Source organism: Lampetra planeri, chromosome 82, assembly GCF_965212315.1.
Source record: "Lampetra planeri chromosome 82, kcLamPlan1.2.h2, whole genome shotgun sequence".
Taxonomy (NCBI): Eukaryota; Metazoa; Chordata; class Hyperoartia; order Petromyzontiformes; family Petromyzontidae; genus Lampetra; species Lampetra planeri.
In genome coordinates, this window is record NC_136186.1 from 2,069,643 (window position 1) to 2,141,731 (window position 72,089).

The 72,089-nt window shown below is 50.0% G+C and overlaps 1 protein-coding gene, 1 long non-coding RNA gene and 1 pseudogene across 2 annotated transcripts in view; all 3 read right to left on the reverse strand.

The window, feature by feature from the left end:
• Positions 1 to 9,916: 9,916 nt before the first annotated feature.
• On the reverse strand, positions 9,917 to 30,419 carry LOC144738385 (uncharacterized; annotated as a pseudogene).
• Positions 30,420 to 30,617: 198 nt separating this feature from the next.
• Positions 30,618 to 46,503, reverse strand: LOC144738386 (uncharacterized). The gene is made up of 3 exons (XM_078621424.1): positions 46,470 to 46,503; positions 45,446 to 45,961; positions 30,618 to 31,582 (listed from the first exon to the last, which is right to left on the reverse strand). The coding sequence occupies exons 1-3, from the start codon at positions 46,501 to 46,503 to the stop codon at positions 30,618 to 30,620; spliced, it is 1,515 nt and encodes a 504-aa protein (XP_078477550.1).
• Positions 46,504 to 71,657: 25,154 nt separating this feature from the next.
• The window catches only part of LOC144738417 (uncharacterized), a 7,802-nt gene continuing 7,370 nt past the window's right edge, over positions 71,658 to 72,089 (reverse strand). The window contains exon 3 of the long non-coding RNA XR_013589257.1: positions 71,658 to 72,089. This exon is cut by the window's right edge and continues 3,088 nt beyond it. This is a non-coding gene — a long non-coding RNA (uncharacterized LOC144738417).

Sequence of the window (72,089 nt, forward strand, 5' to 3'; positions counted from 1 at the left end):
CATGATAATAAATAAATTAAAATAAACACACACTGGACACACGCAGAGTGGTTTACCGTGGCTCAGCGGCTCCAGAGTTTGCTTTCTCTTCTTGGAAGCCCTCTTCTCCAAAGCTCGGAGCAATCGGGCCCTGCACAGGAGTGGCGGCGGTGGTGGTGGCGGCGACAGTGGCGCTGGCAGTGTTGGCAGAGGCGGTGTCAGTGGTGGTGGTGGTGTTGCTGGTGGTAGCGGTCTGGAGCCAGTGTTGCTCGATCTTGGCGAGGCGCTGCTCCTTCTCTAGGCGCTTTTCCTCCATGAGGCACTTTTGCTCCACTAGACGCTTCCCCTCCATCAAGTGCTTCTCCTGAAGTTTCACCTCAACGAGGCGCTTCTCCTGCATGAGACGTTTCTCCTCGACAAGCTTCACCTTGCAAAGGCGCCTCTCAAGATGCTTCTTCTCCTCGAGATGCTTCAGCTCTATGAGACGCTTCACCTCAAAGAGGCGATTGTCTTTCTCCACCCGCTTCTCCTCTATGAGGCGCTTCTCCTCCATGAGGCGCTTCTCCTCCATGAGGCGCTTGTCTTCCTTGACCCGCTTAGCTTCTGAGGCGCTTCTCATCGACATACTTAATAATGGCGAGACGCTTCACCTCACGAAGGCGCTTTTCCTCCATGAAGCGCGTTTCCTCAAGGAGGCGCTTTTCCATGACGCGTTTCACGTCATTGAGGATCTTGTTTCTAAGGCACTTCTGCTCCGCGAGGTGCTTCAGCTTGGCGAGGCGCTTCACCTCAATGGGGCGCTTCTCTTCCATGATACGCTCCTCCGCAAAGCATTTCTCCTTGAGGTGCTTCTCCTCCTGGAGACGCTTCACTTCTGCGAGGTACTTCACTCTGGAAGAGACGCTTCTCCAGATGCTTCTCCTCGAGACACTTCACCTCACGGAGCCGCTTCTCCTCCATGAAGCGCTTCTCCTCCATAGAGCGCTTCTCCTCAATGACGCGCTTCTCCATGAGGCGGTTCTTGAGGAGGTTGTCTGGAAGGCATTTCTCCTCTGGGATGTGCGTCACCCTGGCAAGGCGCTTCATCTCAATGAGGTGGTCCTCTTCCATGGTGCGTTTCTCCTTCGCAAGGTGCTTGTTCTCCTGGAGACGCTTCACCCCGCTGAAGTTCTTCACCTCCCCAATGCTCCTCTGTTCACGCGACAAAAAGCACAGGACCGTTCAGACATGCACACGCAGGACAAAATTCATACTCCCAGGCACGCAAACATGGACAGGCACGTACACGAACAAAAATGCATACTCGCACATCTATGTACGAATGCAAACATGAACATTTACTCATGCCAACATGCTAAAACAAGTGAATATACACCACCTAATGTTATAAAAAATACATGTTACATCATATATTCTCACAAGTTCCATAAACGGTACTTAAGGCTGTGATAGTCTGCGACGAGTTCATGGCCATTGTTGGCAACAATCATTACGGGCAAAAAAATGTCCACAATGTTCGATTGTAAAGATCTGGAAGCCCATAATCTGCACAAATTTTACTGCAGCATCCAAAGTAGGCAACTGGAATGGCAACTTCCAATCAGCTCACAGACGGAATTCATGAGATTGCATGATATCATTCTGTCTTCATTGGCAAAATAAATGGCAACTTAAAGTGCTTGCACGAGTGGGATATGGCAGGACGTGATGGTGGAGAGATGGAGTGATGGTGTCGTGATATGGAGGTGAAATTGTGGAATGTGCTGGAGAGATAGTGTCTTGTGATGGTATAGACGCATTATGAGGCTCTATGATGGTCTATTGAGTTGGTGGTGGTGTGATGAGAAAGGTGACGTGGAGAGATGGTGTGGTGATGTTTTGGTGCAATGGTGTGGTGAAATGGTGTGAAGTATTGGAAAATGACGGCAGGAAACTCCTTGACGGGAACACACTTCTTTTATTAAATCTTGACTTGTAACAATACAACGCGTGGCCTCTCTTCTTCACAATGCGCTTCTCTTGACTCTGGATTCTGTGCTGCCGGCTCTCTGTGCCTCGTGTAGACTCCGCGCCTCGGCTACACTCCTCTCTCGCCTCGTGTAGACTCTGCGCCTCTGCTACACTCTCCACTCGCCTCGTGTAGACTTTGCATCTCTCTCGCTGGCTACACCGTATGCATACTCGGCTCGTGTAGACCTTCCTCTCTCGCTGGCTACACCGTATGCATACTCGGCTCGTGCAGACCGTTCTCTCTCGCTGGCTACACACTATACATCACTCAGCTCGTGTAGACCGTTCTCTCTCGCTGGCTACACACTATACATTACTCAGCTCGTGTAGACCGCTCTCTCTCGCTGGCTACACACTATACATTACTCAGCTCGTGTAGACCGCTCTCTCTCGCTGGCTACACACTATACATTACTCAGCTCGTGTAGACCGTTCTATCTCGCTGGCTACACACTATACATTACTCAGCTCGTGTAGACCGTTCTATCTCGCTGGCTACACACTATACATTACTCAGCTCGTGTAGACCGTTCTATCTCGCTGGCTACACACTTATACCTTACTCTCCTCTACTCTCCATTACTCTCCATTACTCTCCTCTCCGGGCTCTATCTCTGCACCTTCGTCTCTCTCTCTTAGATGGTTCCACTTCTCCCCCTGCTCCTCTGTGCATCACCTTATATACCCCTTCTTCCCGGGAGACGGAGCGGATGCGGACCTCAACGTCGGCACCGCTCCTCCGTTACCCAATCCCCACGCGCTATCCCCACGATCCGGTTCCGCTCAGCGCGTGTTTCCACTCTCCGACCAATCACACCGCGCTGCTACCCGATCACTCCCTCTGGGCGCGTCACCGGCACACAGCCAATCAGCAGCACTACCCCCACCCGCGCACTGACGCCTGCTCCTCCCCGTCAGCGCGCGTCACCACACACACACCCGTACATACGCGCTGGCACACGACATATACACCCAGCGCGTATCACCACTACAGGTGTGCTAGTGTGGAGTGAATATGGTGTGTTTGACCCCCATAGATCCCATAGCCACCTTTGAGGAGCGATGCTCGTAGCTTTGGCCTGGGAAAGGGTCCACTTCATCCACAATGTCCCCCCACGTGGTCGACTGGCACCACGACTCCCGGTCTATGGAGAACAGAAAATTAATTCAAAGGACGAGTAATGAATTAGAGAACGAAGCACATGAAGATTCACGTAACTAATTCTGAGGTTCCTGGAATTACCTCTGACCACACAACAGGACCTGCTATTGAGAAATATTCATTACATGGCAGTTAAACTTTACGCGTCATATTTTTGTAAGCATGTTGAGATCATCAATTCCATAAACTTGAGACCCCCATACTCTTAGGTTTTTTTTCGGTAAAGTCACGCTTGCTGTATTAAGTAAATGACTTTTACTTGATACAGCAAGCGTGCTGTGACGGTTCCACCTGAAGACGGAAGCTTGTGTTGCCTCCGAAACGTCGTGATTTTTATTTTACTGTTATTATTATTTTTTTTACCTACGTGACTTTCCCGAAAAAAACCTAAGAGTATGAATCCTTGCAGTCACGAAAGCTTCAAATCTAGAATTGAGACCCCCATTTAAACAAATACGGCTGAAACTCAGATCTGGAACGAGACAAATGATTTAACTTTCAGGAATTTAATAGTTAAATAATATTCTCAAAATTAAACAAGTAAAGGTCGATTTATCATTTTTCATTTACATCCTTATCGATTGAAGCTATTCATCCTGAGTGAAAGCCATCAAACACAGGAACAACGAAAGTGAAATCCACGTACATCCTGAAACCGATCATCTGCAGTAGTTATTATTAAACAATGAGGAAAATGAAAGATTTTTTGAAAAAATATTGAGCAAAGATGTGATCACAGTCTTTCTCCAACTTTAGCTCAACAAAACCACGAGAGTAAAATCAGGAATTGAACCACCTCACAACCACTGCACATCACACCACATCAACAAGTAATCCGATAGGACTACGAAGCACCACCTTAACGTGACGGAGTCTGGAATGAACAAGACAGCATGCTCACATCATTTGCTGTGAGAAAATGACAACACATGCCACCTTCTACCATGAGCACCAGCCATTTAACAGCCCCGATGATCCAATTACTAGAACATAAAAGGAATGTGTTCATTGGAACACGTTAAAAAGCATTCACAACATCACTCTAGCAGGGGTTACTGGAAATCACTGGAAAAATATCTAAGAGACACAAATATACACAGTGCAACAGTTAACAGTTGTACTCGATACATTTGACACCAGCCACTCCACTACATCCAGCCATCTCTCAGGATCCAACTGCATGGGGTCGAAAGAAGAATTGTCGTCAGGACTCATTACATCAACGCATCTCTCAGGATCCACCTGCATCGGTTCGAAAAGTGTTTTTTTTTCAGGACTCATTTCAGCACTTTGCATTTCACCTTTTGATTTCACTTCCCTATCATTGCAGATCTTCTGATGCTTGTTTTGGGGTGATGACCGTGAACTTGTCCTCTACCTCGTAGAGCATTTGAATGGCTTCTCACCCAAGTGTGTTTTCTGGTGAGTGTGAAGATTTGATTTCCATGCAAATGCCTTCCCGCACACAGCGCAATTGAATGGCGTTTCACCCGTGTGTGTTTTCTGGTGACTTTGAAGATTTTGTTTAAGTGAAAATGCCTTCCCACCCACAGATCAATTGAATGGCTTCTCATCCGAGTGTGTTTTTTGGTGATTGTTAAGTGTTGCCGACTGTGAAAATGCCTTCCCACAAAGAGAGCACTTGAATGGCTTCTCACCCGTGTGTGTTTGCTGGTGAGTGTGAAGATTTGATTTAAGTGAAAATGCCTTCCCACAAAGAGAGCACTTGAATGGCTTCTCACCCGTGTGTGTTTTCTGGTGACAGTGAAGATGTGATTCCCGTGCAAATGCCTTACCACACAGAACAATTGAATGGCTTCTCGCCCGTGTGTTTTGTGGTGTCTGTTAAGAGTTTATTTCTCTACAAATGCCTTCACACACACCGATCAATTGAACGGTGTATCATCCGAATGTGTTTTCTTGTGAGTGTTAAGATTTGCTTTCTGTGAAAATTCCTTCCCACACACAGCAATTGAATGGCTTCTCACCCCAGTGTGTTTCTTGGTGATAGTGAAGATGTGATTCCCGTGCAAATGCCTTCCCACACACAGAGCAATTAAATGGATTCTAGCCCGAGTCTGTTTTTTGGTGACAGTTAAGATGTGATTTTCGTGCAAATGCCATTCCACACACGGAGCTATTGAATGGCTTCTCGCCCGTGTGTGCGTGGCACTGTGGAGAGTTCATCTTCTCCATGTGACTGATTCACCAGAGCAGAGTAACAGTCTCGGGTGTTGTTGAGTTAAAGGCGCCCTCTAAGCTGTGTGGATATCTGGCTCAAATCGCCAAGAAGCAAACTCTCACTAACGTCTAATCGAGATAGTAACGCCCCGTAAGTCGAACTACACATGCGATTACAGTTTTCCACTAACAAAGACTTACTTGTTGATACACGGCGTATCAATGTCCCTCTTAACCATCTGTAGAGATCGCCACGAACTCTCCCGAAGCAAAGTTTCCAACCAGTCGCCACGCAATCGTGCTCGCCAGGTTGGGCCTCGCAGGAGAAGGGTAATCTGCAGAGCGAGGAGTTGCGCGTCTATCTTCAGTGAAATCCCTCTCGAAATGGTCTTGAGGACTGATTTTAAGCCCCTCATAACTCCCATCTAGCATACAAATTATTTGTTCTCGACTACCATGGACTTTGCATTCAATTGTTAATTCTTACATTAACAATCTGCATATCTAGCAACATAGCTTAGCTAATCTGGCCATTGTAATTAAACCTTAATACGTATGTACATCTCACTGTATAATTGTACGCTTCCGTTTGAATAAAGATCTACATCTCCAAGTCCGTGCTTCCTGTGGATTTGGTAATATTCACCCGGCTATGTCCTCTAAACTGCTGCAAGTTTAGAGGAATAAACAACGACATACAGTCTAAAGAATACAACTGATGTTGTCCAGTTTGATTTGGACTAAGAGGTGCAAATTTATACTGTACTTGCTTTGTTTCATAAATACATAGAAGTACACTCGTGTTAAGCGGGTGTTTCTAGAAAACGAGGTTATGTTATAATTTCCGTTATAAACTTTGAATAATCATCTGAATGGTTTAGTTTGTAAGCGTGGTTTAACATGACATACCGCAAAAAAATCAATCATCACCATTTAGTCTTCAGTGTGTATGTATGCTCTTGTGTATGTGTTCAATATTTTGCACGTGTTTTATATTTTGGACGTGTTTTTGTTTTGGTAATTGCATTGAATATGGAGGGGTTACCAGCACCTCGCACCCGTCCAGATACCTTGTGGGCCTCTGTGGTGGCTACGAGACGCCCCTCCAGGACATTGCTCTTATCCTTCACAGCGTTACCGACCAGGAACGAAGATGAGGTTGAAGGCTGTTTATACAGAAATGTATTCGTGGCAGGGGAATGCCAAAAAACATGGAGTGGCTGTTCTTCTGAGAAAAAGAACCGTATACGTATGTGTGTGTAAATATATGTATGTACAATCGTGCGTTTTCGCAGTGGAATGCAATGCTTGTGTACGTACACTGCTGTGTATGTGTAGTGGTGGTATTGACGTGCGCCGACTGTGACAGTGATGGATCACGGGGCGGCGCGGGGTGCGGGGTTGGGCACGCGTTGTGGGCGTGGTGTGGACGCGCGCGCCGGGAGTGACAGATGACGGGGCGGCGCGGCGTGGGTGGTGAGGCACGATGAGATGTGGGAAAAGAGGATCGTAGCCAGCGCCCAGCGATTGGTCGAATAAGTGGGTGCTCGCAGCGACGTCCGCAGGTGGGTTATAAAGGGGGACGCGCGAGAGCACTCGGGGAGAGTTACCCAGTTGAAGACCCGAAGACGGAGCTGAAGACCTAGTGCCCCGAGACCCCTAGTCCCGCCGTCCTTGTGGGGACCGGGGCCCTGTGTGGCTCGGAGGCGAGGCTGTGGGACCCGGGGTCCGACGCCCCCGTGGGTCGGGCTGGGGACCCACAGTCGAGACGGATACCCCGGGCAGGGAGTGTCCCGAGTAGCTCAGTGGCGTTAGTCGCCGAATAGCTAAGTGGATGTTGGTCATCCGAGTAGCTCAGTGGCGTTAGTCGCCGAGTAGCTAAGTGGATGTTGGTCATCCGAGTAGCTCAGTGGCGTTAGTCGCCGAGTAGCTAAGTGGGTGTTTGTCACCCGAGATACTAAGTGGATGTTGGTCATCCGAGTAGCTCAGTGGGCGTTAGTCGCCAAGTAGCTAAGTGGGTGTTTGTCACCCGAGATACTAAGTGGGTGTTTGTCACCGAGATACTAAGTGGGTGTTTGTCACCCGAGATACAAAGTAGGTGTTAGTCACCTGTAACCGAGTTTGATAAAATAAAGAGTGTGTTACCCGTGAAGTCGTCTCCCGCCGAGTTACTACATTACATATGTACACTGCGTTGTATGTCTGTATGTATGTACACCCCTGTATATGCACACTCGTGTGTGAATGCACACCACTGTATATATACAACAACAATAATAACAATTGAATGCAAAGAAGTTTATGAAGAAAATGTAAATGATTCTAGAGAGATTTCATAAATGGGAAGAATAATCTCAACCAGTGTGCCGTAGCAAATGCAAACAAATTGAATTAAATAAATTAAACTAATGTCTTCACTACACTCATTAAACATGGGGCCACTATTTAAAATATTATTAATAATTCCAAGCGTTTGGGGTGGAAACAAAAGGAATTAGAATTGAATGCGTTTTTTTTCAAAAGTATAACGTAATTCAGGGCATCGTGTGTGTATGTGTAATGTAGGAACTTGGCGGGAGACGACCTTACGGGTAGCACACTCTTTTATTAACACCAACTTATATTACACGGGTGGCTAACTCCAGCCTTAACCCACGGGGTTCCCCCAGCTACACCCACACGGGCTCTTACGCCCCGTAGCCTCTCGGAACACACCCAGCCGGGGTGTCCGTCTCGACTCTGGGTCCCACAGTCTCGGTCCACATGGACGTCAGACCACGGGTCCCACAGTCTCGCCTCCGAGCCACACAGGGCCCCGGCCCTCACAAGGACAGCGGGACTAGGGGTCTCAGGGCCTACCTCTGAACTCCGTCTTCGGTCTTCGACTGGTTAACAACTCCTCGAGTGCTCCCGCGCGTCCCCCTTTATAGTCCTTCATGCGGACGTCGCTGAGAGCACCCACCCCAGTTGACCAATCACTGCGCGCTGCCCACGATCCTCTTTCCCACCTTGTGTCAGCGCGCACAACCACGCACCCCGCGCCGCCCCGTAATCTCTCACACACGGCGCGCGCGTCAACACCACGCCTACATCGCGTGCCCAACCACGCACCCCGCGCCGCCCCGTGATCTCTCACTGCGGGCGCGCGTCCGCACCACCACTACATATGTACAAAGCAGTGTGAATGCACATTTGTATATGTATCTATAACACTGCGCATGTCTACTCGTGTGTGGGTGTGTGTTCATGTGTAACGGGTTCCGGAGACACTTGTAGAGGTAACTTCTTTATTACAACACAACACTCCAACAGTCCTGATACTCTGTTACAGCCTAGGTACACAGCCTAGGTACACAGCCTAGATACTCTACTCTGGCTACGCTCTGGAACTCGCCCTCCCAAGGTCGTAGAGTCGGGAGTTCCAGAGTCCCACCACTCGCTCTCACAACATCCCAGGGTCTTCAGATGGCTGGTCGTGGGTCTTGAGTTACAACTGGCCCCGATCGTCTAGGGAGCTCCCCTTTTTATGCCTAGTCCAACGAGGGGTGGGGCCGTGTGCGCCACCAGACATCCCACAAATCACACACAGCCCCCCCCCCCCCGTTGGCGGCGTCAAAAGGCTTAAGCGCCTGGGAACCCAACGCCTGGCGCCCAGAGGCTAAGGCGTCTGGACCCGCCCGGGAACCCAACGCTCCCAGCAGCCCCTCCATTATGTCACTACACTCGTATCGAAATCTTTATTAATACGCATGCTCAAACAGGAAAGGAACTAGGCTAATTATTTCCCAAAAGGAATTCAACAGTTAAAAGATATTCTTAAAATCAAACACGTAAACGTCGATTTCCCCTTTGACGTCCTTTTCGACTGAAGCCATTCGTCCAAAGTAAAAAAATTGTTGTCATTCTGAAATCAGTGAACACTTCTGGAACTTAAAAGGAAGACATTCATCTGAACACATTATAGAGCATTCACAACATCACTCTAGCTTGAAGTCCTAGAAATCACCGACAAAATATATATAAGAGACACGAATATGACTCTCCAGCCACTCCACTACATCAAGCCATCTCTCAGGATGCAATGCATGGGGTCGAAAGAGGAATTTCGTTTAGGACTCATGACAACATTTTTACTTTTTGTTTGATGATGCCTGTGAAGTGTTGATGACCGTGAAAATGCTTCCAACACACAGAGCAATCAATCGGTTTTGTTAAAATAATTACACTAGCTTGGAGTAGTGCTGGAAATCACTGATTTAATCAATTGCACCTAATACATTGATCTAACAGAGACACAAACGTGCACATTCCAGGACTTTAACAGAAGTACTCAATACTTTGATTATCCAGCCACTCCAGCAGCCATTTCTCATTATCAACCTGCATGGGGTCAAAAAAAGAATTGGCGTCAGGGCTCAGTACATCCAGCCATCTCGCAGGATCCAACTGCATGGGGTCGAAATAGGAATTGTCGTCAGGACTCATTACATCCACTACTTCCACGCATCTCTCAGTATCCACCTGCATAGGTTCGAAAGATTCATTTTTTTCAGGACTAATTGCAGCTCTTTGTATTTCACCTTTTTATTTCACTTCCCTATCATTGCTGATCTTCTCGTGCTTGTTTCGGGGTGATGACCGTGTCCTCTCCAACGCAGAACAATTGAATGTCTTCTCGCCCGTGTGTGTTTTCTGGTGCCTGTGAAGATGTGATTTCTGTGCAAATGCCTTCCCGCACACAGCGCAATTGAATGGCTTCTCACCCGAGTGTGTTTTCTGGTGACTGTAAAGATTTGATATGTGTGAAAATGACTTATCACACACAAAGCAATTGAACGGCTTCTCGCCCGTGTGTGTTTTTTGGTGAGTGTGAAGATCTGCTTTACGGGCAAATGCCTTCACACAAACAGAGCAATTGAATGGCTTCTCACCCGTGTGTGTTTTCTGGTGACTGTTAAGAGTTGATTTCTGTGCAAATGCCTTCCCGCACACAGAGCAATTGAATGGCTTCTCACCCGAGTGTGTTTTCTGGTGACTGTAAAGATTTGATATGTGTGAAAATGACTTATCACACACAAAGCAATTGAACAACTTCTCGCCCGTGTGTGTTTTTTGGTGAGTGTGAAGATCTGCTTTACGGGCAAATGCCTTCACACAAACAGAGCAATTGAATGGCTTCTCACCCGTGTGTGTTTTCTGGTGACTGTTAAGAGTTGATTTCTGTGCAAATGCCTTCCCGCACACAGAGCAATTGAATGGCTTCTCACCCGAGTGTGTTTTCTGGTGACGGTGAAGATGTGATTTCTGTACAAATGCCTTACCACAAAGAGAGCAGTTGAATGGCTTCTCGCCCGTGTGTGTTTTTTGGTGAGTGTGAAGATTTTGTTTCAGTGAAAATGCCTTCCCACACACAGAGCAATTGAATGGCTTCTCACCCGAGTGTGTTTTCTGGTGACGCTGAAGATTTGATTTCTGTGAAAATGACTTCTGACACACAGAGCAATCGAACGGCTTCTCGTCCGTGTGTGTTTTTTGGTGAGTGTCTCCCCCCTCCTCACCGTGTCTCTCCCCTATTCCCCGTGTCTCCTCCTCCCCGTGTCCCCCTCCTCCTCCCCGTGTCTCCCCTCTCCTCCCCGTGTCTCCCCCCTCCTCCCGTGTCTCCCTCCTCCCCGTGTCTGCCTCCTCCTCCCCGTGTCTCCTCCTCCTCCCCGTGTCTCCTCCCTCCTCCCGTGTCTCCCTCCTCCCCGTGTCTGCCCCCTCCTCCCCGTGTCTCCTCCCTCCTCCCCGTGTCTCCCCCCTCTTCCCCGTGTCTCCCTCCTCCCCGTGTCTCCACCCCTCCTCCCCGTGTCTCCCCCCTCCTCCCCGTGTCTCCCCCCTCTTCCCCGTGTCTCCCCCCTCCTCCCCGTGTCTCCCCCCTCCTCCCCGTGTCTCCCCCCTCCTCACCGTGTCTCTCCCCTATTCCCCGTGTCTCCTCCTCCCCGTGTCCCCCTCCTCCTCCCCGTGTCTCCCCTCTCCTCCCCGTGTCTCCCCCCTCCTCCCCGTGTCTCCCCCCTCCTCCCCGTGTCTCCCCCCTCCTCCCCGTGTCTCCCTCCTCCCCGTGTCTCCTCCTCCCCGTGTCTCCCTCCCCGTGTCTCCCCCTCCTCCCCGTGTCTCCCCCCTCCTCCCCTTGTCTTCCCCCTCCTCCCCGTGTCTTCCCCCTCCTCACCGTGTCTCCCTCCTCCCCGTGTCTCCCCCCTCCTCCCCGTGTCTCCTCCTCCTCCCCGTGTCTCCCTCCTCCTCCCCGTGTCTCCCCCCTCCTCCCGTGTCTCCCTCCTCCCCGTGTCTCCCCCCTCCTCCCCGTGTCTCCTCCTCCTCCCCTTGTCTCCTCCCTCCTCCCCGTGTCTCCCCCCTCTTCCCCGTGTCTCCCTCCTCCCCGTGTCTCCCCCCCTCCTCCCCGTGTCTCCCCCCTCCTCCCCGTGTCTCCCCCCTCTTCCCCGTGTCTCCCCCCTCCTCCCCGTGTCTCCCCCCTCCTCCCCGTGTCTCCCCCCTCCTCCCCGTGTCTCCCTCCTCCTCCCCGTGTCTCCCCCCTCCTCCCCGTGTCTCCCTCCTCCCCGTGTCTCCCCCTTCCTCCCCGTGTCTCCCCCCTCTTCCCCGTGTCTCCCTCCTCCCCGTGTCTCCCCCCCTCCTCCCCGTGTCTCCCCCCTCTTCCCCGTGTCTCCCTCCTCCTCCCTATGTCTCCCCCCTCCTCACCGTGTCTCCCTCCTCCCCGTGTCTCCCCCCTCCTCCCCGTGTCTCCTCCTCCTCCCCGTGTCTCCCTCCTCCTCCCCGTGTCTCCCCCCTCTTCCCCGTGTCTCCCTCCTCCCCGTGTCTCCCCCCCTCCTCCCCGTGTCTCCCCCCTCCTCCCCGTGTCTCCTCTTCCTCCCCGTGTCTCCCTCCTCATCCCCGTGTCCCCCTTCCTCCCCGTGTCTCCCTCCTCCTCCCCGTGTCTCCTCCTCTTCCCCTTGTCTCCCTCCTCCTCCCTGTGTCTCCCTCCTCCTCCCCGTGTCTCCCCCCCCCCCTCACCGTGTCTCTCCCCTATTCCCCATGTCTCCTCCTCCCCGTGTCCCCCTCCTCTTCCCCGTGTCTCCCCTCTCCTCCCCGTGTCTCCCCCCTCCTCCCCGTGTCTCACCCCTCCTCCCCTTGTCTCCTCCCTCCTCCCCGTGTCTCCCTCCTCCCCGTGTCTCCCTCCTCCCCGTGTCTCCCTCCTCCCCGTGTCTCCCTCCTCCTCCCCGTGTCTCCCTCCTCCTCCCCGTGTCTCCCGCCTCCTTCCCGTGTCTCCCCCCTCCTCCCCGTGTCTCCCTCCTCCTCCCCGTGTCTCCCCCCTCCTCACCGTGTCTCTCCCCTATTCCCCATGTCTCCTCCTCCCCGTGTCCCCCTCCTCCTCCCCGTGTCTCCCCTCTCCTCCCCGTGTCTCCCCCCTCCTCCCCGTGTCTCCCCCCTCCTCCCCGTGTCTCCCCCCTCCTCCCCGTTTCTCCCTCCTCCCCGTGTCTCCTCCTCCCCGTGTCTCCCTCCCCGTGTCTCCCCCTCCTCCCCGTGTCTCCCCCCTCCTCCCCGTGTCTCCTCCTCCTCCTCCCCGTGTCTCCCTCCTCCTCCCCGTGTCTCCCCCCTCCTCACCGTGTCTCTCCCCTATTCCCCGTGTCTCCTCCTCCCCGTGTCCCCCTCCTCCTCCCCGTGTCTCCCCTCTCCTCCCCGTGTCTCCCCCCTCCTCCCCGTGTCTCCCCCCTCCTCCCTGTGTCTCCCCCCTCCTCCCCGTGTCTCCCTCCTCCCCGTGTCTCCTCCTCCCCGTGTCTCCCTCCTCCTCCCCGTGTCTCCTCCTCCTCCCCGTGTCTCCCTCCTCCTCCCCGTGTCTCCCCCTCCTCCCCGTGTCTCCCTCCTCCCCGTGTCTCCCCCCTCATCCCCGTGTCTCCTCCTCCTCCCCGTGTCTCCCCCCTCCTCCCCGTGTCTCCCCCCTCTTCCCCGTGTCTCCCTCCTCCCCGTGTCTCCCCCCTCCTCCCCGTGTCTCCCCCCTCCTCCCCGTGTCTCCCCCCTCCCTCCCGTGTCTCCCCCCTCTTCCCTGTGTCTCCCCCCTCCTCCCCGTGTCTCCCCCCTCCTCCCCGTGTCTCCCCCCTCCTCCCCGTGTCTCCCTCCTCCTCCCCGTGTCTCCCTCCTCCCCGTGTCTCCCCCCTCTTCCCCGTGTCTCCCCCCTCTTCCCCGTGTCTCCCTCCTCCCCGTGTCTCCCCCCTCCTCACCGTGTCTCCCTCCTCCCCGTGTCACCCCCCTCCTCCCCGTGTCTCCTCCTCCTCCCCGTGTCTCCCTCCTCCTCCCCGTGTCTCCCCCCTCTTCTCCGTGTCTCCCTCCTCCCCGTGTCTCCCCCCCTCCTCCCCGTGTCTCCCCCCTCCTCCCCGTGTCTCCTCTTCCTCCCCGTGTCTCCCTCCTCATCCCCGTGTCCCCCTTCCTCTCCGTGTCTCCCTCCTCCTCCCCGTGTCTCCTCCTCCTCCCCGTGTCTCCCTCCTCCTCCCCGTGTCACCCTCCTCCTCCCCGTGTCTCCCCCCTCCTCACCGTGTCTCTCCCCTATTCCCCGTGTCTCCTCCTCCCCGTGTCCCCCTCCTCCTCCCCGTGTCTCCCCTCTCCTCCCCGTGTCTCCCCCTCCTCCCCGTGTCTCCCACTTCCTCCCCGTGTCTCCTCCCTCCTCCCCGTGTCTCCCTCCTCTCCGTGTCTCCCCCCTCCTCCCCATGTCTCCCTCCTCCCCGTGTCTCCCCCCTCCTCCCCGTGTCTCCCTCTTCCCCGTGTCTCCCTCCTCCTCCCCGTGTCTCCCCCCTCCTCCCCGTGTCTCCTCTTCCTCCCCGTGTCTCCCTCCTCATCCTCGTGTCTCCCTCCTCCTCCCCGTGTCTCCCCCCTCCTCACCGTGTCTCTCCCCTATTCCCCGTGTCTCCTCCTCCCCGTGTCCCCCTCCTCCTCCCCGTGTCTCCCCTCTCCTCCCCGTGTCTCCCCCCTCCTCCCCGTGTCTCCCCCCTCCTCCCCGTGTCTCCCCCCTCCTCCCCGTGTCTCCCTCCTCCCCGTGTCTCCTCCTCCCCGTGTCTCCCTCCCCGTGTCTCCCCCTTCCTCCCCGTGTCTCCCTCCTCCTCCCCGTGTCTCCCTCCTCCTCCCCGTGTCTCCCCCCTCCTCCCCGTGTCTCCCCCCTCTTCCCCGTGTCTCCCTCCTCCCCGTGTCTCCCCCCCTCCTCCCCGTGTCTCCCCCCTCCTCCCCGTGTCTCCTCTTCCTCCCCGTGTCTCCCTCCTCATCCTCGTGTCCCCCTTCCTCCCCGTGTCTCCCTCCTCCTCCCCGTGTCCCCCTCCTCCTCCCCGTGTCTCCCCTCTCCTCCCCGTGTCTCCCCCCTCCTCCCCGTGTCTCCCTCCTCCTCCCCGTGTCTCCTCCCTCCTCCCCGTGTCTCCCTCCTCCCCGTGTCTCCCCCCTCCTCCCCATGTCTCCCTCCTCCTCGTGTCTCCCCCCTCCTCCCCGTGTCTCCCTCCTCCCCGTGTCTCCCTCCTCCTCCCCGTGTCTCCCTCCCCGTGTCTCCTCCTCCTCCCCGTGTCTCCCCCCTCCTCCCCGTGTCTCTCCCCTCCTCCCCGTGTCTCCCCCCTCCTCCCCATCCACCTCTCTACCCACACTCAATCACTCACCTGGGTCTGTCTCACACCTCTCTACCCACACTCATCTGGCTCTGTCTCAGTGTCACACTCACCTTTCTACCCACACTCGCCTGGGTCTGTCTCACTGTCTCTCCTCATCCTCTCCTCAAAAACAGTTAATTCCTGCCGACGAACACGCGTTTCAACCCAACAGTCCTTGGCAGAGCTACAGGGCTCACACGCCATGCCCTATGCAGTTCTGTAATGCGTTTTATTTTCACTGTCTATATTGTGTGTGGCAAAGGCCTGTGCCAGACCTTGAAAAATGTACATGCAGGGCCGTCCTTAGGGATGTGAGGTCCGGGGCAAATCCCAGCGTGTGGGCCCCCCGACGCCTTCACATTCCACTGTAAGTATTACATCGGATATCCCCGTGACATTGAAGCTCAAGGCCCCCCCAATGCTCGTGGCCCTGGGCGGTCACTCCGATTCACCGTATTCTCGGGACGACTCTGTGTCCACATTGCAGACCTCCTTGTAAATTCATGGTCGATGGGGTTCGTTGACTGAACTTTGCCACGTTGCTCCGTGCGTGTTGGTGAGGGAAGCTGCGGCCTCGGGACCGGGTAAAACATCACTGATGTGGACCATGGCTAAGAATCAAGCATCGATTTGCTGAGTTCACAAAGCGGTGTGCGAACAGCTGCACAGGAGCTAAATGGGTTGTTTCATCGCAGGAACAATGTGAGATGGTGATGATTTGGAGGTCTTTATTCAGCGGATGATGGTTGATAAAGATGATGATGGCAAAGTTCAAGTTCAAGTTAATTTATTAGGTATAGCCCTGTGAGCCATTCGGCTCTTGAATCGGGTGCAACCGCAACAAACAAAAACATGAACAATAAAACATCTTAAAGTGAATTTGTGACTAAGTGCAAACAGAAAATCCAAGAAAAGACAGCAAAATATTGCAGAAAAAACACCGCACACCAACGCTGTGTGCAAAAATCCCAGTGGGATGCAAGTCAAACAACAACAACAACAACCACAAGAGAACTTAGATTAAGGCCATCAGTCTTACTCCGTACTACAACAAACAAACATGGCCAAACCAGTAAACTTTTCAAAATCACCAAAATAAAGCAATGAAACAGTGATCATAGGAATTGTGACGGAATTTTCACAATAAACGACAAACAACATGTACTGCCAAAACCCTGCAGCCATAGCTGGCTGCATGAGTCACTCCACAACAGAGGTCGCAAACGGGTTTTGATTCCTTACCCTACCCGGCCGCACCAGGGTCGCAAATGGGTACCCATACCCGTACCCGGCCGGGTACGGGTACCCGTTTCCTACCCGTACCCTACCCGAAATGAGTGACAAACGGTTTCTCGCCAGTGACTCACGGCCTACCCGTACCCGTACCCGGCCGCACCAGGGTCGCAAACGGCTACCCGTACCGGGTATCGGGTAGGGTACGGGTATCGGGTACCCGGTTGCGACCTCTGCTCCACAACAGCAGGAGCATCAATCGGAGTATTATAATTTTTCAATGCACCTTTAAGATCAGCACACTAAATCAAAACACAGGTCCTACTTTGCAGCGATCATCAATTAAGTTGACTTGATTCACCAGCTATTGAACATTAACTCCCTATGTGTTCATAATAAAGTCCCTCTCTAGGTCCTCCGCCACTCCATCGTGAATAGCACATTGGCACAGTTGGTGGTGGCAACCAATGTTTGCATAGTGCATCGCGTAACGCCGGCACTGTGAGCCTCGGCCCAGCAGGGCACCGGTGAGGCTGGGCGGAGGAGCCACGTGGGGAAGCGAATCACCCCCTGTACCCAGGCACGGTGAGCGTCCAAGCAGCAGTCCTGTGTTGGTGAGGGCTGTTAGTGAGCACAATGGAGGCCGGCATCGTGCATTATGGCAGTGGCCAGCACCACACCAGGCTACCTTTGTCTCTAACGTGCGTATGTTTACGCACCGCATCAGGTACTTGTTCTACGGTAGTGCAGTGATTAGGGCACTGCGCTACAAACCTGGGGACCCAAGTTAGATTGCTGGCCACGGCTAACATTTAATGTCAATGGTGATTTATATGAACTGGTCCTTGGCCTCTCCTAGCAGTGCTGTGTAACAATCACTACTACAGACATAAATGCGATCGGGCTTGGAGCTGTAAACCCACCCCCTCGTGTGCCGTCTCGGCATTCATAGGTGTTGCTCACTAAAAGCACTTGCCCCAACAGTCTGATAAGGCTATGCGGGGGATCTTTGTATTTGTACCAACATGCTTCTGTGTGAGTGTCTATGTCATAGACACTGACCTATTAGCGCTGAGGTCCTTCATGCTGCCCCCAGTTTTGACTGTCTCACGTGGTTCATAATGATCTTGTCGGAGACGTGGACAATCCCATGCAATGCGTGTTCTCTATTTGTACGTAAATAGTAAAGGCAGAGGGCATACCTTGACTCTGAGTTTTTATATTGTCATTACACTAGATGGGGTACGCAATGACATTGAACTTCACATCAACCACACCTCCATGCTCTATGTCGAAAGCCACTGCAGTGGTAATAAAAATGTAACCTTTTTTATTCCGAAAACTGCATTTTCTACATTTTCTCAAAAATTTCACTTGGGTTGGGCAGTCGCCATCCTGACATGGAACCAATTATATATTCGTGTCTCTAGCAGACCGATACAAGTCTTGTGCTAGAGAATGGCTCACTGAAACTAATATCACAGAGCTACTTCTGAGTACCCTTCAAGTGTTGTCTGGTCCACATCGTAAATGGCAGGACGTTCCCACCTGTTCTTTATTTAAGAGCAACGTTGTTCATAACAATGTTGTTACTTCTTACAGCTGGAATTTATCCTAAGTACATGGAGAACCACATTGCAGCCATGTGATAGTTTATGTTGTGCAGTGAATGGCGACCGGGCGGAGACCATTAACTCGCTAGACTTGAGAATCTGCTTTTATCACAGATGACTGCCTGGATTCAAACCCAGGTACTCCGTGGTGCCAATTCAGTGCTATGACCACAAGGTCCATGGGCCACCTCTAAACACCCCCCACGTTAAAGACATAAGCAACAACCTGGTTAGTGAGCAGCAGCAGAATTTTTTAAATATTTTTCCAAAGTAATTAGGATTGTGGAGCAGTGACACAGTCCTGCATTTCCTTTCTCTTTAATCCACCAAACGAAACTCGTCACTCGATTGTGGCACACCCATTTTTACACTTGTTTCAACTGCTGTGGCAGATGGTGGAGCAGAGGGGCAGTGGAGCAGATTGGCAGTGGAGCAGGACAGTGGAGCAGAGCGCAGTGGAGACGTGGGGCAATAGAGCAGAGGAGCAATGGAGCAATGAGGCATTGGAGCAGTGGATCAGTGGGGCAGATGAGGGGTGGATTTGTCGTGAAGAAGGCGAATCACCTGAATATGTGCTCTGAAGAAGAGCCATTTCCCAAAACGTTTATTTTTATCTATGTCCTTGTCCCACCACACACACAGCCGGGACACCGCACACACGAGCCAAGGCACATTTAACCAACCCAGGCAGCACTCGCAAGCAATGCAACGTTACGTTGTGTCCTCATGAGTTGATTTCACAAAGTTTATAGTAACAACAACAACAAAAATATTGATCCTAATTCTTAACCGGGTGGCCTTAAGACTTGGCACGTGCAGGTTTTGTTCATTATCTGCACCAGATCCCTCCAGCTGTCTAATTCTGGGTCAGCTGCCCCTTATATGTCCTGGAAACCATGACACGGTCATCGCATGAGGACCGCCTGGATGAAAATCAGCATGAAAGGGGCCCAGTGTGGGGCCGGCTATGCTAATGGCATAGTCCCGTGAGTGTGTGTGTGTGATGTGAGGTCTCCTGGCAGCAGTCATTCTCCGCTGCAGTGCTGGCATCTGCTGCTCAGTTTCATTCCCCAGCTGTGGTCCCAGTGGCACCGTGGGTCGTGTGGTGATAGCAGTCACGGTTGGCACCGATCCACGACCACCACCCCTACTGGGCGGTGTACCTGCCTTCACAAAGTAGCATGTGGCGGAGGAGTGAGGTGAACGCTCCCGTCATGCGAGCGAGGCCCCCTCCCTTCCTCTTTCGTGCATCTCCACCTGCACCTCCTCCATCTTCTCCTCCTCTGTCTCATCCTCCTCCATCCCCTCTTCTTCATCCTCCACCGCCATCTTCTCCTCTACCTCCTTCTCTTCCTGTGCCACCTCCGTCTTCTCCATCTTCTCCTCCACTAGCACCATCTCTCCCTCCTTCATCTTCTCCTCACCCTCCTGCACCACCATCTCCTCCACCCTCTTCTCTTCCTCCTCCGCCACTACCATTGTTTCCGCTTTGTCCGTCGTCTCCATCTCCTCCACCACGACCATCTGTTCATCCTTTGTTGTCTTCTTGTCCTCCATCTCTGTATTGTCTTTATCCTCTCCTTCCGTGTTCTCCTCCATTGTGACCATCACAATCTCGTCCTCCTTTGCCTTCTCCTCCTCCGTCTCTACTTCATCCTCCATCTCCTTCACCTCTTCCTTCGTCTCCTTCTCCACAACCTCTGACTTCGCTTCAAAGGCCTGGAGGAGTGAGGAGGAGGGCTGCTTTAGCTCAGATCTGTTAAGAGACAAACACGACACCGTTCCACTTTCCTGCTACGGCAGACATCGCCATCTACTCAACGTCCGGGGGTGGAATGTGTGGCGGATTAATTCGAGCTTAATATAAACAGCAATAACGACATGGCCAGTGAGTGTGCTTCATATTGGCGCTGTCATTCTCATGGGGCAAGGCTATCCTTGAGATAGGTTCAGCTGTGTCTCACACAGACTGTTGTAGTTTCACTGTAGTGGGTGGCGTTGCTGTGTCAATTTAGCCGAATCATTTTTAGTGACATTTTTCTTTTTATGTGTATTCTAATTGATGCCTTGGACATAATTGCCTACGCATTTAAAATGACATCGGTGGAGATCCTGAACGTCCACTGTGATGGAATGGGTGTGTATCTTTGTGGTTAATGCAGCGGCAGTAATAGCCAGGGCGGGAAGCAAGATCTGAACTGTAAGTGGTGAGCGATGAGTGTGCGACCCTTTGGTTGCTTCAACCCATCCACGATTTCAATAAAATATCCGACAGTGATATGAGGTCGACAGAGCCACCTCCCGTGATGTCGAAGGCATATCGGAGTGCATTGAGCACGATGAGCCACTCACATCTCTCATCTCAACGCATTTGAAATTGGACACCCCTCCCAGTGGTCGCTGTCTATGTGCATTACAAGGCAACTTGTCAGCTGGCCTGGAAACAGGCATGAGAGTGCGAAATTATCACGGTGGATGGAGGGTTAAATGGTGAAATATGGCCGCATCGTTATCTGGTCTCACCCAGAAACCAATTATGGAAAGTAAATATGTTCACAGTATAGCGCAATGTACACGTGGGGTTTGCAGTGTCTGCATTTTTTGTGAGTGCGGCAGGGCTGGAGCACCTGTGCCTCAGCAGCAAAAGGGACCTGGGTTTGATTTCCACGTTGGGTGACGTTATCTGTGTGGAATGTGGTGCCCCCTGTTCTAGGAGCATTCAGCAGCTTTCTCCCTGTAACTGAACCAACGCAATGGAAATCGCTCAATTTGGATCACAAACAGCAGCAACTTTGTTACCAACTGTGAGCAAACTTGACAGGACCCTCCTGAAAAAAAGTCTTGAGACTTAGTGAGGCTCACCCTGCATAAACAAGCATGATAATAAATAAATTAAAATAAACACACACTGGACACACGCAGAGTGGTTTACCGTGGCTCAGCGGCTCCAGAGTTTGCTTTCTCTTCTTGGAAGCCCTCTTCTCCAAAGCTCGGAGCAATCGGGCCCTGCACAGGAGTGGCGGCGGTGGTGGTGGCGGCGACAGTGGCGCTGGCAGTGTTGGCAGAGGCGGTGTCAGTGGTGGTGGTGGTGTTGCTGGTGGTAGCGGTCTGGAGCCAGTGTTGCTCGATCTTGGCGAGGCGCTGCTCCTTCTCTAGGCGCTTTTCCTCCATGAGGCACTTTTGCTCCACTAGACGCTTCCCCTCCATCAAGTGCTTCTCCTGAAGTTTCACCTCAACGAGGCGCTTCTCCTGCATGAGACGTTTCTCCTCGACAAGCTTCACCTTGCAAAGGCGCCTCTCAAGATGCTTCTTCTCCTCGAGATGCTTCAGCTCTATGAGACGCTTCACCTCAAAGAGGCGATTGTCTTTCTCCACCCGCTTCTCCTCTATGAGGCGCTTCTCCTCCATGAGGCGCTTCTCCTCCATGAGGCGCTTGTCTTCCTTGACCCGCTTAGCTTCTGAGGCGCTTCTCATCGACATACTTAATAATGGCGAGACGCTTCACCTCACGAAGGCGCTTTTCCTCCATGAAGCGCGTTTCCTCAAGGAGGCGCTTTTCCATGACGCGTTTCACGTCATTGAGGATCTTGTTTCTAAGGCACTTCTGCTCCGCGAGGTGCTTCAGCTTGGCGAGGCGCTTCACCTCAATGGGGCGCTTCTCTTCCATGATACGCTCCTCCGCAAAGCATTTCTCCTTGAGGTGCTTCTCCTCCTGGAGACGCTTCACTTCTGCGAGGTACTTCACTCTGGAAGAGACGCTTCTCCAGATGCTTCTCCTCGAGACACTTCACCTCACGGAGCCGCTTCTCCTCCATGAAGCGCTTCTCCTCCATAGAGCGCTTCTCCTCAATGACGCGCTTCTCCATGAGGCGGTTCTTGAGGAGGTTGTCTGGAAGGCATTTCTCCTCTGGGATGTGCGTCACCCTGGCAAGGCGCTTCATCTCAATGAGGTGGTCCTCTTCCATGGTGCGTTTCTCCTTCGCAAGGTGCTTGTTCTCCTGGAGACGCTTCACCCCGCTGAAGTTCTTCACCTCCCCAATGCTCCTCTGTTCACGCGACAAAAAGCACAGGACCGTTCAGACATGCACACGCAGGACAAAATTCATACTCCCAGGCACGCAAACATGGACAGGCACGTACACGAACAAAAATGCATACTCGCACATCTATGTACGAATGCAAACATGAACATTTACTCATGCCAACATGCTAAAACAAGTGAATATACACCACCTAATGTTATAAAAAATACATGTTACATCATATATTCTCACAAGTTCCATAAACGGTACTTAAGGCTGTGATAGTCTGCGACGAGTTCATGGCCATTGTTGGCAACAATCATTACGGGCAAAAAAATGTCCACAATGTTCGATTGTAAAGATCTGGAAGCCCATAATCTGCACAAATTTTACTGCAGCATCCAAAGTAGGCAACTGGAATGGCAACTTCCAATCAGCTCACAGACGGAATTCATGAGATTGCATGATATCATTCTGTCTTCATTGGCAAAATAAATGGCAACTTAAAGTGCTTGCACGAGTGGGATATGGCAGGACGTGATGGTGGAGAGATGGAGTGATGGTGTCGTGATATGGAGGTGAAATTGTGGAATGTGCTGGAGAGATAGTGTCTTGTGATGGTATAGACGCATTATGAGGCTCTATGATGGTCTATTGAGTTGGTGGTGGTGTGATGAGAAAGGTGACGTGGAGAGATGGTGTGGTGATGTTTTGGTGCAATGGTGTGGTGAAATGGTGTGAAGTATTGGAAAATGACGGCAGGAAACTCCTTGACGGGAACACACTTCTTTTATTAAATCTTGACTTGTAACAATACAACGCGTGGCCTCTCTTCTTCACAATGCGCTTCTCTTGACTCTGGATTCTGTGCTGCCGGCTCTCTGTGCCTCGTGTAGACTCCGCGCCTCGGCTACACTCCTCTCTCGCCTCGTGTAGACTCTGCGCCTCTGCTACACTCTCCACTCGCCTCGTGTAGACTTTGCATCTCTCTCGCTGGCTACACCGTATGCATACTCGGCTCGTGTAGACCTTCCTCTCTCGCTGGCTACACCGTATGCATACTCGGCTCGTGCAGACCGTTCTCTCTCGCTGGCTACACACTATACATCACTCAGCTCGTGTAGACCGTTCTCTCTCGCTGGCTACACACTATACATTACTCAGCTCGTGTAGACCGCTCTCTCTCGCTGGCTACACACTATACATTACTCAGCTCGTGTAGACCGCTCTCTCTCGCTGGCTACACACTATACATTACTCAGCTCGTGTAGACCGTTCTATCTCGCTGGCTACACACTATACATTACTCAGCTCGTGTAGACCGTTCTATCTCGCTGGCTACACACTATACATTACTCAGCTCGTGTAGACCGTTCTATCTCGCTGGCTACACACTTATACCTTACTCTCCTCTACTCTCCATTACTCTCCATTACTCTCCTCTCCGGGCTCTATCTCTGCACCTTCGTCTCTCTCTCTTAGATGGTTCCACTTCTCCCCCTGCTCCTCTGTGCATCACCTTATATACCCCTTCTTCCCGGGAGACGGAGCGGATGCGGACCTCAACGTCGGCACCGCTCCTCCGTTACCCAATCCCCACGCGCTATCCCCACGATCCGGTTCCGCTCAGCGCGTGTTTCCACTCTCCGACCAATCACACCGCGCTGCTACCCGATCACTCCCTCTGGGCGCGTCACCGGCACACAGCCAATCAGCAGCACTACCCCCACCCGCGCACTGACGCCTGCTCCTCCCCGTCAGCGCGCGTCACCACACACACACCCGTACATACGCGCTGGCACACGACATATACACCCAGCGCGTATCACCACTACAGGTGTGCTAGTGTGGAGTGAATATGGTGTGTTTGACCCCCATAGATCCCATAGCCACCTTTGAGGAGCGATGCTCGTAGCTTTGGCCTGGGAAAGGGTCCACTTCATCCACAATGTCCCCCCACGTGGTCGACTGGCACCACGACTCCCGGTCTATGGAGAACAGAAAATTAATTCAAAGGACGAGTAATGAATTAGAGAACGAAGCACATGAAGATTCACGTAACTAATTCTGAGGTTCCTGGAATTACCTCTGACCACACAACAGGACCTGCTATTGAGAAATATTCATTACATGGCAGTTAAACTTTACGCGTCATATTTTTGTAAGCATGTTGAGATCATCAATTCCATAAACTTGAGACCCCCATACTCTTAGGTTTTTTTTCGGTAAAGTCACGCTTGCTGTATTAAGTAAATGACTTTTACTTGATACAGCAAGCGTGCTGTGACGGTTCCACCTGAAGACGGAAGCTTGTGTTGCCTCCGAAACGTCGTGATTTTTATTTTACTGTTATTATTATTTTTTTTACCTACGTGACTTTCCCGAAAAAAACCTAAGAGTATGAATCCTTGCAGTCACGAAAGCTTCAAATCTAGAATTGAGACCCCCATTTAAACAAATACGGCTGAAACTCAGATCTGGAACGAGACAAATGATTTAACTTTCAGGAATTTAATAGCTAAATAATATTCTCAAAATTAAACAAGTAAAGGTCGATTTATCATTTTTCATTTACATCCTTATCGATTGAAGCTATTCATCCTGAGTGAAAGCCATCAAACACAGGAACAACGAAAGTGAAATCCACGTACATCCTGAAACCGATCATCTGCAGTAGTTATTATTAAACAATGAGGAAAATGAAAGATTTTTTGAAAAAATATTGAGCAAAGATGTGATCACAGTCTTTCTCCAACTTTAGCTCAACAAAACCACGAGAGTAAAATCAGGAATTGAACCACCTCACAACCACTGCACATCACACCACATCAACAAGTAATCCGATAGGACTACGAAGCACCACCTTAACGTGACGGAGTCTGGAATGAACAAGACAGCATGCTCACATCATTTGCTGTGAGAAAATGACAACACATGCCACCTTCTACCATGAGCACCAGCCATTTAACAGCCCCGATGATCCAATTACTAGAACATAAAAGGAATGTGTTCATTGGAACACGTTAAAAAGCATTCACAACATCACTCTAGCAGGGGTTACTGGAAATCACTGGAAAAATATCTAAGAGACACAAATATACACAGTGCAACAGTTAACAGTTGTACTCGATACATTTGACACCAGCCACTCCACTACATCCAGCCATCTCTCAGGATCCAACTGCATGGGGTCGAAAGAAGAATTGTCGTCAGGACTCATTACATCAACGCATCTCTCAGGATCCACCTGCATCGGTTCGAAAAGTGTTTTTTTTTCAGGACTCATTTCAGCACTTTGCATTTCACCTTTTGATTTCACTTCCCTATCATTGCAGATCTTCTGATGCTTGTTTTGGGGTGATGACCGTGAACTTGTCCTCTACCTCGTAGAGCATTTGAATGGCTTCTCACCCAAGTGTGTTTTCTGGTGAGTGTGAAGATTTGATTTCCATGCAAATGCCTTCCCGCACACAGCGCAATTGAATGGCGTTTCACCCGTGTGTGTTTTCTGGTGACTTTGAAGATTTTGTTTAAGTGAAAATGCCTTCCCACCCACAGATCAATTGAATGGCTTCTCATCCGAGTGTGTTTTTTGGTGATTGTTAAGTGTTGCCGACTGTGAAAATGCCTTCCCACAAAGAGAGCACTTGAATGGCTTCTCACCCGTGTGTGTTTGCTGGTGAGTGTGAAGATTTGATTTAAGTGAAAATGCCTTCCCACAAAGAGAGCACTTGAATGGCTTCTCACCCGTGTGTGTTTTCTGGTGACAGTGAAGATGTGATTCCCGTGCAAATGCCTTACCACACAGAACAATTGAATGGCTTCTCGCCCGTGTGTTTTGTGGTGTCTGTTAAGAGTTTATTTCTCTACAAATGCCTTCACACACACCGATCAATTGAACGGTGTATCATCCGAATGTGTTTTCTTGTGAGTGTTAAGATTTGCTTTCTGTGAAAATTCCTTCCCACACACAGCAATTGAATGGCTTCTCACCCCAGTGTGTTTCTTGGTGATAGTGAAGATGTGATTCCCGTGCAAATGCCTTCCCACACACAGAGCAATTAAATGGATTCTAGCCCGAGTCTGTTTTTTGGTGACAGTTAAGATGTGATTTTCGTGCAAATGCCATTCCACACACGGAGCTATTGAATGGCTTCTCGCCCGTGTGTGCGTGGCACTGTGGAGAGTTCATCTTCTCCATGTGACTGATTCACCAGAGCAGAGTAACAGTCTCGGGTGTTGTTGAGTTAAAGGCGCCCTCTAAGCTGTGTGGATATCTGGCTCAAATCGCCAAGAAGCAAACTCTCACTAACGTCTAATCGAGATAGTAACGCCCCGTAAGTCGAACTACACATGCGATTACAGTTTTCCACTAACAAAGACTTACTTGTTGATACACGGCGTATCAATGTCCCTCTTAACCATCTGTAGAGATCGCCACGAACTCTCCCGAAGCAAAGTTTCCAACCAGTCGCCACGCAATCGTGCTCGCCAGGTTGGGCCTCGCAGGAGAAGGGTAATCTGCAGAGCGAGGAGTTGCGCGTCTATCTTCAGTGAAATCCCTCTCGAAATGGTCTTGAGGACTGATTTTAAGCCCCTCATAACTCCCATCTAGCATACAAATTATTTGTTCTCGACTACCATGGACTTTGCATTCAATTGTTAATTCTTACATTAACAATCTGCATATCTAGCAACATAGCTTAGCTAATCTGGCCATTGTAATTAAACCTTAATACGTATGTACATCTCACTGTATAATTGTACGCTTCCGTTTGAATAAAGATCTACATCTCCAAGTCCGTGCTTCCTGTGGATTTGGTAATATTCACCCGGCTATGTCCTCTAAACTGCTGCAAGTTTAGAGGAATAAACAACGACATACAGTCTAAAGAATACAACTGATGTTGTCCAGTTTGATTTGGACTAAGAGGTGCAAATTTATACTGTACTTGCTTTGTTTCATAAATACATAGAAGTACACTCGTGTTAAGCGGGTGTTTCTAGAAAACGAGGTTATGTTATAATTTCCGTTATAAACTTTGAATAATCATCTGAATGGTTTAGTTTGTAAGCGTGGTTTAACATGACATACCGCAAAAAAATCAATCATCACCATTTAGTCTTCAGTGTGTATGTATGCTCTTGTGTATGTGTTCAATATTTTGCACGTGTTTTATATTTTGGACGTGTTTTTGTTTTGGTAATTGCATTGAATATGGAGGGGTTACCAGCACCTCGCACCCGTCCAGATACCTTGTGGGCCTCTGTGGTGGCTACGAGACGCCCCTCCAGGACATTGCTCTTATCCTTCACAGCGTTACCGACCAGGAACGAAGATGAGGTTGAAGGCTGTTTATACAGAAATGTATTCGTGGCAGGGGAATGCCAAAAAACATGGAGTGGCTGTTCTTCTGAGAAAAAGAACCGTATACGTATGTGTGTGTAAATATATGTATGTACAATCGTGCGTTTTCGCAGTGGAATGCAATGCTTGTGTACGTACACTGCTGTGTATGTGTAGTGGTGGTATTGACGTGCGCCGACTGTGACAGTGATGGATCACGGGGCGGCGCGGGGTGCGGGGTTGGGCACGCGTTGTGGGCGTGGTGTGGACGCGCGCGCCGGGAGTGACAGATGACGGGGCGGCGCGGCGTGGGTGGTGAGGCACGATGAGATGTGGGAAAAGAGGATCGTAGCCAGCGCCCAGCGATTGGTCGAATAAGTGGGTGCTCGCAGCGACGTCCGCAGGTGGGTTATAAAGGGGGACGCGCGAGAGCACTCGGGGAGAGTTACCCAGTTGAAGACCCGAAGACGGAGCTGAAGACCTAGTGCCCCGAGACCCCTAGTCCCGCCGTCCTTGTGGGGACCGGGGCCCTGTGTGGCTCGGAGGCGAGGCTGTGGGACCCGGGGTCCGACGCCCCCGTGGGTCGGGCTGGGGACCCACAGTCGAGACGGATACCCCGGGCAGGGAGTGTCCCGAGTAGCTCAGTGGCGTTAGTCGCCGAATAGCTAAGTGGATGTTGGTCATCCGAGTAGCTCAGTGGCGTTAGTCGCCGAGTAGCTAAGTGGATGTTGGTCATCCGAGTAGCTCAGTGGCGTTAGTCGCCGAGTAGCTAAGTGGGTGTTTGTCACCCGAGATACTAAGTGGATGTTGGTCATCCGAGTAGCTCAGTGGGCGTTAGTCGCCAAGTAGCTAAGTGGGTGTTTGTCACCCGAGATACTAAGTGGGTGTTTGTCACCGAGATACTAAGTGGGTGTTTGTCACCCGAGATACAAAGTAGGTGTTAGTCACCTGTAACCGAGTTTGATAAAATAAAGAGTGTGTTACCCGTGAAGTCGTCTCCCGCCGAGTTACTACATTACATATGTACACTGCGTTGTATGTCTGTATGTATGTACACCCCTGTATATGCACACTCGTGTGTGAATGCACACCACTGTATATATACAACAACAATAATAACAATTGAATGCAAAGAAGTTTATGAAGAAAATGTAAATGATTCTAGAGAGATTTCATAAATGGGAAGAATAATCTCAACCAGTGTGCCGTAGCAAATGCAAACAAATTGAATTAAATAAATTAAACTAATGTCTTCACTACACTCATTAAACATGGGGCCACTATTTAAAATATTATTAATAATTCCAAGCGTTTGGGGTGGAAACAAAAGGAATTAGAATTGAATGCGTTTTTTTTCAAAAGTATAACGTAATTCAGGGCATCGTGTGTGTATGTGTAATGTAGGAACTTGGCGGGAGACGACCTTACGGGTAGCACACTCTTTTATTAACACCAACTTATATTACACGGGTGGCTAACTCCAGCCTTAACCCACGGGGTTCCCCCAGCTACACCCACACGGGCTCTTACGCCCCGTAGCCTCTCGGAACACACCCAGCCGGGGTGTCCGTCTCGACTCTGGGTCCCACAGTCTCGGTCCACATGGACGTCAGACCACGGGTCCCACAGTCTCGCCTCCGAGCCACACAGGGCCCCGGCCCTCACAAGGACAGCGGGACTAGGGGTCTCAGGGCCTACCTCTGAACTCCGTCTTCGGTCTTCGACTGGTTAACAACTCCTCGAGTGCTCCCGCGCGTCCCCCTTTATAGTCCTTCATGCGGACGTCGCTGAGAGCACCCACCCCAGTTGACCAATCACTGCGCGCTGCCCACGATCCTCTTTCCCACCTTGTGTCAGCGCGCACAACCACGCACCCCGCGCCGCCCCGTAATCTCTCACACACGGCGCGCGCGTCAACACCACGCCTACATCGCGTGCCCAACCACGCACCCCGCGCCGCCCCGTGATCTCTCACTGCGGGCGCGCGTCCGCACCACCACTACATATGTACAAAGCAGTGTGAATGCACATTTGTATATGTATCTATAACACTGCGCATGTCTACTCGTGTGTGGGTGTGTGTTCATGTGTAACGGGTTCCGGAGACACTTGTAGAGGTAACTTCTTTATTACAACACAACACTCCAACAGTCCTGATACTCTGTTACAGCCTAGGTACACAGCCTAGGTACACAGCCTAGATACTCTACTCTGGCTACGCTCTGGAACTCGCCCTCCCAAGGTCGTAGAGTCGGGAGTTCCAGAGTCCCACCACTCGCTCTCACAACATCCCAGGGTCTTCAGATGGCTGGTCGTGGGTCTTGAGTTACAACTGGCCCCGATCGTCTAGGGAGCTCCCCTTTTTATGCCTAGTCCAACGAGGGGTGGGGCCGTGTGCGCCACCAGACATCCCACAAATCACACACAGCCCCCCCCCCCCCGTTGGCGGCGTCAAAAGGCTTAAGCGCCTGGGAACCCAACGCCTGGCGCCCAGAGGCTAAGGCGTCTGGACCCGCCCGGGAACCCAACGCTCCCAGCAGCCCCTCCATTATGTCACTACACTCGTATCGAAATCTTTATTAATACGCATGCTCAAACAGGAAAGGAACTAGGCTAATTATTTCCCAAAAGGAATTCAACAGTTAAAAGATATTCTTAAAATCAAACACGTAAACGTCGATTTCCCCTTTGACGTCCTTTTCGACTGAAGCCATTCGTCCAAAGTAAAAAAATTGTTGTCATTCTGAAATCAGTGAACACTTCTGGAACTTAAAAGGAAGACATTCATCTGAACACATTATAGAGCATTCACAACATCACTCTAGCTTGAAGTCCTAGAAATCACCGACAAAATATATATAAGAGACACGAATATGACTCTCCAGCCACTCCACTACATCAAGCCATCTCTCAGGATGCAATGCATGGGGTCGAAAGAGGAATTTCGTTTAGGACTCATGACAACATTTTTACTTTTTGTTTGATGATGCCTGTGAAGTGTTGATGACCGTGAAAATGCTTCCAACACACAGAGCAATCAATCGGTTTTGTTAAAATAATTACACTAGCTTGGAGTAGTGCTGGAAATCACTGATTTAATCAATTGCACCTAATACATTGATCTAACAGAGACACAAACGTGCACATTCCAGGACTTTAACAGAAGTACTCAATACTTTGATTATCCAGCCACTCCAGCAGCCATTTCTCATTATCAACCTGCATGGGGTCAAAAAAAGAATTGGCGTCAGGGCTCAGTACATCCAGCCATCTCGCAGGATCCAACTGCATGGGGTCGAAATAGGAATTGTCGTCAGGACTCATTACATCCACTACTTCCACGCATCTCTCAGTATCCACCTGCATAGGTTCGAAAGATTCATTTTTTTCAGGACTAATTGCAGCTCTTTGTATTTCACCTTTTTATTTCACTTCCCTATCATTGCTGATCTTCTCGTGCTTGTTTCGGGGTGATGACCGTGTCCTCTCCAACGCAGAACAATTGAATGTCTTCTCGCCCGTGTGTGTTTTCTGGTGCCTGTGAAGATGTGATTTCTGTGCAAATGCCTTCCCGCACACAGCGCAATTGAATGGCTTCTCACCCGAGTGTGTTTTCTGGTGACTGTAAAGATTTGATATGTGTGAAAATGACTTATCACACACAAAGCAATTGAACGGCTTCTCGCCCGTGTGTGTTTTTTGGTGAGTGTGAAGATCTGCTTTACGGGCAAATGCCTTCACACAAACAGAGCAATTGAATGGCTTCTCACCCGTGTGTGTTTTCTGGTGACTGTTAAGAGTTGATTTCTGTGCAAATGCCTTCCCGCACACAGAGCAATTGAATGGCTTCTCACCCGAGTGTGTTTTCTGGTGACTGTAAAGATTTGATATGTGTGAAAATGACTTATCACACACAAAGCAATTGAACAACTTCTCGCCCGTGTGTGTTTTTTGGTGAGTGTGAAGATCTGCTTTACGGGCAAATGCCTTCACACAAACAGAGCAATTGAATGGCTTCTCACCCGTGTGTGTTTTCTGGTGACTGTTAAGAGTTGATTTCTGTGCAAATGCCTTCCCGCACACAGAGCAATTGAATGGCTTCTCACCCGAGTGTGTTTTCTGGTGACGGTGAAGATGTGATTTCTGTACAAATGCCTTACCACAAAGAGAGCAGTTGAATGGCTTCTCGCCCGTGTGTGTTTTTTGGTGAGTGTGAAGATTTTGTTTCAGTGAAAATGCCTTCCCACACACAGAGCAATTGAATGGCTTCTCACCCGAGTGTGTTTTCTGGTGACGCTGAAGATTTGATTTCTGTGAAAATGACTTCTGACACACAGAGCAATCGAACGGCTTCTCGTCCGTGTGTGTTTTTTGGTGAGTGTGAAGATCTGCTTTACGTGCAAACGCCTTCACACAAACAGAGCAATTGAATGGCTTCTCACCCGTGTGTGTGTGGCGCTGTGGAAAGGTTATCTGCTCCATGTGACTGATTCTTCAGTGACAGTCGCGGGTGTTGTTGAGAGTAAAATGCACCCTTTAAGCTGTGTGGTTGTCTGGCTCAAATCGCCAAGAAGCAAACTCTTACCAACGTCTAACCGATACACAGTAAGTCGGACTACACACGCGATTACCAGTTTATCCACTAACAAAGACAATTACTTGTTGATGCACGGCGTATCGATGTCCCTGTAACCCGTCTGACGAGATCGCCACGAACTCTCCGAAGCGAAGTCGCCAACCAGTCGCCAAGCAATCGTGCTCGCCAGGCTGGGTCTCGTGGAAGAAGGGTTATCTGCAGAGCAGGGAGTCGAGCGTCTATTCTCAGCAAAATCTCTCTCGAAATGACCGTGAGGTCTGATTTTAAGCCCCTTATAACTTCGCTCTAGCATCCAAATCATTTGTTCTCGACTTGGCCTATCATGGACTTTGCATTCAATTGTTAATTTTTACATTAACAATCCGCATATCTAGCAACATAATACGTTTGTACATCTCACTGCATAATTGTACACTTCCGTTTGAATAAGGATGTGCATCTCCATGCATAATTCCGTGCTTCGTATTAATTTGCTAATATTCACCTACCAATTACATCTAAACTGCTGCTAGTTCAGAGGATTATAAAGCGACATACAGTCTGAAATATCAAAATTGGAGATCTCGAGCTTGATTTCGAATAAGATGTGCAAGTTTATACTTTACTGACTTTGTTTTATAAGGACAATCGTGTTGAGCGGGGTGCTTCTAGAAAACGAGTGTTGTATATTAAACATTCTGCCATGAACTTTGAATGATCATCTGAATGGTTTAGCTTGTAAGCGTGGTTTATTATAATGTCCATATTAAAGGTTTTTTGGGTTAGATCGCTTAAATATACAAATGTGTCGTGGAAACTCGCCACCACCCGACAAAGCCAACTAGTTAAGGTTGTCACGTAAACAGAACATGCAAATTTGTCACTAGTACAGCACACCGGTGTGTTGGAGAGCCAAGCCACAACATTTACATTCTGAGAACGACGTTTCGCCTGTAATTAAAACTAGTTTCATCAGTCGACAATCAGATTTGGGAAGTCTCACTGTTTCGTTGCTTATATAGAAGCATTGATATGTTGACCACGCAGCTGCACTCTATTGAAGTGTAGGGCTGTTACGGAGGGGCTGTATGTACATGGGATCATACGGGGAACAAACACAGTGGGCGGAGCTACGGGAGTGCACGGGGCGGTGCCCGCAACGACGTCCGCATCAGGCAGCCTGGGGGTAGGGCTGCCCGGGGTTGTGATCCTGAAGGGGGGTATAAAGGGAGATGAGAGAGAGAGCTCGTGGCTCAGTATTAGAATAGAGAAGGGAAGATTGAAGACCCGGGTAGCTAGAGCCCTGGACTCCCCTGAGACGCCGCCCTTGTCAGGGCCGCGCAGGACCGAGCCAGCGGCGTGGTCCCGTAAACCAGAGTCAGCACTCTGGGACTCCGGGTACCGTAGCCCGACTCACCAGTGTCGGGCCAGATAGCCTCCCCTAGCCCGTTAGTGGAGGACTCGGGGGTAGGTCAGGGATAGCTAGCGGTGTGTCCCCAGTTATCCGGGTGAGGGGGCCGATACCCCCTCTAGTGCTGTCCTGTAGTGACCACTTGTGAAATAAATACACGTGTGCCTCAACCTCCGTGTCGAGCGTCTTCACCGGTACTTCATCTGGTGTCAGAAGAACTACGGACATGGAAACACGCCAGACAGCTCGAGCCAGAGTACCGGAGGAGGAGGACACTGCTGAGATCGTCGAGCCCGAGACGGCTCAACAAGACATGGTGCAGCCGGGGCCTGACTCGTTCCTACCGGGGCATCGGCATGAAGAGGGGCCGCAGCCAGACGCGCTACGGCTGGCTCACGAAAGGCTGGCGGAGCTGCTGTACGCCGCTGCCGCCACGCTGGAGAACATCACGCGGCTGGGGGCTGGTGGTCCACCACGGGGCGAGGGGAGCCGACGACCGGAGCGCCTTCCCGCCATTTCTGAAGATTCCAACTTTGAATTTCCCGCCATCGACGCGGCGGCTGCTCAGGGCGTGGCCAGCTTGAACATCAGCTCCGACATCGGCCTCGCTGGGGCTGCTGCGTCATCGCCGGCGGAGGGTGCGTCATCGCGGCTGCGACAGGCGATGCCATCGGCCGTTCGCGCCGAAGCACAGCCGAGTCGTGGTGACAACAACCTGCGGGGCAGTCTCTGCGCTACACCAGAGACTGCCCCCGCTTAAAGAGTTTGTCGGCGCGGAGGGAGACTGGGGCGGCTTTCGGCGACGCTTCCTCGCCCACCAGGAAATGGCTAACTGGTCGGATGCTGAGGCTCTCTGCGCGCTGTCGGCGCTCCTCGACAGCGACGCGCTCGCCGCCCTCACATCTGCGCCGAGGGAGAAGCGCTCTACGCTACCGATGGCGCTACAGCTACTGGCCGGGGTCTATGGACCTTCAGCAGAATGCCGACAGCAGTTCTACGATCGCAAGCGGGGGGAAAAGGAGTCGCCCCTGGCTTACAGAACGAGTCTCCTGGCGATGGCAAAGACGGCCTTTCCTCGTATGGACGACGACGGCGTGGACGCGATGGTCACGGAAAAGATCCTCCTCCTGGCAGACGACCTGGACATCGCTGTCGTCGCACAGGAGGACGCCGAGATGACTTCTCTCCAGGCGGCGCGCCTCCTTCACGCCAACCTTCTGTCCCTGCGGCAGAAAGCCAGCAGGGCATCGGCCGGGCGTGCGGTGGCTGCAGCCACCCTTCCGACGGAGGAGCTCTACGCCGTCGACTATCGACGGCAACAGGCGACAGGAGCACGGTCGGGCCGGGACGGGTCGAGCCGCTTCGACCGTCCATCATCTCCGCCGGGGCTCCCGCATTGTTTCAACTGCGGCGTCCGGAGCCACGTCGCCTCGGGGTGCCGCTCTCCTCGACAGCGCGGGACGACGCCTCGACGGGACGCCGGCCCTCCTCCTCCCAAGCTCCAGCAACATGATCCGGCGAGTCGCGGCACCACACATGTTTGGCCAAAGCACCCACCTGTCGCACACTCTCGCACCACAACGAACGGGGGGCCGATGTTGCGTTGCGACGGGCCAACACGGATCACTGCGGGGACTCAAATCGAGCCCAAGCAGTGGTCCGTGTTAGCCCATCGTGTGGTGGCCGCGTCGTCAGGGTCGTCGGCCGTGGTCGGACACATTGACGGGGTAGAGGTACGCATCCTGGTCGATACGGGGGCATCGGCGACAATCATTTCGGAGTTAATTTACAATATTCTGCCTGTACAAAGCCGGCCTTTACTGCCGGTTAACGTCCCATTCTATGCCGCTAACGGGGGCTCTCTCGGCATCATGGGACAGATTCGAGCGCAAATTTGTATCGGGGACATCAAATTGTCGGGGCCGATTTTTGTTTCTTCCTCGCTGGCGGTTCCGTGCCTGCTGGGGACGGACTTCTTAGGCAAAATGCCGATTCGTATTTTGATCGACCAAGGATGCATTGAGCTTCCGTCGGGGCGACGCATGGCGTTCCTGCCTTCCCCTGCTGCGGCTCGGACGGCGTTCGCGACGGTACCGGCGTTCGTCGTTAGAACAGTTCGTGTGCCGCCGGGAGCTCAAATGTTAGTGCCTCTGAAACTTCGTAGGCCCTTCTCTAAGGGCGTAGGGGATCAGGGTGTTATGCTGGGACCGTCTAGGGCCGGGGTTAATGGACCTCATTTAATTCCGGCCCAGACTGTCGTAAGAGGGGACGGGGACCCTTTCATCGCGGTCCTCAATGTAGGGTCGCAGACAGTGGTGGTTCCTCAAGGGACGGTGCTCGCTCACGCAACGCCGGTGCCCTGCGAGGAACCTGTCGCGAACCACGTTGGCCCTGCTTCCCGGACGCACCCACATTCGGACAGCGATGAAGGGTGGCTCGACGCGCTTTGTGCGGGATCGACGGACCTGTCTAATTCAGAGCGCCAACAGCTTAGATCGCTACTGAGGGAATTTTCCGACGTTTTCAGTCGGAATAAATACGATTTGGGTTGCACTCACCTGCTGCGTCACCACATTGACACGGGTGACAGCGCGCCAATTCGCCAAAATCTGTTTCGGTTGAGTCCCGCCGAAAAGGAACATGTCAAATCGGCTGTTGATGACATGTTAGCCGCCAACATCATTTCTCCCTCCACCAGCCCTCGGGGAGCGCCGATCGTCCTGGTTAAAAAGCAGGACGGCTCGTTGCGGTTTTGCGTGGATTTTCGGCGCCTTAACAAAATTTCGGTTGCCGACGCATACCCGCTCCCACGGATGGACGAATCGCTGGACGCCTTGGCGGAGCGCGATTCTTCTCCACACTAGATTTACTTTCGGGATTCTGGCAGCTTCCTCTGGACGATGATTCGAAGCCTAAAACTGCTTTCCGTACACTGCACGGCCTGTTCCAATTCAACAGGTTGCCGATGGGCTTACACTCAGCGCCGGCAACTTTCCAGCGGTTGATGGAATTGGTTTTGGCTGGATTACAATGGGAGTCGTGCCTGATTTATTTGGATGACGTTATTGTCTTTGGTAAAACTTTTGACGAACATCTCCAGAGGTTGCGGGCGGTTTTCCTAAAGATGCGGGCTGCTAATTTGAAATTTAAGCCCCAAAAATGCCATTTGTTACGCGAGTCGGTGCGTTATTTGGGGCACATCGTGGGGCGCTCAGGTATTGCTACCGATCCCGCCAAAACGCAGTGTGTCAGCTCCTGGCCGACTCCCACCTCGGTGGGAGAGGTCAGGAGTTTTATTGGCTTCGCGTCGTATTACCGATGCTTCGTCGCTAATTTTGCGACGATTGCCAAACCCCTACATGCTTTAACATCTAAAGGGGTTCGGTTCCACTGGGGTCGGGATGAGGAGGCTGCTTTCTGCCCCCTTCGGGACGCCCTGGTAAAAGCTCTTCCCTTGATTTACCCAGATTTTTTTAGACCGTTTTTGCTCGACACCGACGCGAGCAACACGGGTATCAGAGGCGTGCTTTCCCAGGTGGTTGACGGCGTGGAACGGGTGGTTGCGTACGGCAGTCGGGTGTTGTCTCCAGCGGAGCAAAGATATTGTGTCACCCGTAGGGAACTGTTGGCAATTGTCTATTTCATCCAACAGTATCGCCCATATCTATACGGTCGGCATTTCACCGTCCGTACAGATCATGCGGCACTGCAGTACGCCCTGAAGGTTCAACAGCCATCGGGACAATTGTCCCGATGGTTGGAGGTCCTCCAGGATTTCGATTTCGAAACCACCTACCGTAAGGGCGTTCGCCACACCAACGCGGACGCTCTGTCGCGCATGCCAACCGCCTCCGAATGCGCATGCCTCCTGGGGTCGGGGCGTTGCAGGCCAGCAGGGGACATGCCGGTTCCGGTCCTGGCGATGATGAAACATTGGTCCCCGATGATATCGCGGAACAGGGAAGAGATTCCCTGCTTGGGTTGCCCGTTGATGAATGGGGGCGCCTCCAGATGGAGGACACCTCCCTCCTCGCGTTGCGTCGTCGCGCCGGGGAGAGGGGGCGTGGGACGGGTGATGCCGACGCATGGGAAATGCACGCGGGGTTGCTTATGCATTGGGACGGGAAATCCCATCGTCACCGGCTGGTGGTCCCTTCGGGGTTACGGGGTAAGGTGGTGTGGGCTGCTCATGAGCGCCTCCTCCACCTGGGTACCCAAAAGACCCTCGCATTGCTCCAGCTTGACTTTTTTTGGCCGGGCATGACACGGGATGTCACGGATCTGTTGGCAGCATGCCCTCGGTGTGCGCAGCGGAAACCACCAGCACGGGAGTCAAACCCGCCTTTGCAGTCCATCAGAGTCTCCAGGGTGAACGAACTGGTCGCGCTAGATATTCTGGGCCCATTCCCCGCCACCCCTAGGGGAAATAGATATTTGTTAACAGGGGTTGAGTACTTTACGCGCTGGCCTATGGCCTGGCCCCTGGCCAATCAGTCGGCAGCAGCCATCGTGGACGCCTTTGTCCAAGGTTACGTCATGGACAAAGGTGCCCCGGAGCGGCTGCTGACCGACCAGGGTAAAAATTTCTCCGGGAAACTCCTCAAACAAGTCTGTGATCTCCTAGGAACGAAAAAGATTTGTACCTCTCCCTATCACCCGCAAACTGACGGGATGGTCGAGCGTCTGCATCGCACCATCACGTCTATGTTGTCGCAACAAGTTTCGGACTCACAGACCGATTGGGACTTGCAAATTCAAGGGGTCCTGGCAGCATACAGATTGGCCCCCCATGCTGCGACGGGATTTTCACCCTTCTTTCTCATGTATGGCCGCGAACCTGACCCACCTGTTCGGGCACAGCTGCAGATCCCCGCGCCGCTGGGTAAGACAAAATTGGATGAACACGTTAAATTTAACCTGGCAAAACTGACTGAGGCACGGGATGCTGCCATGCTAAATTCTGACAGGCGTCAACAGGCGAATGAGCGCCTCAGACTGACTCGCGCGCGCGTGCTGCAGTGGAAGCCAGGGGACAGGGCATGGCTGCACTGTCCCCAGGTACCACTCGCGACCTCCTCGAAGCTGGTGCGGCCGTGGCGGGGCCCCGTCGAGGTGGTCGAGGTTTTGCGGCCTCAGTGCGTTCGTATCCAATGGGGGAAGCGCCGGTGGTTCGTTCACCCCTCTAGGCTGAAACCCTTCGTTGCGGTGCGAGGCCCCACTCCACACGCGCAGGGCCAAACATGTGGGGGGTCGACCGACTCGGAGGGTCCGTCTCGGCTGCTCTCGCCAAACGTGTTGCCGGCTGTTCCGCCCCCAGGTGCACCAGGAATGATGGGCTCGCGCCTAAAAACCCACACGGGGGATGCCGAGGGTCTCGCGACTTCAATCGCGGACTCACCTCGAAAGGGACTGCTGCCACCGGGTGGTCCGCCGTCCGGAATTGCCCCATGTGACGGGCCTGCGGCAAGGACGCGCGCTAAAACGCGCAGACTCTTGTGATACACAAAAAGAAGAAAGAAAAAAAAATATTTTTTTATTTCACGTGTTATGGTTACGGTGCGCGGCGTTGGTTGGGTGCTCCTGGCACATTGTTGGGTTGTGTGTGTGTGTTGTGCGAGCGTTGTGTGTATGTTGTGGGTGTGTTGTGTGTGCTGGGGGAGTTCCTGGCTAGTTGTATATACGTGCTTTTACGGATTTCGTATTTATGCGGGGGGGGGGGGGGGGGGGGGTGCGTCGGTTTAATTCCCTTCGGGGGTATGGTTATTGTTGTTGTTCAATTCGCGTTCTGTTGAAAAGAAAATGAGGCACACACGAGGGTCAAGGGGTAAATGTACTTTTATTGAAATTGTTGCAGCCGGGACGGCTGCGAGCTGTACAGGGGGGGTGATGTAGGGCTGTTACGGAGGGGCTGTATGTACATGGGATCATACGGGGAACAAACACAGTGGGCGGAGCTACGGGAGTGCACGGGGCGGTGCCCGCAACGACGTCCGCATCAGGCAGCCTGGGGGTAGGGCTGCCCGGGGTTGTGATCCTGAAGGGGGTATAAAGGGAGATGAGAGAGAGAGCTCGTGGCTCAGTATTAGAATAGAGGAGGGAAGATTGAAGACCCGGGTAGCTAGAGCCCTGGACTCCCCTGAGACGCCGCCCTTGTCAGGGCCGCGCAGGACCGAGCCAGCGGCGTGGTCCCGTGAACCAGAGTCAGCACTCTGGGACTCCGGGTACCGTAGCCCGACTCACCAGTGTCGGGCCAGATAGCCTCCCCTAGCCCGTTAGTGGAGGACTCGGGGGTAGGTCAGGGATAGCTAGCGGTGTGTCCCCAGTTATCCGGGTGAGGGGGCCGATACCCCCTCTAGTGCTGTCCTGTAGTGACCACTTGTGAAATAAATACACGTGTGCCTCAACCTCCGTGTCGAGCGTCTTCACCGGTACTTCAGAAGTACGCAGCCCTTTGTCGGCATGCATTTATTTAATGTTTTATTTTAAAGACACATTTATATACTTCAGCGATCTAACCTAACAACTTCTATTATGGATGCTATTGGTCCCGAAATCCTACATGTTAAACTCGTGTGTATGTGTTTAATATTTTGGATGGTTTTTTTTAATAATTGCATTCAAAATGGAGAGGTTACCAGCGCCTCGCACCCGTCCAGAGACCTCGTGGGCCTCCGTGGTGGCTACGAGCCTTCCCTCCAGGACATTGCTCACATCCACCGCAGCGTTACCGTCCGGCACCGTGGATGCGGTAGCGGAATTGCCGATGACTGCTACCAGCGGTGTCAAGATCGGCCTCTGTGGAGGAGGCTCGTGAAGGACGCTACTGGGCAGTTGGAGGCAGTAGCCCTCCAGCAACAACGGAGGGCGGAGGAACTACGCTCACAACAACGAGCGGAGCGCAGGGTCGCTAAAGCACAAGCAAGTGGGCACAATAAGGGGCACAGGTGGTGGTGCATCAGCCAGTCATCTCGGTCATCCCAGTCATTCGACCCGTGGCACCTGGGTCTGCCCCGTGACCTCCTGTCAGCGGGCATTCGACACTTCACGTGGCCTCAAGGTGCACATGGCCTGGCACAAGCGTCGTGGTGACGTCACCGCCACTTAGTGGCGAATGGCGGTTGTTATTTACACTCGTTTACGTGGATATGTACATGCGTGAATGTGTGTGTATAGGTACGTACAATTATTTGTTCGCACATTTGTTCGTGTAGTACAGGGGTCTGCAACCTTTAAGACATAAAGAGCCACTTGGACCCGTTTCCGAAGGAAAAAATAAACTGGGAGCCGCAAAACCATTGCAACATTTAAAACAAATATAACACTGCATATGTTGTTTCTTACCTTATTGCTATATACAGGATCGTGCAGTCAGCTGTCAATCTGAATAAAAAAATGACTTTTTCACTTAACAATGTAAAATATATTTTTGCAAATTAATAGCTAAATTACCTGGTTAATGGGATTTTTGCTCCTGAACCTCAGTGCACAGTGTCTGCACATCAGGGCTGTAAGACGTCACCTTCATTTTCACACAGGCTTGCAAGCTGTCATCTGTGAGGCGTGATCGATGTTTGTTTTTAATATAGTTCATGTTGGAGAAGACCTGCTCACATACATATGTGGAGCCGAAGATCGACAGGACTCCAAATGCATACTTTTTCATGTTTATATAAGTGTTGGGGATGGCATTCCATGTTTCGAATACAAGTTTGTCCTGTTTGGGAAGGTTTTCAATATCACTCCATTTATGATTCTGAGCCAGAATGGCCTTCTGACGGGCAACATCCTCAAGAGTAGCGGTCAAGCATTTGAACTTGGACACCCATATATCTTTGTCGGCTATATCGGCCCGTTCCATCTCAAGATCAGGTTGACTTACACCTGCAAATGCAGTCATATTCAATAGGGATGGATCGATCGCCAGGGGAGTGACAGGGAAGGATAATGTCGTTTTTTCCTCTCTGAACTCACAGAATCGTTTCCCAAACGAACTTTGCATTGTGGTGATTGCAGACTTGAAATATTCCAAATTTATCGTATCATGACTTTGTTTGAACTCTCTCAAAGAGGGAAAGTGAGACAGTGTACCTCTCTGTAAATCTTTGACAAACACTGTCAACTTGCGCTCGAATGCCAAAACCTCCTCCAGCATGTGCAGGGCTGTGCCTCCTTTCCCCTGAAGGGTTGTATTTAGCGTGTTTAGATGTGCTGTCATGTCTACCATAAAATGTAATTTTTCCAGCCACTCTGGCTGTTCCAGCTCAGCAAAGGTGAGCTCTTTGCTGCCCAGGAAGGTTTTTACTTCTTCCAAACATGTGACAAAGCGTTTTAGCACCTCGCCTCTGGACAGCCACCGGACCTTGTTGTGGAGCAGGAGGTCAGAATATATGCTTTCCACCTCATCCAATAGCAAACGGAACTGGCGGTGGTTTAAACCCTTTGCCATTATCTTATTAACAATCTGAATGACCACATCCATTACTTTTGTGCATTCCGGGGGAAATGTTTGAGCACACAATGCCTCTTGGCAGAGGTGTGGACTCGAGTCATGTGACTTGGACTCGAGTCAGACTCGAGTCATGAATTTGATGACTTGCGACTCGACTTGGACTTGCATAACAATGACTTTGTCCCACCTATGAGATGTGGACTCGAGTCATGTGACTTGGACTCGAGTCAGACTCGAGTCATGAATTTGATGACTTGCGACTCGACTTGGACTTGCATAACAATGACTTTGTCCCACCTCTGCCTCTTGGTGCAGGATGCAATGAAATGACAGCAGCGTTCTACCCAGCGCCTTCTGCAGTAGAGCCACAAAGCCCTTCTGTGCTCCTCTCATGCTCGGTGCCCCATCAGTAGCCACTGAGACCAGGTGGTTGGTGTTTATTTTTTTAGCACTTAAAAAGTCCAGGACAGCCTTACAGATATCCTCACCCCTTGTTTGGTCTTTTAGTGGTATCAGCTCAATCAGTTCTTCCTGTGGCCCAAAAGAGTTCACATATCGGCAGAACAGCGCTATTTGTTCAATATCACCTTTATCTTTGGACTCATCACAGGCGATGGAGTACGCCACAGCTGAATTAATGTCTTGAATTTGCTGTTTGCTAATGTTTTCTGCCATTTTTAGGGTTCTGTCTTTGACAGTCTTCGCAGAGAGAGGCATGTCTTTGATTTTCTGCACAATTTCATTCTTCTTTTTGAAGTCCATGTATAGATGTTCCGAAATATTAATGAATGCTTCTTTTATATACTCTCCATCTGTGAAGGGCTTCCCGTGCTTGCCTATTTCCTGAGCGGCCACAAAACTAGCATATGTTGTGGAATTTTCAGTCTTCACCCACTTCTTGAAATTATTTTTGCTCATATTAACCTTCCTCATAAGTTCTGCAATGGCTTTTCGTCTCTCATCTCCATCTGGATATTTTTCAGCAAAGGCTGTGTGTTTATTCTGGAAATGTCTTGCAATATTCGACTTTTTGTTGTTTGCAAATTTCTCACCACATATTAAGCATACTGGTAAACCAGTCTCGTCAGTAGAGAATGCAAATGATTCTGTCCATGTATCATTAAACACTCTGTTTTCTTCAGAAATTTTTCTCTTCTTGCCTTTATCCATGGCTGGCCTACCGGGGGGTCGAAAACAGCAACGTAATTAGAAATCACAGGGCCCCATAGCAAAATTTGCTATGCCCACCCCCCCTCAAGCACCAGCCACCCCCCTCCCCTTCCTTTCCCTGCAACCTACTCCAACCAAAAAAAAAGAATGCAATTGAACAGCACATTACACAGCCAATAACAATGCCCCCAATGTGCCATAAAAAAACGAATTACTGCCCCAAAGTGCCAGAGAAAATGACCAATGCCCCCAAATGACCAATGCCCCAAAATGCCATAGAAAATTAATCAGGGCCCCAGTGTACCATAAATCATAATCAGTGCCTGATGTAAATAATAATTAATAATGAGGGCCCAATGTCATCCTCGTCATTATAAAAATAACTTTTTTGTCACTTTTTATTTTTTGGTTTGACCCCTCAGAATTACTCCTCATAGAAATAAACGTTAAATTAACAAGTTACCTTTTTTTGTGTGCGTGTGTTCTTCACTCCCGCGCAGGGCTGGCTCCGGCTCCGTCACTCCTTCCCCTCGCACGCAGGCGGCCTGACGTCACCAGGCACTGTACTAGCGGCGAGGCGGAGCTGAGGAGCGGAGCTGATGGAGGCAGCCATGTTTTGCGTTACCTAGCAACGGCAACGTTATTGCCTGTCACCGGGCGGGCAGTGTGGAGCGGAGCGGCGACCTGTCAGCAGCGGCAACGCCAGAGCAGGTGTCACAGTGCGCCTCCTCCCCTCGCTAGCATCCGCCCCGGAGCCGCGGTCAAGGTTCAAAAGAGCCGCATGCGGCTCCGGAGCCGCAGGTTGCCGACCCCTGGTGTAGTAGAACGCAATCCCTTTGTACGTCTACTGCTGTATATGCACACTCATGTGTGTATGCGCACTTGTATGCATGTGCACCCGTGTGTGGATGTATGAAGCGGTGTGTTTGCACATTCGTGTATGTTTCTACAGCGCTGTGTAAGTCCACTCGTGTGTGGGTGTGTGTGCATGGGAGTGTATATGTTCACTCGTGCATGATCAAGTATTGGAACAAACAAATTATTTTTATATTGTGTCGTACAAAGAATTTAGGGGCAATGTGGTAGGGAACTACAGGGATGAGACTCCCCGCTCGTGGTGCTAAATGAATTGAAACAGCGCCACTGAGCAGACAGAGCCCCGCCCCTACAGCTCGTGAGTGTGACGTAGTGAGTGTGACCAGCGGACTGCCACGATGCTGCCAGGTAAGGGTAAACTTGTGTGATGGAGATGCTGCACCTGACACTCGCCTCCACACGTGTTCGCTATAAACATTGTAGCAATAAGGGACGATCAGTAATCTTTAACACATCAGGTCTTTATTGTTCTGCAAGTATATTAACGTTAAAACTCGTAGAAACACATGCACACTCGTGTGTGAATGTGTTCTCGTCCGTTTTTTTAAGGAAGGATATGGTAGCAATAACGTACGATCAGTCATCTTTAAAAACAGGTCTTTATTAATCTGCAAAAAACTCACGTTAATACTCGTATCGAAATCTTTATTAATACGCATGTTCAAACAGGAAAGGAACTAGGCAAATGATTTCCCAATAGGAATTCAACAGTTAAAACATATTCTTAAAATCAAACACGTAAACGTCGATTTCCCTTTGACGTCCTTTTCGAATGAAGCCATTCGTCCAGACACAGGAACAACGAACGTGCAACCCACGCACACTCTGAAACCTATTATTTAAAGTGAATTAATTTATTACACAATGATGAAAATTATAGAACATGTTTAAAATATTGAGCAAAGTTGTGATCACAGACTTTCTCCAACGTTAGCTCAACAAGACCACTTAACCACGAGAGTGAAATCAGGAATTGAACCACTTCACAACCACTGCGCATCACACCACATCAACAAGTAATCCGATCGGACGACAAAGCACCACCTTCACGAGACGAAGTCTAGAATAAACCTCAACAATCAAGACGCGGAATTCAACACAAACACTACGAAATCACTGAAAAAAATATATAAGAGACAGAAATATGACTCTCCAGCCACTCCAATACATAAATCCATCTCTCAGGTTGCAACTGCATGGGCTCGAAAGAGGAATATCGTTTAGGACTCATGACAATATTTTTACTCTTTGCTTGATGATTCCTGTGAAGTGTTGCTGACTGTGAAAATGCTTCCAACACACAGAGCAATCGAATGGTTTTATTAAATTGATTACATTAGCTTGGAGTAGTGCTGGAAATCACTGATATAATCAATTTCACCTAATAAATTGATCTAACAGAGACACAAACTTGCACATTCCAGGACTTTAACAGAAGTACTCAATACTTTGATTATCCAGCCATTCCAACAGCCATTTCTCATTATCAACCTGCATGGGGTCGAAATAGGAATTGTCGTCAGGACTCATTACATCCACTACATCAACGCATCTCTCAGGATCCACCTGCATAGGTTCGAAAGATTCATTTTTTTCAGGACTAATTGCAGCACTTTGTATTTCACCTTTTGATTTCACTTCCCTATCATTGCTGATCTTCTCATGCTTGTTTCGGGGTGATGACCGTGTGAAGATCTGACTTCCTTGCAAATGCCTTCCCGCACACAGCGCAATTGAATGGCTTCTCGCCCGTGTGTGTTTTTGGTGACTGTTAAGAGTTGATTTCTGTGAAAATGACTTCCCACACTCAGAGCACTTGAATGGCTTCTCGCCCGTGTGTGTTTTTTGGTGAGTGTGAAGATTTTGTTTCAGTGAAAATGCCTTCCCACACACAGAGCAATTGAATGGCTTCTCACCCGAGTGTGTTTTCTGGTGACGCTGAAGATTTGAGTTCTGTGAAAATGACTTCTGACACACAGAGCAATCGAACGGCTTCTCGTCCGTGTGTGTTTTTTCGTGAGTGTGAAGATCTGCTTTACGTGCAAACGCCTTCACACAAACAGAGCAATTGAATGGCTTCTCACCCGTGTGTGTTTTTTGGTGAGTGTGAAGATTTTGTTTCAGTGAAAATGCCTTCCCACACACAGAGCAATTGAATGGCTTCTCACCCGAGTGTGTTTTCTGGTGACGCTGAAGATTTGAGTTCTGTGAAAATGACTTCTGACACACAGAGCAATCGAACGGCTTCTCGTCCGTGTGTGTTTTTTCGTGAGTGTGAAGATCTGCTTTACGTGCAAACGCCTTCACACAAACAGAGCAATTGAATGGCTTCTCACCCGTGTGTGTGTGGCGCTGTGAAAAGGTTATCTGCTCCATGTGACTGATTCTTCAGTGACAGTCGCGGGTGTTTTTTAGAGTAAAATGCACCCTTTAAGCTGCGTGGATGTCTGGCTCAAATCGCCAAGAAGCTAACTTTTTACCAACGTCTAACTGAGACACAGTAACGTCTTGTAAGTCGGACTACACACGCGATTACCAGTTTATTCACTAACAAAGACACTTACTTTTTGATGCACCGCGTATCGATGTCGCTGTAACCCGTCTGAAGAGATCGCCACGAACTCTCCCGAAGCGAAGTCGCCAACCAGTAGCCAAACAATCGTGCTCGCCAGGCTGGGTCTCGTGGAAGATGGGTTATCTGCAGAGCGAGGAGTCGAGCATCTATCCTCAGCGAAATCCCTCTAGAAATGACCTTGAGGTCTGATTTTAAGCCCCTTATAACTTCGCTCTCGCATTCAAATCCTTTGTTCTCGACTTGGCCTATCATGGACTTTGCATTCAATTGTTAATTTTTACATTAACAATCTGCATATCTAGCAACATAATACGTATGTACATCTCACTGCATAATTGTACACTTGCGTTTGAATAAGGATGTGCATCTCCATGCATAATTCCGTGCTTCGTGTTAATTTGCTAATATTCACCCCTAACGTCCTCTAAACTGCTGCAAGTTTAGAGGATTATAAAGCGACAAACAGCCTGAAATATCAAAATTGGTAATCTCGAGCTTGATTTAGAATAAGATGGGCAAGTTTATACTGTACTGACTTTGTTTTATAAATATATTTAATGACAATCGTGTTGAGCGGGGTGCTTCGAGAAAACGAGTGTTTTATCTTATAATTTATGCCATGAACTTTAAACAATGATCTGAATGGTTTAGCTTGTAAGCGTGGTTTATTATAATGTCCATAATAAAAGTTTTGTCAAGCAGTTTGCCACCATAGCCAGGCCCCTGCACGCTTTGACGGCTAAAGGTGTGCGGTTTCACTGGGGGCCCGAGGAGGAGGCTGCGTTCTGCTCCATTCGTGACGCCTTGGTGCACGCTCCCCCCTTGTGTTACCCCGATTTCACGCAGACGTTTTTGCTCGACACGATTGCCAGTAACACGGGTATCGGGGGAGTGCTCTCACAGGTGGTCGGGGGGGTCGAACGGGTGGTCGCCTACGGTAGCAGAGTGCTGTCCCCTGCGGAACAACGCTACTGCGTGACACGTCGTGAATTGCTGGCGATTGTATTTTTCATACAGCAATTCAGGCCGTATCTTTACGGCCGTCATTTTACGGTTCGTACGGACCATGCGGCTCTCCAATACGCTATGCGGGTGGCGCAGCCATCTGGCCAATTGTCCCGATGGTTGGAGGTCCTTCAGGACTACCAATTCACGACGATTTACCGCAAGGGATTGTGCCACTCGAATGCGGATGCCTTGTCGCGGTTGCCACCGCGCACGGAATGCGCATGTCTGCTGGGATCGGCGCGGTGTAAACCTCCTGTCGCGGAAGTTGTGCTCGCCGCCACTGATACTACGGGAGTCGACGCTCCCACGGGGAGGGACTCGCTGTTAGCGCTGCCTCTCATCGAGTGGGGCCGTCTCCAAATGGCCGACATCTCCCTACTCACGCTACGTCGGAAGGTTGACGCTCCCGAGGGGGGGGGGAAACGCGGGTTGGTTCCTGGGTGTGCAGGCAGGGCCTCTTGATGAAGTGGGACAACATGTCCCGGCGTCACGCGCTCGTTGTGCCTTTTGCCATGCGGGGTAGGGTCGTCCTGGCTGCTCATGAACGACTCATGCATCTGGGTTTTCACAAAACGCTCGCCCTAGTCCAGCGAGACTATTATTGGCCGGGGATGGGCAACGACGTGGCGAACATTCTTAAGGGATGTGTAGGGTGCGCCCAAAGAAAACCGCCACCGATAGCGGCCAATCCACCACTGCAATCCATTCAGGTTTCGCGCATAAACGAATTGGTTGCGTTAGACATCTTGGGGCCCTTTCCCGCTACACCTAGGGGAAATAAGTTCCTGCTGGTTGGCGTTGAGTACTTCACCCGCTGGCCCATGGCATGGCCACTCGCCAACCAGTCGGCTGCGGCAGTGGCGGACGCCTTTGTCCAAGGTTATGTTTTGGACAAGGGCGCCCCCGAACGCTTGCTGACGGACCAAGGGAATAATGTTTCGAGCGTTTTGTTGCGCGAGGTGTGCGACCTGTTGGGTACAAAGAAAGTGCGTACCTCCCCGTACCACCCGCAGACTGACGGAATGGTTGAACGTCTGAACAGGACGATTACGTCTATGCTGTGCCAACAGGTCTGCGACGATCAGGTTGATTGGGACTTACAGGTACCGGGGGTACTCGCGGCCTATCGAATGGCCCCTCATGCGGCGACGGGGTTTTCCCCATTTTTTCTTATGTATGGGCGGGAGGCCGATCCGGCCATGGACGTTCAGCTGGGGATTTCCCAGCCACGTGCAAAATCAAAATTGGCAGACCACATCAAGTTTAATATCGCCAAATTGGCTGAAGCGCGAGAGGCTGCGAGATTGATTTCGCGGTCTCGGCAGATCGCGAACAAGAGATTGCATGGACGGAGGGTGCATACGCACGATTGGAAACCAGGCGATAAGGCCTGGCTGCATTGTCCACATGCACCGTTGGCTACGTCCCCCAAATTGTTGAGACCATGGAGGGGACCGGTGGAAATTGTGCGGGTTGCACGACCCCAGAGTATACAGATTAAATGGGAAAAACGCCGTTGGTACGTGCACCCCTCCCGACTGAAACCCTACGCGGCACCGCGTGACCCCGTTTTGTGCCGTAACGACCGGGCGTGTGATGTGACCGTCGACTCGGGGAGGGATGTGTCGCAGGCTGATCCTCACGTGTCTCTACCTGACCCACCCCCAGGTGTCTCGGGCCTGACGGCTGCTGACCGTCGGGAGCCGGATCCCCGATGCCTGGCCCATGCCTTCCTGAACTGCCGGCACCACCGGACGGTCAACCGCATCTAGTGCCGTACGACGGACCGGCTAGGACACAACACTTGTCGTGAAAAAAAAAAATTCAAACCTGGGCTCGCCACCGTGTTCCCCCTCTCCCGGGGTAATGTCCCGTTCAAGGGACGCTCGGAAAGAATGGGACGCTGCACGAGTCGAAGAAACACATTTTTTTCTGCATACACATTTATTGTTGTCACTCGCCGGATTTTACATTAACAATTCGCATATATAGCAACATAGCTTAGCTAATATGTCCATTGTAATTAAACATTAATACGTATGTACATCTCACTGCATAATTGTACGCATAATTCAGTGCTTCATGTGAATCTGCTAATATTCACCCGGCTATGTCCTGTAGACTGCTGCAGGTTTGGAAGATTTAACAGCGACATACAGTTCGAAGTATAGAAATGAAGATGTCGAGTTTGATTTGGACTAAGAGTTGCAAGTTTATACTGTGCTGAACCTGTTTAATAAACCTATTTAAGGACACTCGTATTGAGCATGGTGCTTTTCGCAAAAGAGTGTGTTTTGTTATAATTTCTGTCATACACTTTGAATAATCATCTGAATGGTTTAGCTTGAAAGCGTGGTTTATAATAAAGTAACGCAAAAAAAACAATCGTCACCTTATAGTCTGTAACATACGACCTTCGGTGTGTATATACACCAGTGTGAATGTGTTCAATATTTTGTTAATGTTCAATATTTTGCACGTGTTTACTATTTTGGACGTGTTTTAAGGTTATTCCATTGACTATTGAGGGATTACCAGCCCCTCGCACCCGTCCAAAGACCTCGTGGGCCACTGTGGTGGCTACGAGCCTTCCCTCCGGGACATTGCTCACATCCACCACAGCGTTACCGTTCAACACCGTCAATGAAGGAAGGGGATTGCTTTTGCAAAACTTTACTCGTGGCAGGGGATTGACAAACAACAGGGAGTGCCTCCTTCTGATAAACAAAAAACGAATGAAGGGGGCGTGGGAGCGTGGCGCAAGGTGTGGAAAGCTGTAAGTCACAGGTATCATTCGAATTGGGTCAATGACACCAGCACACAAATGGTGGGATCGTTTGGAATGATGTTGCATTGATGAAATATGAATTTCTCGACGTTGTATTTCATGATCTTTAAATAAAATTTTTGTTTTTAGAATTTACAATCTGCATATCTAGCAACAGAGCTTCGCTAATATTGCCATTGAGCTTAATCCTGAATACGTATATTCATCTCACCGCATAATTTGCATTCATTTGCTAATATTCACCCTGCAATATGCTGCAAAATGCTGCCAGTTCAAATGCGTTACCAGGGAAATGCAGACTGAAGAATTGTAATTGTGATTTGGACTTTGAGGTGCAAGTTTATACCGTGCTGACTTTGTTTTATAAATATATTGAAGTACTTGTGTTGATATGAGCGCGTCAGAACAATCAAGGTGATTTGTTTAATTTAATCCACGCAAATTATAACGATTGCTGTCATACACTTTTAATGATAATCGACATGGTATTGCCTGTAAGCGTGTGTGTATTTACACTGCTGTGTAAGTACACTTGACTTTGACTCGTGTGTGTACGTGTTTGTTGAAAGCATTGTACAGTTAACGGATGCTCAGATAACTTTAAAAAATCCGATTAATTAATCTGCAAAAAAATATTGACGTTAATATTGCTGTGCATGCACACTCGCGTGTGTAGAGGTAGTGTAGTGGTTAGCGCACAGCTCAATTCTCGCTCATGTTAAATTCATGCTCACGGCCAACACCAGCGACGATTATCTGAACAGTATATAATTTAATGTTGGGTTTGTCGATGGCAGCATATAGAACTTGGTAGACCCGTGTGATGTAAGGGAAAAACGTTTAGCTGGAAGCATATTATATTTTTTGCGACAGAGAATTGTAATGTATTACTTACTGTTAGTAGCTCAGCTTATTGGAGAGTATATTTAGAATACTGATGATACTATGTAGTATACACTTTAGTTTTTTACGTGGTTGTTTAGTTACTGCAGCTACATACTATTAACATTCCTTCCCTTTATTAATGCTACCCCTATCCCCTCCCTTTGATGCTGCTAATCCTGCATAAATGCACGGGCATAATATGACTTTGAAACCCCCCGCCCACCTCCTACGCATTTCACAAGTAGTACTAATCACTAACTTACATATGCTAAATTCCTCTTGATATGCAAATTAATTTGTCAAGGAGAGTTAAAGGCACCCTCTAAGCTGCGTGAATGTCTAAATAAAATCCACACAAGCTAACTCTCACTGAAGTGTAACCGAGACAGTAACGCCTCGTAAGTCGAACTACACACGCGATTAACAGTTTAGCCACTAACGAAGACACTTACTTGTTGATGCACGGCGTGTCGATGTCCATGTAACCCGTCTGAAGAGATCGCCACGAACTCTCCCAGTCGCCAGGCAATCGTGCTCGCCAGGCTGGGTCTCGCAGGAGAAGGATAATCTGCAGAGAGAGGAGTCGAGCGCCTATCCTCAGTGAAATCTCTCTCGAAATGGGCTTGAGGTCTGATTTTAAGCCCCTTATAACTCCCCTCTCGCATACAATTCCTTTGTTCTCGACTTGGCCTATCATGGACTTTGCATTCACTTGTTAATTTTTACATTAACAATTCGCATATATAGCAACATAATTTTTGGAGCTTTCGTGACTGCAAGAATTATTCTTTGGTTCTTTCGGTTAAGTCACTTAACCGAAAGAACCAAAGAATATAGCAACATAGCTTAGCTAATATGTCCATTGTAATTAAACATTAATACGTATGTACATCTCACTGCATAATTGTACGCATAATTCAGTGCTTCATGTGAATCTGCTAATATTCACCCGGCTATGTCCTGTAGACTGCTGCAGGTTTGGAAGATTTAACAGCGACATACAGTTCGAAGTATAGAAATGAAGATGTCGAGTTTGATTTGGACTAAGAGTTGCAAGTTTATACTGTGCTGAACCTGTTTAATAAACCTATTTAAGGACACTCGTATTGAGCATGGTGCTTTTCGCAAAAGAGTGTGTTTTGTTATAATTTCTGTCATAAACTTTGAATAATCATCTGAATGGTTTAGCTTGAAAGCGTGGTTTAAAATAAAGTAACGCAAAAAAAACAATCGTCACCTTATAGTCTGTAACATACGACCTTCGGTGTGTATATACACCAGTGTGAATGTGTTCAATATTTTGTTAATGTTCAATATTTTGCACGTGTTTAATATTTTGGACGTGTTTTATGGTTATTCCATTGACTATTGAGGGATTACCAGCCCCTCGCACCCGTCCAAAGACCTCGTGGGCCACTGTGGTGGCTACGAGCCTTCCCTCCGGGACATTGCTCACATCCACCACAGCGTTACCGTTCAACACCGTCAATGAAGGAAGGGGATTGTTTTTGCAAAACTTTACTCGTGGCAGGGGATTGACAAACAACAGGGAGTGCCTCCTTCTGATAAACAAAAAACGAATGAAGGGGGCGTGGGAGCGTGGCGCAAGGTGTGGAAAGCTGTAAGTCACAGGTATCATTCGAATTGGGTCAATGACACCAGCACACAAATGGTGGGATCGTTTGGAATGATGTTGCATTGATGAAATATGAATTTCTCGACGTTGTATTTCATGATCTTTAAATAAAATTTTTGTTTTTAGAATTTACAATCTGCATATCTAGCAACAGAGCTTCGCTAATCTTGCCATTGAGCTTAATCCTGAATACGTATATTCATCTCACCGCATAATTTGCATTCATTTGCTAATATTCACCCTGCAATATGCTGCAAAATGCTGCCAGTTCAAATGCGTTACCAGGGAAATGCAGACTGAAGAATTGTAATTGTGATTTGGACTTTGAGGTGCAAGTTTATACCGTGCTGACTTTGTTTTATAAATATATTGAAGTACTTGTGTTGATATGAGCGCGTCAGAACAATCAAGGTGATTTGTTTAATTTAATCCACGCAAATTATTACGATTGCTGTCATACACTTTTAATGATAATCGACATGGTATTGCCTGTAAGCGTGTGTGTATTTACACTGCTGTGTAAGTACACTTGACTTTGACTCGTGTGTGTACGTGTTTGTTGAAAGCATTGTACAGTTAACGGATGCTCAGATAACTTTAAAAAATCCGATTAATTAATCTGCAAAAAAATATTGACGTTAATATTGCTGTGCATGCACACTCGCGTGTGTAGAGGTAGTGTAGTGGTTAGCGCACAGCTCAATTCTCGCTCATGTTAAATTCATGCTCACGGCCAACACCAGCGACGATTATCTGAACAGTATATAATTTAATGTTGGGTTTGTCGATGGCAGCATATAGAACTTGGTAGACCCGTGTGATGTAAGGGAAAAACGTTTAGCTGGAAGCATATTATATTTTTTGCGACAGAGAATTGTAATGTATTACTTACTGTTAGTAGCTCAGCTTATTGGAGAATATATTTAGTATACTGATGATACTATGTAGTTTACACTTTAGTTTTTTACGTGGTTGTTTAGTTACTGCAGCTACATACTATTAACATTCCTTCCCTTTATTAATGCTACCCCTATCCCCTCCCTTTGATGCTGCTAATCCTGCATAAATGCACGGGCATTATATGACTTTGAAACCCCCCGCCCACCTCCTACGCATTTCACAAGTAGTACTAATCACTAACTTGCATATGCTAAATTCCTCTTGATATGCAAATTAATTTGTCAAGGAGAGTTAAAGGCACCCTCTAAGCTGCGTGAATGTCTAAATAAAATCCACACAAGCTAACTCTCACTGAAGTGTAACCGAGACAGTAACGCCTCGTAAGTCGAACTACACACGCGATTAACAGTTTAGCCACTAACGAAGACACTTACTTGTTGATGCACGGCGTGTCGATGTCCATGTAACCCGTCTGAAGAGATCGCCACGAACTCTCCCAGTCGCCAGGCAATCGTGCTCGCCAGGCTGGGTCTCGCAGGAGAAGGATAATCTGCAGAGAGAGGAGTCGAGCGCCTATCCTCAGTGAAATCTCTCTCGAAATGGGCTTGAGGTCTGATTTTAAGCCCCTTATAACTCCCCTCTTGCATACAATTCCTTTGTTCTCGACTTGGCCTATCATGGACTTTGCATTCACTTGTTAATTTTTACATTAACAATTCGCATATATAGCAACATAGCTTAGCTAATATGTCCATTGTAATTAAACATTAATACTATGTACATCTCACTGCATAATTGTACGCATAATTCAGTGCTTCCTGTGAATCTGCTAATATTCACCCGGCTATGTCCTGTAGACTGCTGCAGGTTTGGAAGATTTAACAGCGACATACAGTTCGAAGTATAGAAATGAAGATGTCGAGTTTGATTTGGACTAAGAGGTGCAAGTTTATACTGTGCTGAACCTGTTTAATAAACCTATTTAAGGACACTCGTGTTGAGCATGGTGCTTTTCGCAAAAGAGTGTGTTTTGTTATAATTTCTGTCATAAACTTTGAATAATCATCTGAATGGTTTAGCTTGAAAGCGTGGTTTATAATAAAGTAACGCAAAAAAAACAATCGTCACCTTATAGTCTGTAACATACGACCTTCGGTGTGTATATACACCAGTGTGAATGTGTTCAATATTTTGTTAATGTTCAATATTTTGCACGTGTTTAATATTTTGGACGTGTTTTATGGTTATTCCATTGGCTATTGAGGGATTACCAGCCCCTCGCACCCGTCCAAAGACCTCGTGGGCCACTGTGGTGGCTACGAGCCTTCCCTCCGGGACATTGCTCACATCCACCACAGCGTTACCGTTCAACACCGTCAATGAAGGGGATTGTTTTTGCAAAACTTTACTCGTGGCAGGGGATTGACAAACAACAGGGAGTGCCTCCTTCTGATAAACAAAAAACGAATGAAGGGGGCGTGGGAGCGTGGCGCAAGGTGTGGAAAGCTGTAAGTCACAGGTATCATTCGAATTGGGTCAATGACACCAGCACACAAATGGTGGGATCGTTTGGAATGATGTTGCATTGATGAAATATGAATTTCTCGACGTTGTATTTCATGATCTTTAAATACAATTTTTGTTTTTAGAATTTACAATCTGCATATCTAGCAACAGAGCTTCGCTAATCTTGCCATTGAGCTTAATCCTGAATACGTATATTCATCTCACCGCATAATTTGCATTCATTTGCTAATATTCACCCTGCAATATGCTGCAAAATGCTGCCAGTTCAAATGCGTTACCAGGGAAATGCAGACTGAAGAATTGAAATTGTGATTTGGACTTTGAGGTGCAAGTTTATACCGTGCTGACTTTGTTTTATAGATAGCGGGGTTTTGTGATTGTTTTCACAGTTTAAGCTGACGATATACATCTTAGATGCCCCACAACACTGAAGTACTTATTGCTAATGACAGAAAAGCGTGCGATTCTGAAGCCTTCTCTGTTTCCACTCCAAACGCTTGGAATTATTAACAATATTAGGCATATTGGCCTCATATTTAATGAGCGTATTGAAGTCATGGGTTTAGTTTATTTCCATGAAGCCTTTTTCAAGTTCATACTTCCATTTGCTTGCCATTGCTACGGCACACTGGTTCGGATTATTCTTCCCATTTATGAAATCTCGCTAGAATAATTTTCTTCATGGACTTATTTGCATTCAATTGCTATTCACGGTACTAAAGCTCCTCATATCTAGCAACATACCTAAGCTCATGTGGCCATTGTGCTTAAGCCTAAGTGGGAATATGCTGAATCATCGTTCGCTTCCGTTTGAATAGGGATGGGCATCTCCTTGAATAATTATGTGCATGTTGTTAGTTTGCACATTTACAATGGCCTGGAAACTGTGACCAATTTATCGGCTTTATCTGTGAAAATAAGTATAAAATGTTGCAATGCTGATGGAGATATACGTATACTAAGAGTTGCATGCTTTATAGCGGGGTGACTTGGTTTTATGGATATTTTTAAGTACTCTTGTTGATGAAGGTGTGTCTAGACAAGGAAGGTTATTTGTTATATTCGATCAGTTAAAAGTGTTACCATTGCTGTTTTTACCCATCTGGATGGTATAGTTTGTACGCGTTGTGTATTATAATGTAACTCAACCATTATTTCAGTCTATAGCATAAAGTATCTTGCGTATTTACACTGCTGTGCATTAACAGTGCTGTGTGTATGTATACGTGTATATATTTTGCACGTGTTTTCATGGTTACCAGCCCCTCGCACTTGTCCAGAGACATCGTGGGCCGCTGTGGTGGCTACGAGCCATCTCTCCAGGACATTGCTCACATCTGTAATGTAGTAACTCGGCGGGAGACGACTTCACGGGTAGCACACTGTTTATTTCACCAACTTCGGTTCACAGGCGACTAACACCCACTGTAGTATCTCGGGTGACTAACACCCACTTGGTTACTCGGGTGACTAACACCCACTTGGTTACCCAGGTGACTAACACCCACTTAGCTACTCGGGTGACTAACACCCACTTGGTTACTCGGGTGACTAACACCCACTTAGCTACTCGGGTGACTAACACCCACGTGGTTACTCGGGTGACTAACACCCACTTAGCTACTCGGGTGACTAACACCCACTTGGTTACTCGGGTGACTAACACCCACTTAGCTACTCGGGTGACTAACACCCACTGAGCTACTCGGGTGACCAACACCCACTTAGCTACTCTGACGACTAACGCCCACCGAGCTACTCTGGACACACCCTGCCGGGGTGTCCGTCTCGACTGTGGGTCCCCCAGTCCCGACCCACGTGGCCGTCGAACCACGGGTCCCACAGTCTCGCCTCCGAGCCACACAGGGCCCCGGTCCCTACAAGGACAGCGGGACTAGGGGTCTCGGGGCACATTGTCTTCAACTCCGTCTTCGATCTTCAACTGGTTAACCACCCCGAGCGCTCTCGCGCGTCCCCCTTTATACCCCACCTGCGGACGTCGCTGAGAGCACCCATCCTATTTGACCAATCACTGGGTGCTGGCTACGATCCTGTTTTCCCACATCTCAGCGTGCCTTACCACCCACGCCGCGCCGCCCCGTCCTCCGTCACTCCCGGCGCGCGCATCCATACCACGCCCACAACGCGTGCCCAACCCCGCACCCCGTGCCGCCCCGTGATCCATCACTGTCACAGTCGGCGCGCGTCAACACCACCACTACATCACCCCCTACCACATAGCTCGCAGCCGACCCGGCTGCTATAAAAATATACAACACCCCCTCCCCCCAGTGTGCCCCGTAACACAACAACAAGAACAACAACCAACGTAACAACACAACTCAACGCGAACACTGCCATCCGCAACCATCAATCAATGCCACTACACAACAACAGAACAATATATACAATCCGAGTGACAATACCAAATGTGTATGCAGAAAAGAAAAAGAAAAAAAAATTTCCCCATTTTATTATTTTTTTTCTTCTCTTCCGACTCGTGCAGCGTCCCATTCTTTCCGAGCGTCCCTAGAACGGGACATTACCCCGGCAGAGGGGGAACACCGGGCAAGCTCGGTGTTGAAAAAATGTCTTCATGAAAAGTGTTGTGCCCTAGCCCGAGTCCGCCTTGCCGGTCCGTCGTACGGCACCAGACGCGGTTGACCGTCCGGCGGTGCCGGCAGGTCAGGAAGGCACGGGCCAGGCATCGGGAACCCGCGCGTGCCGCGGGGTTCCGGTTCCCGACGGTCAGCAGCCGTCAGGCCCGAGACACCTGGGGGAGGGTCAGGTGGGGACACGTGAGGATCAGCCTGCGACACATCCCTCCCCGAGTCGACGGTCACATCACACGCCCGGTCGTTACGGCACAGAACGGGGTCACACGGTGCCGCATAGGGCTTCAGTCGGGAGGGGTGCACGTACCAACGGCGTTTTCCCCATTTAATCTGTATACTCTGGGGTCGTGCAACCCGCACAATTTCCACCGGTCCCCTCCAAGGTCTCAACAATTTGGGGGACGTAGCCAACGGTGCATGTGGACAATGCAGCCAGGCCTTATCGCCTGGTTTCCAATCGTGCGTATGCACCCTCCGTCCATGCAATCTCTCGTTCGCGATTTGCCGAGAGCGCGAATTCAATCTCGCCGCCTCCCGCGCTTCAGCCAATTTGGCGATATTAAATTTGATGTGGTCTGCCAATTTTGATTTTGCACGTGGCTGGGAAATCCCCAGTTGGACGTCCATGGCCGGATCGGCCTCCCGCCTATACATAAGAAAAAATGGGGAAAACCCCGTCGCCGCATGAGGGGCCATTCGATAGGCCGCGAGTACCCCCGGCACCTGTAAGTCCCAATCAACCTGATCGTCGCAGACCTGTTGGCACAGCATAGACGTAATCGTCCTGTTCAGACGCTCAACCATCCCGTCAGTCTGCGGGTGGTACGGGGAAGTCCGCACTTTCTTTGTACCCAACAGGTCGCACACCTCGCGCAACAAAACGCTCGAAAAATTCTTTCCTTGATCCGTGAGCAAGCTTTCGGGGGCGCCCTTGTCCAAAACATAACCCTGGACGAAGGCGTCCACAACCGCTGCAGCCGACTGGTTGGCAAGTGGCCATGCCATGGGCCATCGGGTGAAGTACTCTACGCCAACCAGCAGGAACCTATTTCCCCTCGGCGTAGCAGGAAAGGGCCCCAAGATGTCTAACGCAACCAATTCGTTTGTGCGCGAAACTTGAATGGATTGCAGCGGTGGATTAGACGCCAATGGTGGCAGTTTTCTTCGGGCGCACCCTACGCATCCCTTAAGAATGTTCGCCACGTCGTTACCCATCCCCGGCCAATAATAGTCTCGCTGGATTAGGGCGAGCGTTTTGTGAAAACCCAGATGCATGAGTCGTTCATGAGCAGCCAGAACGACCCTACCCCGCATAGCAAAAGTCACAACAAGCACGTGACGCCGGGACATGTTGTCCCACTTCATCAAGAGGCCCTGTTTGCACACCCAGGAACCGACCCGCGCATCCCCTACCTCGGGAGCGTCAACTTTTCGATGTAGCGTAAGCAGGGAGCTGTCGGACATTTGGAGACGGCCCCACTCAATGAGGGGCAACGATAACAGCGAGTCCCTCCCCGTGGGAGCGTCGACACCCGGGGTGTCAGTGGCGGCGAGCGCAACTCCCGCGGTGTCGGCGACCGGGGGTTTACACCGCGCCGATCCCAGCAAACATGCGCAGTCCGTGCGCGGTGGCAACCGCGACAAGGCGTCCGCATTTGAGTGTCGTAATCCCTTGCGGTAAATCGTCATGAATTGGTAGTCCTGAAGGACCTCCAACCATCGGGACAATTGGCCCGATGGCTGCGCCACCCGCATAGCGTATTGGAGAGCCGCATGGTCCGTACGAACCGTAAAATGACGGCCGTAAAGATACGGCCTGAATTGCTGTGTAAAAAACACAATCGCTAACAATTCACGGCGAGTCACGCAATAGCGTTGTTCGGCGGGGGAAAGAACTCTACTACCGTAGGCGACCACCCGTTCAACCCCCCCGACCACCTGTGAGAGCACTCCCCTGATACCCGTGTTGCTGGCATCCGTGTCAAGCAAAAACGGTTGTGTGAAATCGGGGTAACACAAGGGGGGAGCCTGCACCAAGGCGTCACGAAGGGAGCAGAACGCAGCCTCCTCTTCCGCCCCCCAGTGAAACCGCACACCCTTAGCCGTCAAAGCGTGCAGGGGCCTGGCTATGGTGGCAAACTGCTTGACAAAACGACGGTAATAGGAGGCGAATCCAATAAAGCTGCGAACCTCCGTGACCGAGGTTGGCGTTGGCCATGAGCTGACGCAGTGCGTCTTAGCAGGGTCTGTCGAGATCCCCGAACGACTCACGATATGGCCCAAATACCTGACCGATTCCCGGAGCAGAAAACATTTAGATGGTTTAAATTTAAGCTTAGCGGAACGCATCCTGAGGAACACCGCTCTCAGTCGCTGGAGGTGCTCCTCAAAAGTCCGGCTGAAAACGATGATATCGTCGAGATAAATCAAACAGGTGTCCCATTGGAGGCCCGACAAAACCAATTCCATGAGCCTCTGGAACGTGGCGGGAGCGGAATGTAAGCCCATGGGCAAACGGTTGAATTCAAATAGGCCGCCAGGTGTCCGGAAAGCGGTTTTAGGTTTAGATTCGTTATCGAGGGGCAATTGCCAAAATCCGGAAAGCAGATCGAGTGTGGAAAAAAACTGTGCTCCCGCCAAGGCATCCAGCGACTCATCCAGTCTGGGGAGCGGATACGCATCCGCCATCGAGATTTTGTTTAAGCGGCGGAAATCGACACAGAACCGCAAAGACCCGTCCTGTTTTTTAACTAGGACAATAGGAGCACCCCACGGACTAGAAGAGGGCGAAATGATGTCGGCCGCCAACATATCATTAACCGCCGACTGCACATGCTCCTTCTCGGCTGGGCTGAGCCGGAAGGGATTCTGTCGAATAGGGGCCGCGTCCCCCGTAGCTATGTGGTGGCGCAACAGGTCTGTGCAGCCGATATCGTACTTATGTCTGCTGAACACGTCAGCAAACTCGAGTAGCAAACCCCTCAATGCTCCCAATTGCACCTTGGACAAGTTAGCAGACCCGGCACACAACGAGTCCAACCACTCCGTCCCCTCATCACTTGGAGGATGCGACTCGACACTGAAATCGGCGTGAGCAACGAGCTGTTCCTCAACGGGTAGCGGCGCGGCGTGAGCCAGCACCGTTCCCTGCGTAATTATGGCCGGCCGCGACCCCGTATTCAGGACCATTACGAACGGCTCCCTGTCCCCTCTCACCATGGCTTGAGCTACCGCCAAGTCGAGGCCACTTTTGGCCCTGTTAGACGGCCCCAACAGTACTCCCTGTGCCCCCGCACCCACCCCGAGCGGTTTCCTCAACCGAAGGGGTACCAACATTTGCGATCCCGGGGGCACCCGTACAGTCTGAGTTGCCAGCGCCTGCACCGTCGCACAAACCGTGCGTATTTTGGTAGGGCTTGTCAAGAACGCAACCCGCCGTCCCGACGGAAGCTCAATGCAGGCCTGATCTATGAGAATTTTGATGGGCATTTTGGACAAAAAGTCCGTACCTAGCAAACAAGGAACGGCCAGCGATGATGATACAAAAATAGGGCCCGCCAATTTGATGTCACCAATGCAAATAGTCGCCCGAATCTGGCCGATGATCCCCAGGGATCCATTTGCCGCATAAAATGGCACGTCCACAGGCAGAAGGGGTCGACTTTGGACGGGAAGAATGTTATAAATAAGGTCCGAAATTATAGTGGCCGACGCACCCGTGTCCACAAGCACCCGGACCTCAACCCCGTCAATAAACCCCATTACCACGGACGACCCGGCCGACGCAGCCACTATCCTGTGGGCCAATTCGGACCATTCGACTGCTTGCGGGCCGTGTACGGACCCCCCCCCCCCCCGAAGTGAACCCCCGGCACCCAGCCGCGGACCCCCCACCGCCAAGCGGCGACCCGAACGTGCCGCGTATGTGGACCGGGCGTGTGAGGTGCCGCGACTTGCCGGGTTTAGTTGGGATGACTTGTGGGCCTGGTTGTCGTCCCGACGTGGTCCCGTGGCGCGCTGACGCGGGGCCCGGCACCCGGCTGCGACGTGACCCCGAAGGCCGCAGTTGTAGCAGACGACGAGGGACGTCGTAGGTTTCGGTTGCTCCAGCTTGCGGGATGAACGTGTGGGTGAACGACCTCCCGTTCTCCACTCCCCCGGACGCGATACAGCGAAGGCCTGCTCCCGATCCGCAGCTGGCTGAGGCTCGGCGATCGTGGCGGCCAGTGCCGCGTTCCCCGCCAATTTGCAGACGACCGTCGGCTTGCGCTTGAGGACCTCGTACGCGTGAATACTCGTGGCGATCGCCAGGGAGCAGATATCCATTTCGTCCGCCACATTGATGGGAACTCCCAACTCGTGGGCCAACGCCAGCAGCTGCTCCGTCACCATGGCGTCCTTCCCCTCCTTGTCCATGCGGGGAAAAGCTGCGTCCGCCAAGGCGAGCAGCGCCGTGCGATAGGCGAGCGTTGTTTCTCCAACCACCTTCCGCCGATCGTAGAATTGGTGGCGGCAGGTCGAGGGCGAGCCGAACACCTTAGCCATCAGGTGTAGCGCGGCCTGGAGCGTTGAACGAGACGACCTTGGGGCCGATGTGAAGGCTGCAAGCGCATCGTCGTCGAGCATCGCTGGCAGAGCACGCAGGGCAGTGGTGTCGGACCACCCCGACATTTCTTAATGTGCGAGGAACCTTCGGTGGAAGGCTCTCCAGTCGCCTCCGTCTGCCTTGAACGCCGACAGCGCGGGCAATCGTTGCTGGAGGACTCGGTCGTCGTCGTCGTCGGAACGATTTTCCCCCGCGCCACTGTGGTTGTACAAAATGTCGGCTCTGTCAGCAGTCGCACCCTGGAGAGCTCCGGCGCGCGCCGATGACGCGGGCCGCGCTGAGTGGAGATCTCCGACCACGTGGTGTCCCCGCTTCCCGCCAAACAATGGCGGTCCCTCAAAAACGGCGCCAACTTCATAATTTTTGGCGCGAAGCGCCTTTTGGCGGGAACCCTCCAATCGCGCCGCCTCCTCCAACCCCGCAGCCGTCCCTCCGCCCGCTGGAACGGAGATCTCTGCCAAAACTGCAGTGGCGGCGAGCAGCAACTCCGCCAGGCGGGAGTGTGCGTCCTGTAGGCTGGTGTCGGAGGCGAGCTGAGCGTCGGCCATCGCCGCGAAGTGCTGCATCGGCGGCAACTCCTCGTCCTCTCCTCCCGAGGTTGGTGTCTCCGGTACGCCGTCGTCTTCCCGATCTCGCTCGTGGGTACGGGTAGTCTTCCTAGTATCCATTCTTCTTGAAGACAGGTTTACTTCTGACGCCAGTTGTAATGTAGTAACTCGGCGGGAGACGACTTCACGGGTAGCACACTCTTTATTTCACCAACTTCGGTTCACAGGCGACTAACACCCACTGTAGTATCTCGGGTGACTAACACCCACTTGGTTACTCGGGTGACTAACACCCACTTGGTTACCCGGGTGACTAACACCCACTTAGCTACTCGGGTGACTAACACCCACGTGGTTACTCGGGTGACTAACACCCACTTAGCTACTCGGGTGACTAACACCCACTTGGTTACTCGGGTGACTAACACCCACTTAGCTACTCGGGTGACTAACACCCACTGAGCTACTCGGGTGACCAACACCCACTTAGCTACTCTGACGACTAACGCCCACTGAGCTACTCTGGACACACCCTGCCGGGGTGTCCGTCTCGACTGTGGGTCCCCCAGTCCCGACCCACGTGGCCGTCGAACCACGGGTCCCACAGTCTCGCCTCCGAGCCACACAGGGCCCCGGTCCCTACAAGGACAGCGGGACTAGGGGTCTCAGGGCACTATGTCTTCAACTCCGTCTTCGATCTTCAACTGGTTAACCACCCCGAGCGCTCTCGCGCGTCCCCCTTTATACCCCACCTGCGGACGTCGCTGCGAGCACCCATCCTATTTGACCAATCACTGGGCGCTGGCTACGATCCTGTTTTCCCACATCTCAGCGTGCCTTACCACCCATGCCGCGCCGCCCCGTCCTCCGTCACTCCCGGCGCGCGCGTCCATACCACGCCCACAACGCGTGCCCAACCCCGCACCCCGTGCCGCCCCGTGATCCATCACTGTCACAGTCGGCGCGCGTCAACACCACCACTACACATCCACCACAGCGTTACCATCCGGCACCGCCGATGAGGTAGGGGGTTGTTTTTACAGAACTTTACTCGTGGCAGGGGAATGCCAAACAACAGGAAGAGCGGCTCTTCTTCTGAACAAAATAATGAAGGAGCATGGGATCGTGGCGGTGAGCTGTAGGAAGCTGTATGCCCCACGCGTCGAGTGGTGATTGTTCCTGCCTGCACTGAAGGTGAACATCAGTGTAGAAATGCAGGCAAGGCTGATTAGTCATATGTCTTTCATAATATCCAGTATTTGAATCACACTGGGCTCGAATGCATACATTTTGTATGTATCTATAATGGAACCAGATATGCGAGCTGCGGAATTTAAATTGCATTATAATCACTAGTATCACATTGTGGTCGTATTAGACTCACACTATCCACTGCTGGATCTGCCCTCTCAATGGATTCATATATACATATATACAGAGTATGATTATTTGACTTTACGTATTGATTCTTTAACTGTTGAATTCCTGAAAGCTTCCAGCTGTAAGTAGCAGCTCGGCAGGACTGTGGGGTTAGAGCGGGGATATAAATGCGGCACTTTTGGTTCGTGCCTACTTTCCCAGGCTCACTTTATCGCCGCCACTATTATATTTTTTAATCAGCCAAAACTTTAGGCATTTCAAGAGGGGTTGGTTTGTTTTGAATAGTTTAGATCGCCCACCCTGCGTCTCTCTGGGACCACCCGATACGCACGCGATACACCGCAGAATGACCCCTTCATCCCGACATTCACGCCTGAGCCTACGCGATCGCGAACACTCGCACACCCTGAAGGCACTTGTAGCCTTGCGTGGCGTCTGCCACCCACTGTTGGGCCACATTCCCTAGAAAGCCGACTTCAAGGCGAAGCTCGACGCCGAGCGTCGTGGACCACCGCCGGCCTGACACCGTCGTCGTCAGGGGAGAGGAAGCGAGACGGCGCCTCCTGGCTCCTTTCCACCATAGGGAGGTGTCAGAGGCAGCCTCATTGAGGCCCACGACCGGTTCAGATAATCGTCGCTGATGTTGAGCAAGAATTTAACGTCAGCGAGAATTGAGCTGCGTGCTAACCACTACACTACCACTACGCTACAACTACGCTACCACTACACTACCACTACACTACCAGTACACTACCACTACACTGCGCATATTCATACGCACAGCTGTGTAATAGGTTTTGTGATCATTTTCACTGGTTAAACAGAAGAACGCTGAATAATCTTCTTGGTTCTTTCGGTAAAGTCACGTAGAAGGGAAATAATAAAATAATAAAAATAAAACAAAATAAAATTATTCTCACGACGTTTCGGCCACAACGCAAGCAGCCATCCTCAGGTGAAGAACAGGTCTGTCGGAAAGACAGCGTCTGAATGAACACCACCAGGTTTGGCAGCGTATATTTAAGCTGGATTGGAGGGGGTAGAGCGCCTTGACAAATGAATTTTCATATCAAGAGGAATTTAGCATATTTATGGGAATGCGTAGGAGGTGGACGGGGGTTTCAAAGTCATATTATGCCCGTGCATTATGCAGGATTAGCAGCATCAAAGGGAGGGAGTAGGCTTAGCATTAATAAAGGGAAGGAATGTTAATAGTATGGAGCGGCAGTAACTAAACCACCACGTAAAAAACTAAAATATAAACTACATCAGTATCATCAGTATACTAAATATACTCTCAAATAAGCTGAGCTTCTAACAGTAATTCATACAATACAATTCTCTGTCGCAAAAAAAATAATATGCCTCCAGCTAAACTTTTTCTCTTACATCACACGGTTCTGCCCCGTACTATATACTGCCATAGACAAACCCAACATTAAATGATATACTGTATTACTATACACCACCTTAGACTATACATTATAATATTACACTATGTATTATTCTACCCACCCTATACTGTATACCACACTGCTGTATATTCACTATACAATTACGATACTATATATTACCTTATACATTATATTAAACATTACACTTTTATACTATTTATTATTATACAATCTGCTATACAACCTATCTCTGGTTGTAGCCAACGTTTTCATGGAGAAATTTGAGACTGACGCCATCCAGACTGCCAAACTACGAAATGCAACGTTGAGAACTTAATCTTTCATCAATGCAACATCATTCCAAACGACCCCACCATTTGTGTGCTGGTGTCATTGACCCAATTCGAATGATACCTGTGACTTACAGCTTTCCACACCTTACACCACACTCCCATGCCCCCTTCATTCGTTTTTTGTTTATCAGAAGGAGGCACTCCCTGTTTTTTGCCAATCCCCTGCCACGAGTAAAGTTTTGCAAAAACAACCCCCTTCCTTCATTGACGGTGTCAGACGGTAACGCTGTGGTGGATGTGAGCAATGTCCCGGAGGGAAGGCTCGTAGCCATCACAGCGGCCCACGAGGTCTTTTGACGGGTGCGAGGGGCTGGTAACCCCCCAATAGTCAATGCAATTACCAAAAAAACTCGTCACAAATCGTAAACACGTGCAAAATATTGAACACAAACACACTGGTGTATATACACACCGAAGGTCGTATGTTACAGACTAAAAGGTGACGATTGTTTTTTTTTGCGTTACTTTATTATAAACCACGCTTATAAGCTAAACCATTCAAATGATTGTTCAAAGTTTACGACAGAAATTGGAAATAAAACACCCTCGTTTTCTCAAAGCACCCTGTTCAACAAGAGTGTCCTAAATATATTTATAAAACAAGGTCAGCACAGCATAAACCTGCACCTCTTAGTCCAAATTAAACTCGACATCATCATGTTGATACTTTAGACTGTATGTCGCTAATAAATCCTCTAAACCTGCAGCAAATAACAGGACATTGCGGGGTGAATATTGGCAAATTAACACGAAACACAGAATTATGCAGGGAGATGCACATCCTTATTCAAACGGAAGCGTACAATTATGCAGTGAGATGTGCATACTTATTAAAGTTTAAGTACAATGGCCAGATTAGCTAAGCTATGTTGCTAGATGTGCGGATTGTAAATGTAAAAATTAACAATTGAATGCAAAGTCCATGATAGGCCAAGTCGAGAACAAAGGATTTGGATGCTAGAGCGAAGTTATAAGGGGCTTAAAATCAGACCTCAAGGTCATTTCGAGAGGGATTTTGCTGAGGATAGACGCTCGACTCCTCGCTCTGCAGATAACCCTTCTTCTACGAGACCCAGCCTGGCGAGCACGATTGCTTGGCGACTGGTTGGCGACTTCGCTTGGGAGAGTTCGTGGCGATCTCTTCAGACGGGTTACAGGGACATCGATACGCCGTGCATCAACAAGTGTCTTTGATAATTGGTTTTTTACCCTCCTATCTGGCAACAAAACTGACACCTTTTTACAAGGAGTCATGTTTGCATAGACCGCAATACTTGCAGTCATAATACAAACAAAAGACATAACTCTGATAATGTATGTGCACTGTCCTTGAAGTTGATTGGTCCACACCCGAGACAGCTTTCCTTAGAGCGTAGTCTCACATGGGTTGAACCAGATGACGCCAAAAGGCACACAACTCAAAGACAATGCACCATCAGAGTATGAGAGCTCGGGGCAAGTATCTACACTATGGGAACCTCATTTGCCAGTAAAAATATAATTGTTTTTTTACCCTTCTATCTGGCAACAAAACTGACAGTCATAATTAGTGGATAAACTGGTAATCGTGTGTGTAGTCCGACTTACGAGACGTTACTGTGTCTCGGTTAGACGTTAGTGAGAGTTGCTTTTTGGCGATTTGAGCCAGACATCCACGCAGCTTAGAGGGTGCCTTTAACTCTCAACAACACCCGCGACTGTTACTCTGCTCTGAAGAATAAGTCAAATGGAGCAGTTAAACTCTCCACAGCGCCACACACACTAGGGTGCGAAGCCATTCAATTGCTGTTTCTGTGAAGGCATTTGCACATAAAGCAGATCTTCACACTCACCAGAAAACACACACGGGCGAGAATCGATTCAAGTGCTCTCTTTGTGGGAAGGCATTTTCACTAAAACAAAATCTTCACACTCACCAGAAAACACACTCGGGTGAGAAGCCATTCACTTGCCCTGTGTGTGGGAAGGCCTTTTCACTGAAACGAAATCGTCAAAGTCACCAGAAAACACAAACGGGCGATAAACTATTCAATTGCGCTGTCTGCGGGAAGGCATTTGTACAGAAATCAAATCTTTACACTCACCAGAAAACACACTCGGGTGAAAAGCCATTCAATTGCGCTGTGTGCGGGAAGGCATTTGCATGGAAATCAAATCTTTACACTCACCAGAAAACACACTCGGGTGAGAAGCCATTCAATTGCTTTCTTTGTGGGAAGGCATTTTCACTGAAATCAAATCTTCACACTCACCAGAAAACACACACGGGCGAGAAGCCATTCAATTGCGCTGTGTGCGGGAAGGCATTTGTACTGAAATCACATCTTCAAAGGCACCAGAAAACACACTTGGGTGAGAAGCCATTCAATTGCTCTATGAGGGAGAGGACAAGTTCACGGTCATCACCCCGAAACAAGCATCAGAAGATCCGCAATGATAGGGAAGTGAAATCAAAAGGTGAAATGCAAAGTGCTGAAATGAGTCCTGAAAAAAATTCACTTTTCGAACCGATGCAGTTGGATCCTGAGAGATGGCTGGATGTAGTGGAGTGGCTGGAGAGTCAAATGTATTGAGTACTGTTGCAGTCTATATTCGTGTATCTTAAATATTTTTCCAGTGATTTCCAGTAACCCCTGCTAGAGTGATGTTGCGAATGCTTTTTAACGTGTTCCAATGAAAGCATTCCTTTTATGTTCTAGTAATTGGATCATCAGGGCTGTTAAATGGCTGGTGCTCATGGTAGAAGGTGGCATGTGTTGTAATTTTCTCACAGCAAATGATGTGAGCATGCTGTCTTGTTTATTCCAGACTCCATCACGTTAAGGTGGTGCTTCGTAGTCCTATCGGATTACTTGTTGATGTGGTGTGATGTGCAGTGGTTGTGAGGTGGTTCAATTCCTGATTTTACTCTCGTGGTTTTGTTGAGCTAAAGTTGGAGAAAGACTGTGATCACATCTTTGCTCAATATTTTTTTTTAAAAATCTTTCATTTTCCTCATTTTTTTATAACTACTGCAGATGATCGGTTTCAGGATGTACGTGGATTTCACTTTCGTTGTTCCTGTGTTTGATGGCTTTCACTTCAGGATGAATAACTTCAATAGATAAGGATGTCAATGGGGAATGATAAATCGACCTTTACTTGTTTGATTTTGAGAATATTTTTTAACTATTAAATTCCTGAAAGTAAAATCATTTGTCTCGTTCCAGATCTGAGTTTCAGCCATATTTGTTTAAATGGGGGTCTGAATTCTAGATTTGAAGCTTTCGTGACTGCAAGGATTCATACTCTTGGGTTTTTTCGAGGAAGTCACGTAGGTAAAAAAATAATAATAATAATAACAGTAAAATAAAAATCACGACGTTTCGGAGGCAACACAAGCTTCCGTCTTCAGGTGGAACCGTCACAGCACGCTTGCTGTATCAAGTAAAAGTCATTTACTTAATACAGCAAGCGTGACTTTACCGAAAAAAACCTAAGAGTATGGGGGTCTCAAGTTTATGGAATTGATGATCTCAACATGCTTACAAAAATATGACGCGTAAAGTTTTACTGCCATGTGATGAATATTTCTCAATAGCAGTCCTGTTGTGTGGTCAGAGGTAATTACAGGGACCTCAGAATTAGTTCTGTGAATCTTCATGTGCGTCGTTCTCCAATTCATTACTCGTCCTTTGAATGCATTTTCTGTTCTCCATAGACCGGGAGTCGTGGCGCCAGTCGACCACGTGGGGGGACATTGTGGATGAAGTGGACCCTTTCCCAGGCCAAAGCTATGAGCATCGCTCCCCAAAGGTGGGTATGGGATCTATGGGGGTCAAACACACCACATTCACTCCACACTAGCACACCATTGCACCAAAACATCACCACACCATATCTCCACGTCACCTTTCTCATCACACCACCACCAACTCAATAGACCATCATAGAGCCTCATAATGTGTCTATACCATCACAAGACACTATCTCTCCAGCACATTCCACAATTTCACCTCCATATCACAACACCATCTCCCGACACCATCACTCCATCTCTCCACCATCACGTCCTGCCATATCCCACGCGTGCAAGCACTTTAAGTTGCCATTTATTTTGCCAATGAAGACAGAATGATATCATGCAATCTCATGAATTCCGTCTGTGAGCTGATTGGAAGATGCCATTCCAGTTGCCTACTATGGATTCTGCAGTAAAATTTGTCCAGATTATGGGCTTCCAGATCTTTACAATCGAACGTTGTGGATATTTTTTGCCCGTAATGATTGTTGCCAACAATGGCCATGAACTCGTCGCAGACTATCACAGCCTTAAGTACATTTATGGAACTTGTGAGAATATATGATGTAACATGTATTTTTTATAACATTAGGTGGTGTATATTCACGTGTTCTAGCATGTTTGCACGAGTAAATGTTCATGTTTGCATTCGTACATAGATGTGCGAGTATGCATTTTTGTTCGTGCACGTGCCCGTCCATGTTTGTGTGCCTGCGAGTATGAATTTTGTCCTGCGTGTGCATGTCTGAATGGTCCTGTGCTTTTATTCGCGTGCACAGAGTAGCATTGGGGAGGTGAAGAACTTCAGCGGGGTGAAGCGTCTCCAGGAGAACAAGCATCTTGCGAAGGAGAAACGCACCATGGAAGAGGACCGCCTCATTGAGATGAAGCGCCTTGCCAGGGTGACGCGCATCCCAGAGGAGAAATGCCTTCGAGACAATCTCCTCAAGAACCGCCTCATGGAGAAGCGCGTCATTGAGGAGAAGCGCTCCATGGAGAAGCGCTCCACGGAGGAGAAGCGCTTCATGGAGGAGAAGCGGCTCCGTGAGGTGAAGTGTCTCGAGGAGAAGCATATGGAGAAGCGTCTCCCCAGAGTGAAGTACCTCGCAGAAGTGAAGCGTCTCCAGGAGGAGAAGCACCTCAAGGAGAAGCGCTTTGCGGAGGAGCGCATCATGGAAGAGAAGCGCCCCATTGAAGTGAAGCACCTCGCCAAGCTGAAGCACCTCGCGGAGCAGAAGTGCCTTAGAAACAAGATCCTGAATGACGTGAAACGCGTCATGGAAAAGCGCCTCCTTGAGGAAACGCGCTTCATGGAGGAAAAGCACCTTCGCGACGTGAAGCGTCTCGAGGAGAAGCATCTGGAGGTGGAGAAGCGTCTCGCCATTGTGAAGTGTGTCGATGAGGAGAAGCGCCTCATAGAAGCTAAGCGGGTCAAGGAAGACAAGCGCCTCATGGAGGAGAAACGCCTCATAGAGGAGAAGTGGGTGGAGGAAGAGAAGTGCCTCAGAGGAGAGGCGGGTGGAGGAACACAATCGCCTCTTTGAGGTGAAGCGTCTCGTAGAGCTGAAGCATCTCGAGAAGAAGAAGCATCTTGAGAGTCGCCTTTGCAAGGTGAAGCTTGTCGAGGAGAAACGTCTCATGCAGGAGAAGCGCCTCATTGAGGTAAAACTTCAGGAGCACTTGATGGAGGAGAAGCGTCCAGTGGAGCAAAAGTGCCTCATGGAGGAAAAGCGCCTAGAGAAGGAGCAGCGCCTCGCCAAGATCGAGCAACACTGGCTCCAGACCGCTACCACCAGCAACACCACCACCACCACCACTGACACCGCCTCTGCCAACACCGCCAGCGCCACCGTCGCCGCCACCACCACCGCCGCCACTCCTGTGCAGGGCCTGATTGCTCAGAGCTTTGAAGAAGAAGGCTTCCAAGAAGAGAAAGCAAACTCTGGAGCCGCTGAGCAACGGTAAACCACTCTGCATGTGTCCAGTGTGTGTTTATTTTCATTTATTTATTATCATGCTTGTTTACGCAGGATGAGCCTCACTAAGTCTCAAGACTTTTTTCAGGAGGGTCCTGTCAAGTTTGCTCGCAGTTGGTAACAAAGTTGTTGCTGTTTGTGATCCAAATTGAGCGATTTGCATTGTGTGGGTTCAGTTACAGGGAGAAAGCTGCAGAATCATCCCAGAACAGGGGGCACCACATTCCACACATATAACATGGCCCAACGTGGAAATCAAACCCAGGTCCCTTTTGCTGTGAGGCACAGGTGCTCCAGCCCTGCTGCACTCACATAATACACAGACACTGCAAACCCCACGTGTACATTGCGCTATACTGTGGACAGATTTACTTTCCATAATTGGTTTCTGGGTGAGACCAGATAACGATGTGGCCATATTTCACCATTTAACCCTCCATC

Coding starts and splice junctions, on each gene's coding strand:
- LOC144738386 (XM_078621424.1), bottom strand. CDS start 46,503: ATGATAGGCCAAGTCGAGAACAAAGGATTTGAAT. Junction 45,962..46,469: donor CGAGAACAAAGGATTTGAAT/GCGAGAGCGAAG, acceptor TTGCACGTAAAG/CAGATCTTCACACTCACGAA. Junction 31,583..45,445: donor ACAGAAATCAACTCTTAACA/GTCACCAAAAAC, acceptor CACGTAAAGCAG/ATCTTCACACTCACCAAAAA.